At 40.1% G+C, this 71,162-nt stretch overlaps 6 protein-coding genes and 1 pseudogene across 7 annotated transcripts; all 7 read right to left on the bottom strand.

Moving 5' to 3' along the window:
- Positions 1-262: 262 nt before the first annotated feature.
- On the bottom strand, positions 263-14,134 carry LOC126865379 (uncharacterized). 2 transcript variants are annotated; one of them, XM_050617796.1, is made up of 5 exons: positions 12,261-12,408; positions 1,599-6,063; positions 830-1,023; positions 643-753; positions 263-569 (listed from the first exon to the last, which is right to left on the bottom strand). In XM_050617796.1, the coding sequence occupies exons 2-5, from the start codon at positions 1,764-1,766 to the stop codon at positions 431-433; spliced, it is 612 nt and encodes a 203-aa protein (XP_050473753.1). In that variant the 5' UTR covers positions 1,767-6,063; positions 12,261-12,408; the 3' UTR covers positions 263-430. The 2 variants fall into 2 exon arrangements, with proteins under 2 accessions (XP_050473753.1, XP_050473752.1); XM_050617795.1 differs by lacking the exons at positions 263-569; positions 643-753; positions 830-1,023 and adding exons at positions 7,278-7,394; positions 13,859-14,134 and having other exon boundaries at positions 5,147-6,063; positions 12,261-12,439.
- A 4,644-nt stretch (positions 14,135-18,778) lies between these two features.
- On the bottom strand, positions 18,779-23,358 carry LOC126865453 (uncharacterized). Its single transcript, XM_050617942.1, has 4 exons — positions 23,054-23,358; positions 21,384-21,556; positions 20,251-20,367; positions 18,779-19,175 (listed from the first exon to the last, which is right to left on the bottom strand). Exons 1-4 carry the CDS (start codon positions 23,195-23,197, stop codon positions 19,046-19,048), a joined length of 564 nt encoding a protein of 187 aa, XP_050473899.1. The 5' UTR covers positions 23,198-23,358; the 3' UTR covers positions 18,779-19,045.
- Positions 23,359-25,122: 1,764 nt separating this feature from the next.
- On the bottom strand, positions 25,123-30,714 carry LOC126866087 (uncharacterized). The gene is made up of 4 exons (XM_050619202.1): positions 30,518-30,714; positions 26,117-26,277; positions 25,350-25,457; positions 25,123-25,292 (listed from the first exon to the last, which is right to left on the bottom strand). The coding sequence occupies exons 1-4, from the start codon at positions 30,626-30,628 to the stop codon at positions 25,187-25,189; spliced, it is 486 nt and encodes a 161-aa protein (XP_050475159.1). The 5' UTR covers positions 30,629-30,714; the 3' UTR covers positions 25,123-25,186.
- Positions 30,715-31,626: 912 nt separating this feature from the next.
- LOC126866088 (uncharacterized) lies at positions 31,627-37,978 on the bottom strand. The gene is made up of 4 exons (XM_050619203.1): positions 37,823-37,978; positions 34,537-34,739; positions 33,659-33,766; positions 31,627-33,557 (listed from the first exon to the last, which is right to left on the bottom strand). The coding sequence occupies exons 1-4, from the start codon at positions 37,976-37,978 to the stop codon at positions 33,413-33,415; spliced, it is 612 nt and encodes a 203-aa protein (XP_050475160.1). The 3' UTR covers positions 31,627-33,412.
- Positions 37,979-41,209: 3,231 nt separating this feature from the next.
- On the bottom strand, positions 41,210-47,813 carry LOC126865794 (uncharacterized; annotated as a pseudogene).
- A 6,413-nt stretch (positions 47,814-54,226) lies between these two features.
- On the bottom strand, positions 54,227-60,314 carry LOC126865793 (uncharacterized). Its single transcript, XM_050618691.1, has 3 exons — positions 60,194-60,314; positions 55,586-55,907; positions 54,227-54,711 (listed from the first exon to the last, which is right to left on the bottom strand). Exons 1-3 carry the CDS (start codon positions 60,312-60,314, stop codon positions 54,555-54,557), a joined length of 600 nt encoding a protein of 199 aa, XP_050474648.1. The 3' UTR covers positions 54,227-54,554.
- Positions 60,315-64,644: 4,330 nt separating this feature from the next.
- LOC126865986 (uncharacterized) lies at positions 64,645-67,912 on the bottom strand. Its single transcript, XM_050618985.1, has 4 exons — positions 67,414-67,912; positions 66,402-66,588; positions 65,819-65,987; positions 64,645-64,866 (listed from the first exon to the last, which is right to left on the bottom strand). The coding sequence occupies exons 1-4, from the start codon at positions 67,534-67,536 to the stop codon at positions 64,713-64,715; spliced, it is 633 nt and encodes a 210-aa protein (XP_050474942.1). The 5' UTR covers positions 67,537-67,912; the 3' UTR covers positions 64,645-64,712.
- Positions 67,913-71,162: the final 3,250 nt, after the last annotated feature.

Raw genomic sequence — 71,162 nt, 5'->3', positions numbered from 1 at the left:
GGAAACATCGAGTTCTTTATGATTTAGCCAGATCTTTCTGCTTTCCCAGCGATTCCAAGGAAACCGTTCCGAAAACTCATTGTGGTCGATCTAACTCCAGTTTCTGCTACTTTCAAAAGGAACAGAATATATCGTGCTTTTAGTTGTTGAATTTGATTCAATCTCTTTAATTTCTTGGCAATTTTGTAAAAGATAGAATGGCAGGTGCGTCTTGTAATTACATCAGATTTAATCGCTTTGTCATTTTCGATATTTCCAGGCGAAGAACGATAATTCGAACTTCTTGCGATTGAGTTAAATTTAATATATTCGTATTGAGACGCGAGCAAAATGGTATCGTGCGTTGGTTTTCAGCTGAAACCTGATGAATCGTTGGATTTGGAAGGTGTCTTTAATTTAGGAAAATTTGTCGAGTAAAAAAAGTTTATTATTAACCTAGATCGTCGGAGTACAAGTTAAAGAGTAACAGCTTCAAGAGAGAAAATGGACAAGGATAAATAACATCACATGGCATCTTTGTTCTGTAAGCAACGTCGTAGGAATCCACTTCCTTCACACGTTCAGCGTTGCTGAAAAGGAGGAACGTATATTCTGGTAAATTTTAACAAAGCTTATTTCGTACAACATTTATCCAAACTGTACCTTAATATCAATCGAATAACGTCTTCCACAAATGACACTCCTCGTGGACTCAACAGCGTTTTTGCCTCGCAGATCGTCCTGAGAATGCACTGTTTTCCTGGTAGGTTCCGACTGAAACAAGTTGCTCTGGTACTTCAAAATGAAAACAAAGGACGCGCCATCGAATGCGAATGTATGCAAAACACACCTGTTCAACGCTGTCTCAAACGTAGCGTACAATTCGCGACGATGACGTCGTTTCACCATCCACGGCCTCTTCTTGTGATATTTTTTCCGGAAATTCTCTTGCTGCGGTATCGGCCAAATTACATCGAACTCGAAATCGAGATTCCAGTTGCTGGGTAGTTTAATTTGAATCGGTTGCAATATGGACAACGTCAGCTAAACGATAAGAAAATAAATACACTTAGTACAATATACTGAATAGTTGGTATAGTTGAATGTTTGTTGTATAATATAATTGATGATCCTTCTCCAGGATCGAATGATATTACGCTTTAAAACACAAAATCTAAATTACTAATTATTAGGTAATACATTGATGTATAAATTAGACAAGCGTGCATTTTTTACTTTCATACTTCTTACCAACACTTCCTAATCAAGCAAACGTAAATAAAGTCAATTTTCTCGCCATGAAGTCGATATTTAAATACCGAGTTGTTATAAGGAAATAATAAAATGCTTGCCAAGTTGAAAGAGTAAAGTTCGTAAGTGTGCGGTAATTTATAAACAGGGATTTATATCGTTTCTATGATCTTCGTTTCAAGAATAAATCACGAACGATCTGTAAAAGTGACCACTTCACCATTCTTTCATACTCCGTCGAGAAAGATATATTTTCCATCAGAGGTCCATGTAGTCGAAGGGACTCATTTCGTATTCCGTAGCAAACGCGCTCCTTGACCAGCCCCGCAATGACATTGAATGACCGAAACGAAATAGCCAATACTTACCACAAATGTGCTGCCCATTGGAAAAGTGAGTCGCCTTCGTCTGGACAGAATCTCCGATGATCTTTGATCGGGGATGCTGATGTCAGTGTGATTACGGTGACACACGTGGTCCCCGAGGACCAGCTCGAGGATCCTAGCGAGAATCAGCACCAGCCACGGGGCCCTCATTTCTTCGAATCACGGGCTGAAATCAGCGTTTCACGGTGGTGGACGAGCTCTCAGACCTCTCCCAGGAGGAACAGGAAGAGCAAGTTTCTCAGAAAACCCAGCAACATCCTTCACGGTTACGTCGACCTGCGTACGCGTCGCCCGACTATTGCTTCGCCACGCTGCGAATACGCCTCGCGCTGACTACATTTGTTTGAAGTTCCAGTTAGCAGATTTGGTTCGTTGTCTCTTGTTACGCGATTCCGGTTTGTCTTTGCCGTGAATTTTTTCCAGCTTCTCGATCGTCGTATAGATCGGTTCATTTCAATGTAGCGAATAACAAGATTTTGAAGTTGCGTAAAAATAATTCGTCGACTCCTTTTACTCCTTTCCTTTCGCTTCGGGATGAATATCAGCAAAATATAAAATCAACATCACCATCTTCGTATATATCGTAAAGCTAATTATAATTATAACTGTGTTAAAATTATAGATTCATAGATTTCAATCTTATTCTCATTTCAGCAAACAAAAGAAACTTCTTATATTTTAAGAAAACGTTTATAACATAGAATTAAAATGAGAGACTTTTTCCTATTTCATTCAAACTTGAGATATTTTTCAGCGCTATAAAATTACAATTAGATCGAAAATAATTGGAAACGGGGGTTAAATGTAAAATATTACGAAGTACTCTTTTAGGAGATTCGTATATTTCGTAGACGATATATACATTTCATAATAAGGAACTCTGTTACCTAAGATGTGTGCGATTAACGTAAAACATCCGAACAAGTCCTGTTCGTAGCCGCAAAACAGTCGATCTCCTCGGTCCACGACGCGACGCAGAGCCGAGGAGTACCTAATTTATGGCACCCTCAAGTATTTGTCGCTTTCTCTTCACACAGTGTGTAAGAGGAAACGAACGACCCTTCAGAATACTTGGAAAGCTTCACACTTTCTTACAGTATCTTCCTTCTTCTTTGTTCCTATAATTTATAATAATAGAACGTATATAACATTACCGAGTATTATTAATATTAATTATTACTTATTCAAACACCGAGAGGATGTACTGAATTGTATAACAACCGTGGTTACCATGTTATTGTTATAATAACAAGATTATCCAGGCATAATCAACAATGGAAACAATATAGCTGGCTCATGCATCCAATATAGTCAAGTAATTTACAGGAGCGGAACGTTCGTTCATAATTACAACCTCTCGCATAAAAGACGTTGACCCGTTTGGGCATCGGCCATTCATTTATTCGCGGAAATATTGGTTGGCTGTAATTTCGGAGATTCCCCTTGCTCGTTTAAAATGCAGCGACTCGTCTAATTAGGGGTCACTGGATAGACAGAAGGCGGGAAAATCAGATCGTCTCGGACGTCGGATAAATCACTCGTCGTGGAACTCTCCGGTGGGAGGAAAAAAGAGAAAGGGGGAATAGAGACGAGAGGGCCTGAAAGTGAAATTACCTCATAAACGGAAACCATGGGAAGTGATCAGGGTATCTTGGAGATTGGGTAACGCGAAAACGTCGTCGTTGAATATATTTTCGGAGATTTGCGAAATTTCGGAATAGCCTGATCTAGCACGACACGGGCTATGGGGGTGGAGATCCACCTACCCCTTAGGGAATTCTTCGCAACAGTCGAGAATGTCAATTTGAAATTCTTCCGCGGTGAACTGGAAAACGCGGCAGCTGGCTATGGATGGAAAACTGCCTTATGATACTGCGAACGTTTGATTCGCTTAAACTATACGTAAAGTATACTTTAGCTATTTCGGCGGACAAATTTCTACAGTAATGGAACGCACTTTAGGGAAAATACAGTAAAATCGATCAAGGGTTCGATGGAAAAATGACATGAGGAAGATAGGCATAGCAATCGAGTGGCTGGGTGAAACCGGATACTATTGTTTTTCTAAGATAATAGCTATGGATACGCGTCCAATTTATGGCCACAGATTCTAGCTGATCCTTTGATCTCACGAGAAGGCCTGTAAGCCGAAACACTCGCTAGTTTTTCTTCGATGGTAGTTCATAAATTTCCAATGAAAATGTTCCAGCATTGTTTTATACACCGTAGTCGTCTTTTACTGATTTAAGAGCTTCGTTAACGATCATTCTTAAATTTGTTCACTTCGAACGTTAAATGACAAAGACTTAAAAATCTTTCGTCCCAATTGTGAACTATCTGAATCGAAATTTCAGTGAAACCTGCTATTCAAATATGTATACACAGAAACATTTTATTTAATTTAATGTATTAGGTCGTCCGAAAAGTTTCTTTCGTTTTATAAGGAAATAATGGATACACAACATCTTCCGTTTTATATTATTTTATCGAATTACGTATGATCCATTTTGTTCTATCAAACTAAAGATCACAACGTTTGACAGATTAGGTTTCATGTTTGTATAAAGATGCGTTGTTGTAAAACACGTGTCTAAAAGAAAGACACTTTCCGGACAACCTAATACAAAAATTGGTATGCTTTGGGTGTGATACACACATACGTACGTACAGTGGGTTAAACATACATATTAATCAACTGGTTATTTAACACCATTAAAAGCACACGCGCAATTAATCAAATTTCTGTGGATCTTGTTGGTCGTTTTGCGAGATCGCTAAACAACGATGTACCGACAAGATCTGTGAAAATCGGTTTCTTTTAATAAATCAACTTTAAACTTTTGCATTTTGGCATTTTTCGCATGTATAATGTATCATATTGTGAGCCATAGCAGTAAAAGGGTTAATGATGCGTGATGGGAACGTAAGCCTCGGTTACCGTTCTCAAAGGATGAGAATTGCGTTACGGCGAATGTGTGCGCGTGCAAACACACAGCGCTTGAGGTCGAACGCGAGATACGCGTACATGTAAGCAAAATACCGAAACCATGCACCAGCCCTCAATCCCCGGAAGGATACGCGCTCGAGCACACGGCACGGTATTATTCCAGCTTACGCGCGGTGTTGTCGTAGGACTAATGAATCCGCCGATAACCGTTTACTCAATGAATACCCACGACTCGCATCGTCTTCGGCGACTTACCGTATTAATTATCGGCGTTTTGTGGTTCGATGTTCGAAAAGAACTTGAGTAGCTTTATTGTAGTTAGATGTAAGTATCCGTTTTCACCAAACGAAGACCATAGAGAGAGAAATTAAATTATAATTCCTATTTTTTTTTATAAAGCAATAATTTTAAGATTCAGTACAGTCATTCGATGATAAACATGTAAAAAATTTATACTTTTATTTGGTTTTTGAAAATATTTGGAAATATTTTATATACACATATCCGTATTTTTTCATTGACTTCAAAATTGTAAAAATACTCATCGTAATATTAATATATCGTATGTGTTAATAATCATGTGTTTAGCTTTCACGAAATTCTATTATTTTAATTATATAATATAATGTAATAATAAATACTATAATTAAATTATATAATAAATTATATAACATAATAAAGAGAACAAATTATCGGCTATTTCATCGTTTAAGTCTTAACGCTAGAACTACCACGCCAGTCAAAATGACTGATTTGACAACTTTATTTTAAAATTCCTACTTCATGTTATATTTTTTCTCCGCAATGATGTAATAACTTTTGCAGGGATAGCTAAAGATATTAAAATAAAAAAATTTTATTTTGTTTTATTCATTTAGAATGAAAGTGATTTTGTATCATGGCTACTTATATCAGTAACAGTCAAATTGACTGGTCATTCTGCAGAGCATAGTCGTTGGAGTAAAACCTGATTTCTCGTTTCATAAAGCAATATTTTACAAGCCTTGAAAGTGTAAACGATTGTAAACAAGAATATTATTTCAAAAAGGCTTGTGACACAAGAACGGTGCAACGTATACCCCATATCTTCGTGACAGAATTTGTATTTGATCAACGACGCAAAGTTTCATTAGATTTCTAACAAACACTATTGTCGATGCATAATTTCCATATATTCGCATTACTTATAAACAGATGAAAATATTATAATGACACTGTGATTAGTTTCACTTGCAAGCTCTCGACGTTAATCTAATAGCCAGTGCACAAGGTACGGCCATTGGGCGGTGTACGTAATTAAATGTAACTCGAGTGTCTTCGAGCAACCTCTTTGGACACCATAGCCTCGGCATGGTTATTTGGTAAATTAAGAAGAAGGATTTCGTTCTCTCTTAGAACACATCCGGACATCTCCGCTGCGCTTCGTTGCAATTCTCTTTTAGGAAGTAAGCTCTCTCGTACTCGGTCATTGAATCAGTGTTGTCGTAGCTCGCTGGTAACCTGAAACGAGGAAACTTCGCTGAATTATCGGTGCAGCGCGAGCGAGAGTAATTATTAAAGGGAGGAAAGAGTATATCTTGATGAGTAAATAATCTACAAAGTATTCGCGCGTAATCGTCCGAAGGAGAAGTTGCACGAGAACGAGAAGTCGAAGAAGACGCCGGATCGTAAAAGCCTAAAGGATTAGCCTTTTTATGGCTCGCCTTTTAGCTCCGTGAAATTCGAAACTAATCGAAACGACCCGGAAATATCTAGGAAAGTTCGAACATTTCGCACCACCTTGGTAATTATCAGAAGCAACACCACGAACTGGTCTTCTTCCGAATAGAACAACAAGCTGGCTGGCCTCAGGGCCGTGGAAGAGCTCGCTGATTTTTGCCGCGCCGGAAACTTCATAACGATTATTAAAACGGAACGACGGGAAAAGTTGTGGAAAGGAATTGCACGAGCCTCGGCGGGCTTTCGAACTTTTCCTAGATGCAGCCGGTCCGATGACGACGTTAAACGTCACACCGGATGTCATGAATAAATTCAACGTGTTATCGAAAAAGTGTAACGCGACCGTCATGCTGCCAGCTTCGAGCTGCTTCTTCAGGATAACTTCACGAAAGACGTGAACACGACGACACTTTGATAGCGAATGCATCCGTCATCTCCTTCCCCTCGTATCTTCGTTAACTTCTTTCCATCTTTTATCACTTCGTGTACGTCCTCTTTTTTCTTTATTTTCTTCAAGCCGAGTATGGTTAAGAAAAATTATATTCCGTTCAGTTTGTCCACTCGGTGTTTCCTTCATCGATCAATCCACGATTAATCAACGCATCTCATTTTCTTCATCTTCCGCTATTTACCGGCTTCTCGATATTCCTCCTTAATCAATCTTTTTGCTAATCATCGTTTAACCATTCACCAGTGCTCACTTTGGTCGTCACCTTCTCGACGTTTTCACTTTCCCTCGCGCCGATCAACGTTTGATTAATCAGCGTTTTCCATTTGGTCCGTCATCTCTTTGCTGTTCGATGTTACCTCGATCAATCTTCCTCCGTCGATCGCACTTCGCCCCGTGTGATCTTCCATTTTCGATCAACGGCTGACTGATCGATCCTCTCGGCGTTATAACAAATGTATTTAAGCGATTTAAGTTTTATCTGCTTCATTAAGGGGACCGACGAAATCCAAATTATTTATTAACTTAAACGTTACAATATACTCACGAAAACACAGCGTGCATGATCTCTGCGAGGAAATGGCCATTCCCGATCTCCCTCCGACTCCTTCTAGAGGCGTTGCAGATTGCCTTCAGGACGCAGGCCTTTCCATCTTTGCCTTGGCTTGCACGATAGAACAAGAGAGGATGGTTAGAGGGTGGTTAAAGGGACACACGGATCGTTTATCATTATCAGGCTCGTTATCGTCGCTTGGCTGTCCGTGAGTCGGCGCTCTATTCATTAAGTTCGCAATAATACCATCGTGCCTTGATACTGGCCGAGCACGAAGTGGCTCGGTGTAAACCAGCGAACGTTTACAACCGCTCTCTCTCCGCCCTTTCCAGCTAACCTCGCCCTTTCCACCGTTTTCCCCGCGAGTAAATACTGCCGATTATACATAAAGCACCACGACCTTCCTATTAAGATTCGGATAATCCGATGCTGTACACTCGCCACGCTGTGCGCTGCAACCTGCTGCGAATCTCGAGATAAAGTCGAGCTGTGTCAGGTGACTCAAATTTGGAGGATTTTAGAGGCAACTGTGGTATCAATCGATGTAAGATATTTATTTTTTAATGGAGCATCTGTAAATGTTTTGTGATACAAGTGGAAATATATGTACAAAATGTTTCCCGGAAACCGTAAAAAAATTATCGAATGAAACTTTCGAAGGATACCATTTCTGGTCCCCATCAAGTATCGAAGTTCAATGACCGTGTTAATTTTGTATCACCCTGTACCTCCGACCGTAAACGATAATCTTTGCCGAAGACATCGAGATCTCTTCTGTAATCGTCGCACCGTATATTCGAAACACCGAGGTTGCTATTAAAATTAATGCAGTCGATGTTGTCGTTCGCTCGCATTACCTTCGAGAGAAACTTGCTTGAAGCTACGTGTGCATCCGGTTAACAGCAGCCAGCTTCGAAAACAATGGAACAGCGATCAAGTGCAACTGAATATCTACGCTGTCCTTGCGATCAGAAAATTCGTTGCCACGTAGCATCTTGCACGATCAAGGGTAGGATAAACGTGTCGGGAAAATAATTTTCAACGACGCTGGAACAGCGTTTCCTGTGACAGTTTACCGATTCACCATGGCTATTTATTGTCTCTAGGGGCGAAACGTTCGAAGCCGGTAACGAGGCGAACGAACGAGAAATCGATTTGGAAACGCGGCAGGCAGTAAATGAAACGAGCATAAATATAAAAATTAATCTTGACTACCATTTGTCGGCGTCGCGCCGAACTCCGATACACCAACTTGACAAATGGTTACCAATATCGGGCAATCGAAGATATTTATGCAAGCAACACGCGATGCTCGACCACGCGACGACTCGCCGTTGCGTCGAACGGCTGTTTTAATCGATCGATAACGCCTTCTTTCCAGTTACGCTTCCGCGTAATGCACCCCTTTCGCTTATCCGGAGAAATCTGCGGCGTCTGTCAACACCGGAACGCTGTCGGATATGTTTTCAGCGCTCGATTCGCTTACCGATACAAGTCGCTTCAAAATGATATTTATTAAAATTTTTGTGAATCTGTTGAAATATACGAAGTTCTAATGACTAAGCATTTCTTAATTTTAATTTCTAATTTATTTATTTTAGCTTAGATTAAACGAGAAATAATTAAGCATCGCGTAAAGAATATGATATGATACTCTAGTTTCCTTCGGTTTTGAAATGTCAGGTAATGGGTTTCAGAACCGAAGAAAACTGAAAAGCGTTTCAACTTAGGACGGAGACAGTATCAAGTCACGTAACGTTCGAATATCGACAGCCAGATGATGGAAAAACTAAATCTGTGTCTCGAAAATAGTCTCTTGCCATAAATCTAGACTAACGTCGAACTCTAACAGGGATGAAAGGTTTAAGATACAAAAGCGATGCTCTTGGATAAATATCGGAATGGAATCGCGTGGCATTTATGACTCGAAGACTTTCACGCGGATTCTAAACATCGAAACAATTGGCGAATGGATCAACGGCAGCTTCAGGTTCGGTCGATCGACCCTCGAGTTCCAGCTCAATCGACTTCTTAAGGTTTCGTGCACAATCACACGTCTAAGGCAGCATTATTCGAGGGGAAACAAAGCGAGCCACGTTCTCTGATGCCTCGTTCGTTCGTTCGCTGGTCGAAATTCCAAGCTAAGGCTCGAAGCACGAAGAAAGGAGCCGCTTTATCGTTAACGCGATTCAGAACCGCACAATCGCGGACCGTCCGCCAAAAACCTACGGCTCTTTCACCACCCTCGCTCTCTTTCTCTCTTCCCTCCGTTCCATCGACAGAGAAACGAACGGCGAAAGCTCAGTTTGGCAGCGCCGTGCTTTGTTCCGTCCGTCAGCTTCTTCTGGACGCGTCCAAAGAGCTGAAACGGTAGTCGAGATGGAATAAGAGAAAGAGAAAGGGAGACGTAAAAAGGGAAATAGAGAGCTTTGAGCCAGCTGAAAAGCAGAGAAGGTTGCATCGGTTGACGTTTCGCGATCGCCTTCCGCCATTTTCGTGGGTCAACGTTTGTTGACGACGAGGAGAGAGGAAAAAGAGCACCTGGCTCGAGAGCCGGCCACTTAACCCTCCCTCGCTTTTCGTTGTCGTTTTTCGCGATTATCCGGCGAGAATCGGACAAGTGGCTGTGGAGAAGGCCGGCTCTATCGACAGTAAAAATTCGAGACCGCGGAATTGTTTTGCATCCAGAACGCCTCTTTAGCCAGGGCCGAACGAACTTTCCCCTCTGGGGAAAGGAACAATGACGCGAACCCTTCGAACGCCGCTGCAAGAAAGACTTGCCTTTCGTAGGGGCAAGACAATACCAAAGCAAGTAAAACCGGCTTCCATGGGCAGCTTACATGGAAATTACCTACAGATTAATGGAGATGAATATTAACAGAATGACAGGCGAATAGTGTAAATAAAAAATACCAGGTCTTTCATGGTCTAAGTGATCAGAATTAAATAATTAATTTTTAAGGGGGTATTCTAGTCTAGAGGCATGAATTCTTTTTAGCATTTGTTTATTGATATTTTAAGATTACGTAAAAAATTCACCGAAAAAACTCAAAATTCACAAAGTTATGAGCTGGCAAAATGGGTGGTGGTAAAAAAAAAGGGTGTCCTGGCGTGTATGATTTCAACCCTTCTGGTCATCTGAAGCAATAAAACTGAACGGATTCTTAATTAGTATAGATGCAGCTATAGCATGGACGTTGGAAAAGTCAAAACAATATTTTTTCACAAAATGGCGGCCGTTTGAAAAAAATTTTCCTTTTTGGCATGTTTTTTGGAAATTCCGTACTGTTTAAAAATAGTAAAATTAAAAATTTTGATCTGAGCGTGGTTGAGGCGATAGAGGAATGTATAAAGAATATTCACACCAAATTTCAAATAAATTGGTTCATTAGAGCTTGAGATATCGTGCACGCCAACTCGAAAAAAGTAGTTTCGGGAAAAACGCGTTTAAAGTTTTGAGACAAGTTTACTCGGACAACGTCTACCGTCTACTGTTCATTTGTTCCGGTCGGACCGGAGCAGATGCCACGTCATAAAAATGGCTGTAACTCATAAAATAATTGAAATTTTGAAAAATCCTTTTAAGGGCATATTCTTGAATGTCTAAACTTTGGAAATATGAAAAACAAAATTTTTCGATTTTTGCAAATTTCTAGACTAGAATACCCCCTTAAATATTTCATTTGAATAATGCTCAATTCTGATTTCTATTCGATATGGCTCACATGTAGAAGTTTCAAATCGTAACAGACAGCGTGAGCAAACGTTCGAATCCTTTTATGGGAAATTTTAATGAACAGGTAATATAATAATTATATTTTATATAAGCTTCGATGATACATTGCTTTTTTTATCATTCTACGTATAAGTTGGCTACATTAAAATTTCTTTTATAATATTTACAATATAAGACGCTACGATAAATATTGTATCGTTAAATAAAGTTATGTATCGCCTTGTTCACTGATAAAATAGAAAAGTGACTAGCATCGTTCTAGATGATCGGGTTAATTGTAAATGCATGGCGCCCTTTGCCAGTATCCCCTTTGAAGATCGCGATTTAATCGCGTTTTCGATATCCTTCACAATCTCGTATAGCCGAGGATTTAATTTCGTAGGGCGGCACCAAGTTCTGGAAGAGCGCCACGATATCCAAATTGCTATCTAAGTGACCGCGGCGAGCGTAAAAGCGCATCGAATCTACATCGACCAACTTCGTTAAGAGCTTTCCTTGTCGCTCTGTTATCAGTGAAAATAAGTTAAAGCTATTTCAGAACAGCGCGTTAACAATCGGTGATTTACATCGAAACAATCATCCCCCTTATGGGATTCTCGAATAGGAACTCGCGTATATATTCTTTGTTTAGCAGGAAGGCTAAAAATTTCCCAAATCTAAACCTTTCGATTGGGAAAAGTCATCAGGAACAAAATCTAGAAAAAGCTATTGTCAAAGGATCGATTAAAGAAACAAGGTCGCGAGTGTTTCTCGAATGCGATCTTTCCGATTTGCAGAAATCTATCAAAAGAGCTCTTAAAAAGTTCTCGTCAAATAATCGATTAAAAGAAACTCACGGCTACATTCTCCATTAATCAGAGAACCTCGAAATTTTCAGATCGATATTTTCGAGTGGAAAAATTTCCGCGAGCAAACTCATTAAAAAATTGTAAAGGAAAAACACGTTTCCAGGAGTCAGCAAGAAAATTGGTAAACCGGCGCAGATGCACGTTGCAAAAGCCAGCAAAGGGTTTCGTAAATATAATACTCTTTGATCCCTTCGTGGATTCAGGAATCGTTCGAGCGGACTGCACGGAACGACCGACAAACTTGTCTGGAATTCTTCATCGCACGAAAATCGGGCGGCGAAGCGTGCAAAGGGCTCGAGAAAGCCTCGTCAGGCCGGAAAGACAGACGGGTAGACAGAAAACGGAAGAAATTCTTTTTTCTTTCCTTCCTTCTCCTTTTCTCCCGCCACTTACCTTCCCAAAAGAAGCTCCATCTTACGGTACAGTTGCCTTCTGCTTCGACGATGGTAATCCCCGAACGTGTTCGACAGCGTGCTCTTCGAGGGCAGCTCCCATGCCTGGCCAGCCGTCAATCCGATGGTGAACAATCCCTCAGGCTTCGCGTAGGTAGAGATGGTCATGCAATACACCAGCTGCGTACGATCGAACGTTTGACATCGGCCATTGAATGATTTCTTTCGAGAGATACGTGCAAGTCTGATTTGATGATTTCTTTGGGGATTTACGAAATGTCTCTACAGAGGTTGGTGTGAAATTAATGCAGCATATTGAGTAGAATGAATAGACGAAAAAGATTTATATGAACTTGTACTTGAAAATGACTTACTACGGAGTTACAAAGCTTGAAAGGAGCCATATCCATCGTGTACAATTTATAGAATAGAATTTTCGGTTTCATAGCCTTAAACTTTTCTTGCTTTCTTTCCTAACGAAATTATTACTGACTCAGGTATCAGTTATTATTCACATGACTACGTGAAGTTTTAAATCGTAATAACTATACCTTAATTCTTTTACAGTGCGGAGAGACTCGGGCATGCTATTAGATATATTTGATATATTATAAATTATACATTTTAAATGTCATCATACGTACCCCGATTATTGCTATTTATTTTCTATAAAGTGTTGAAGGTATGTGTTTTTCGAATCTAATATCAAAAAAGTAAGTAATCTAAAAAGGAACAAAAATTTGAATTGGAAAGAAGATTCTTTTATCTCTTAAAATATCTCCTTTATTCTGTAATATATCACGGATTCGTATAAACTTTTTCCATCTATTTGATCCAAAGTACGTTTCAGCAATTTCGCTGACATATAAAGACACACTGTATGTTTAGATACGGGCAAACATTGTGGGCAGAAACGGGCATTCTTGGGATGTTAAACGCAACACCCAGCTCGAAATTTGCCAAGTTGTTTAAGATGAAATGGAGAAACACACCTGTGGTCAAGTAGAGGATGAGACGTGGATGTAATTTCTGGAGTAAGAAGATGCCGACAGCAATTGGTAAATGGAAAAAAGTGGTTCGTTCGTCGATAAAATGTGGCTCCGATGAATGGGAAGCAATGAAGTTTTATCGGCGAGGAAAAATGCACGCAATGAAACGGCAAAGTGTGGAGGAAGATGGTCCACCGTGTCAAAGTTCACCGTGTCACGCCGACGCTTTATTGATTGTTAAACGTTAGCCCGCATTCGAATTTCCGTTCCTATCAACAATTCATCTCACCCAATTACCGACGCTCCAAGGAGAAGCTGCTTTCAGCTCCTTTTAGCGCTTGAATTTTCCATGGGAACATCCGAACACACGAAGCTAAAGGACTCACGGCCGATACGCAGCCAGCTTCAGGCCAGCCCGCTTATTAGAAATTATCAAGCATCGTTTACAGCGCAACTTCCGGCAACTTATCCAGTTAAGATGCGGCCAAGAACGGACGTGTATGCGTGATTCACAGGATGTAACGTTGTAACCGAGTTTTCCACGATGTTATTAAAGGGAAGTAACGATGTTCTAGGATAATCGGGAAGTTTCATCAAGAAGTAGACTCACTTGAATGTTGCTGCCTTCCGGAAACACTAGGTACTCGCCCTCGAACTCTCTCTTCGACCTTCCAACGCTTTTATTCCTCATTTCCTCTCCCTTCGTCCACTCGCCGGAGACTAAAACGTTAGAATACAGAAGTTCGGTGCAGAGTATAAAAAACAAGAGACACATAGTGTCTGGTGGTTCATTAAACAGTGCGCAATTGCTTCGGTCAACGCAGGAGAAATCGGTGAACGTGTTCCTTGCCTCGAAGGAGACGTTAAGTGACTCGAAATGCCGGATGATATAATGACGGGTAATGGTGGTTAGACCGTTCCGCGGTCGTTTAGCGGGACAGTTTAAGGCGGCATCGTTAAATCGCCTTAAATTAGCCGTTAAAATGTAGCAGTACGATCGTGCTCGATTTTAACTAGCCCTGAATATACTTTTTACTGCCCGACATGGACTAGCGTATTTAAGGAACTGTGTTCCAACGATATTGTGTCTCGGAGGGGACTATGGGACAACTAACCGTAGAAGAGATTCTGTCCCTAAACTACGTTTTTCAATCTCTCGCAGATAAATTACTCTGTTGGGATACGGTGGCTCTCTGGGAAGATCTACTTAACGGAAGATTAATCTCGAAAAAGTGTCAACTTGTTGAAAGTTCCACCGAATCTTCGTACCCGAAACTTCACTCGCAAGATTTACAGCGAACTTGCTCGAATGTTTCGAAAAGAACAGTACGATACGAAGTGTATTATTAACTTTTCCATGGGAATGATGGGAAGGTTCTCTTTCTTGTCGAAAGTATCGTCTTTAATCATTGGTTACTGATCCAATAATTAATTTCCATAATCCAATGATAAATTTAATTTAAAATAATGAAAACAATAAACAATTGGTTCTCAAGATTTGCGAATTTCCCAGCTTCTTACGCGCTTGTCGAAATCTGCAATTCGTTGCAAAGGAATACACATCGAAGAACGCATTCTTGGAAATCGTATGTTACCTATCTTCTACGGATACACCTTTTTAACATTCCCATAACAGAATGTGTATAGTAAATATAAATTATAGTCTCTATGAACACATTTTGCAAGAAGACGTTTGCTACTTGAGTCGCTAGTTATTACAAGTGATTTGGTTAAGATTTGTTGAGAATTGTGGATCGTAATCGCCGAAATAGATATGTAGGAAACACTTTCATTACGTATAGAGATGATAATAAAATAGTTTTATATTTATTTAAGATATGATTTATACGATATACATGGATACCCATTACACGTGTTTCAGCACTCTTCCAGTCTCACTTTTACCGTACACACGGAACAGTGATATTCTTTTCTTCTACGAGACACTGCGCATGCGCATACTCACATACATACTCACACACGTAGTCGCGCACATGCATGTGCAACACTACTGCGCGGCTGATCCGCTGTAGCACACAAAATTAAATATATCTCAATAAGATTCATCAGTAATTTATAAATATATGATACAAATTATAGCCAATTATTTTCGATTACCTCGGACTTTCTCTATTCTGTTTTCTTTCAGCACAATAAATTTATGTTTAGAGAAAAACATTTATATTGCTATTACGTATCATTATTTATCAGTTGATTAACAAACCCTGAACGAACCACACCCTTTCTATCCATCCCCTCCATCGCTCTTACATCCCTTGTCTTTCGTGCTTTCCTTTAATTATGACAGCAGACCATAGAACCCAAATAGGCAAAGAGGAGGATTCTCGCGCTGAAAAAGCTTGCGTAATCTATATTTTCGACATAGATTACGAGAAGCGAAATATAATATATAGAAAGCGTGGCCGTTAAATATTAATCGACATCGGCGCACAAGAGCAGGCCGCGTTGAATGAATAACGTAAATGGATTTTCGCCGATATCGTTCGCATAAATAGCGGACCTAGTGCAACGAGCAAAGAGCTTGTCCGCTCTGCGTGGCGTGGCGTCGCGCGGCTACTGGCAGGCAAAAATAAATTACGCGATACGATCCACGGCCAGGAGGGATTAATAGAAATGAAGGAAAGATCACGCCGAATCATCGTTTTGCGAGCTCGCTAAGTAATTAGAACGATGGGCATTGGCGTCCCTCTTTTCGACGAGGAAATTGTGAAATTTCACACTGGAATCGCTGGCCAAAAATATAATTGGAACCGGCCACCGTTCAACCTATACGGAATTGCGAATTTGTTCATGACCGCGATATAATTCTTCCTCTCCCTCCTTTCGACAGAGCATCAAGGTTTGCCGTAGTATTACCGTGTATCGTTCTGAGTTGTCGCGAATTACTCGGACTTTGCCATTTTGATTAGCGTTTTTTTCATAATTGTAGTAATCTCCTTTTAACACCCTCGTAAAACCAATCTAAATTAGGTCGTACTATGAGCGATGCGGTTTCTTTTTGGATCGCCGTTAAAAAATAATGAAACTTGTCACGATAGGAATTTTATAAAGAGGGAAAAATGATAAACCAGCGTAGAAAATCAGATAAATTATTGACATTGTATAGATTATACTCACATATAGACGTAGGTAATTGTTTTTATTTTCATCTTATATACAATATCGTTCATGACTATTGGCATACTTTATTCGATTTGTAGCAAGACATAATTACAACTTACATTTATTATCTTCCTGCGAAGCCGAAAGACTATTTTAAATTGTCTATTAAAAGATGTTGAGAATACTTACATTTCATTTGTGTGTGTGTGTGTGTGTGTGTTTGTGTGTGCAGGCGATAGTGCTAATGCTTTTGTTCTCATTGTCGGTAACATTCCATGTGTAGCAAAAGAAAACCTTATTCATTGTTCGAATAAAATCCACTCACATCACACATGGCACCACATTGGAACCTGACTTTTGCAAAAGATATAGCAACAGTATTGTACATTTTACTATTTAGTATACACGTCACTACGTACGCCCACTGTGCTATACTTTGCCAATTTGAATTTTAAGGATAACTTGAAAAAAGATTTTTCTATTAACGAAGCGACGTATCTCATTTTCATTCCTTTGTTACAGATCATCAAAGTTTAATTTCCTGGCGAACAATCTTTAATTTTTAAAAATGAGTTTCAACAACAGGTTCATAGAATGACGTTCTTGGTCCAATTTTCTTCAGAGGTTTTTGTGAAAGAACATAGAGGATCCTCTGACAAAAAGCAAGGACAGAATGTATATTATAGCTTCAAACTTCATTGATGGAGCATTTTCATATTAGGCAGGATACATCTTTTACTTTCTAAAAGTGAATATAATTTTATCCGATCCTTCCTTTTTATTGAATTGGAAAAGGGACGGCGAAAACAAGATTCCATTCGAATCCTATCTCGATGGTTCCAACGAATGCATTGTACAACTGACTCAGCTGTACCTACATCGACCGGACGATACGAGAATCATGCTCTTTACGCGATATTACAACGTTTCAATTAATACTAAAAATAATTTGCTACCTCAGATTCGCCATTAAAGCTCGTGCGAATTACATAAACATTGGAAATTGCATAATTGGAAGGTTAATGCGTTTACAAATTGCTATGGATGCGTTTAATTATCTCTCTCCATCTCTCTGTTATCGTCGAAACCTTATCCCCCTCCTTAGTCTTTAAAACAAAATCCATATGAAAGTCTACATAAATCGGATTAAAGTAACAGTGAAAAAGTGGACTACAGCGATAAAGTTATTTTACTCGAGGGAATCGAGCGGAAATTTTGATTCTTTCGTTGGAACTAGTGTTCTACGTGCGATGTACTTGGGTTAACACCATAAAAAAAGAAAAAAAAGAAAAAAACGTCACGAATGCGTTTAGTCGTTATATTTGCTGGTTAAATATTGGACATTTAAATAACGCAGGTTTCATCTTTTTTTTCGTTCTGTTCCATTTTTCTTTTCCTTCCTTTTATTTTTCCGTCCGGCCCGTTTACAAAAGGGTTGAGAATGACGGGCTCTCGGCGGCACCACTCTACCAAAATGAACTATAAATCCGCGGTCACTCGGTTCACCATTTTGTTAATGCAAAACGAATTACGTGTCGTCGACAACGGTGACGTTCGCCGCGATATACAAATGAAATATACAACCGACGAAAGATCGACCGTGAAATCTTTGAAATTCAACCGCGAAATCGTCGAATGGACCGCATAGAATATTGAGGAAAAGAAAAATGGACCGTTTGAAGCATTTTAATTCGATTAAAAATAAGAGAAACGATAGAATTATCGGTATAAACATGCAGCTTTACTCGTTAATTCTAAGCTCCTCTTTTTAAATACCGCGATTAGTAAAGCACGGTCTTTGTTCCAAATATCACTTAGGACTGAGCCTGTACCTTAGTTGTACTAGAACTGCGTGTTACAAATTATTTCCGCAAAGCTTTAATAATCTTTGTCTCGCGTTAGAACAGAATATTTCTTTTCACTTTCTCTGAAATTATCCGTTAATTATTGCAAGATAAAAGAAGATATAAACACAAGATACTGTGACTTTACTTTAATACTTTCTCATAAAGAATTGAATAATGCACTGGTAGGTGTATTAAGAAATATCCACCCCATCTAAAAGATGTCGATGATCTTCAAAACTCGAAGAGGTGTCTTTAACAGAAGAAAATTCTAAATAACAATGTTCGTCATGTGAAAGTATGTCTCTCTCCAACTATCGAATCATTTATAACAAAGGGACAGCAACAACATTTAAATCGCATTTCTGAATGTGAAGGTTTCATATTCAAAAGTACAAAACTATTACTACAAATATTACTTGACTATGAATTTACAGGTTGTTTAAGGAGGCGCAACTGTCTCTTTATTCATTTCTTCTATTAACAAAACTAGCCAAGAGGAATCTAAGTTAAATACAAGACACGTACATTCTACATTCTACATTCAAAAATTCACCCAAGCACCAATCATATCCGAGAGCATCCTGTTTGTCCGAGAAGACTGTCCTTCGCACTGGACACAAAATTGCAGGCAAGACAAAAGATCTACGCAAGTTGGTTGCACAATCATGCGGACTAAGTTGCGTCGAGAACGGAAGATTATGTGGTGGTGTGGTTCAGGTTGAAAAATCAGTGTGGAACGGGCGAGCAGCCAGGAAAAGTCCACCCGTGAAACGCGGTCAACGTTTGCACACGCATACGAATGCGTTCAATTCCTGGTTACTTTGGCCTCAGAACTCGAGCTCGTAAATGGAGTGACGGCAAGTCGGATAAAGATGGCCGCAATCCTGTCCGCTCTGGTGCGCTTGCTCGTAAGCTTGATCTTCCGATCGTTCGAAACGCCCGCCGTCCCTAGGCAACCTGTAAGAAAGGAAAATAGGATTTTAAGGTAGCCGAATGGAACTGACGAGACGAGATTGCCTCGTCGAACGAACATCGGCTTCGATTTCAGACGTCCTCGATCTGCTTCTTTCTATGAAAGTTACCCGAGACAGATAATTCTCTTATCTTGTAAATACGTGTAGGTGTTGGATTTTTGTTTTATCTGTGGAAAAGTGGAAAGCTAGGTGTGTGAAGCTTTGACTAGTTGTCAATAATCTTTTTTGTAAGAAGTAAAAATATGTCGCGATTGTTGGCAAAATTATTATTCGTATTTATCATATATTTCATTTTAATATATGGCACAAACTTGGTGGTATCTAAATGTAAAAATACAAAAACTGGACAACTTATAGACCATTCTAATATCTCACGAGCAATCGGTAATTTGAGTGAATGAAATTTAAGAGTAATATTTTCGGCTGATATTTTATAAGGATACCAGTGGATAGTAACGATAGGAGATGATTTGGAAATGGAACACGGTGATGATGGTGATCTATTTGGAGTAGCTAAATCGGTTCGTCAAACGGTGGTTAACCGATTTCATGGATCCGGCATCATTCGTAACTCAATCGTTTCGCTTGATTAATCCCTTTAATTGATTATATGCCGACCAGCCAGACGTTTCAGTCTCATAGTCGCTACGATTTAGTAACTGTTCGAATTAGTCAGATCGATCTACCTTGTCATTAAATATACTAGTAGTTATTACGTGCAATAGAAGCACGTACACACAGGACATCCGCCTTTTTCGCGATTCAGTATTTCGCTTAATATTAACGTAAATACTTCAATGAATATTAACGATGTAATTACTATACGTTATCGCTGTTTCGTGTCACATTCATACGCTGCATTTCCTATTAATACAATTATGAATATGAACTGCAGTTTCGATAGCCATTATCGATCTACTTTTTATAGAAATGTCGTACAAAGCATTTTTAAAGTGAAGATTTCAAGTGCTTAATGAAACAATGTATATATTTATATAGACATTATCCAGAACCATAAAATATCAAGTTGACAGAGATGAATTAAATAAGATACTCACGTGAAGATGGCGTGCAATAGCTCTTGAACCAGGCTCCCTTTCCCAAGATCCGAAGGGTTCCTCTGGGCGGCCTCGCACAGAGCTTTCAGCACGCAAGCTCTTCCATCCAGGCCAGTGCTGTGGATAAGCTTTTATTTAAAAACCTCACATTTTTACAAAGAACGCGTGAAATCAATATTTCCGGTAATGGGGCGATAAAACTGATACAAAGTTCTTGAAAAGCTACGACGAGGAATATCAATCAAGTTGTCTGTTCGCCCCAATGACGTTAATTAAATTTCTACACGAAGGATAACGTTTCTATGAAGTGATACTTTGTTCGGGAACTGCTCAACAGTATCTGTTCATAAAACGAAACTTTATTAAAAGAGAATATAAGAGCGCGCGGAAACAGAAGAAACCGGAAAATTAAACGATTCTACGGTATCATGATCCTTCTCCTGAAAACTCCATACTCACTGGAAGTACATACTCTTTCGTTGCAAAGTTTTTAGTTTCTATTTTTTTTTTTTTTTTTTTTTTGATAACTCAACCTATCGCCAATGTCATTTATTTAATATCCGCGAGTCTATCGTGTTATCCGTATCACAATCACGAAAAAAAAGGAAAGCGTTATACAATAACGAGGACGAAATCAAACCAAGCGTCCCTCTGTTTCGTTATTCTCGCGCGTTCCGCATGATAATTCTTGCGCCTGCCACGCATTTGCATGTGGCGGCCGGCGAAAAAGGGTTCCATTTGCATGTTACGTCACGCTTCGGGGACGAATGAAAAGCGAGCTTTCGCCGAATAGAAACAAAAAGACCAGAGGGAAGGGGAAAAAAGATGGTAGTCCTTCAGAGTTCCTATACTCGCCGCTTTTCTCCTTTCACGATTTATATGATACCCTATTTTCTGACTAATTCGAGACAATTCCGCGATTGCAAGTTGCACAAATCGATAATAATGGAAGCTAGTGTAATAAACGAGGAAATCCCTGAAGCTAATGAAGAATTTTATGATATAAGATGGACGAAGAAGCGAGATCAAGTCTTCATTAAACTTGCCCCAAACAAAACAAACGAGAATGATGTTAGTTGAACCGAAAGAAAAGCCGGAAGTTGAAAACACTGACGGTAAATTGACTTACTTACGATTGCAGTAAAGCCTCTATCTTCGGGAACATGACGCTTCTGCTCTTTCTATGAAGCAACTGCGCAACCTTCTCGTCGACTTTGTCCGGCAACTCCCAGGCTAGAGCTGCAGTTAACCCCATCACCACATCGTTCTCTTTCGCGTAGGTTCCTACTGTTAAGCAAAACACCAACTAAAGAACAGAAAAAAGAAGGCAAAAACTAGTAACACGGCCTCACGAATCTGAAAATTTGTACAAATAATGAGTAACACTTTTACAAAAATTAACGCTCGCCCTTGTTATTTTTGTCTAAAAACATGTATGAATGAAAAATATGTAAATGTTGAAGTAATTACTTCTAGGAAAACTCTACATCTCTTTCTGTTGTATACCCGGGACTTGGACACCGCCGTTACGAGGAAAATGGAATTTAGTGAAGCAAAAAAATTAAAAAAAATGGGAGGTCCATATTATTGTGCCCTTGAATGTGAATGTTGTTTTGGGTTACAAGGTCTAGAAACAAAAAAGCTATAAGTAGATTTTTATTGCTGTTTCTTGTAACTTTCAGCTATACACCAAGGCTAATTTTTTGCTAATGTCCTTTGCTATAAATTCTCCCTATCAAATTCTATTGTAATGCAACACTGCTAAAGTGAGGATCTGGATCAACATACACTGTACCCGTATTTATACCTATACTTACTTCAATATACAGGCTGGTTGGTAACTGGTGGTACAAGCGGAAAGGGGATGATTCTGCGCGAAAAAAGAAGTCGAAAATATAGAATAAAATTTTTCTTTTTTGTTTCTAATTTTCCATCGAGACAACGATCTACAGTGAGATCCGTTATAACGTACCGCACGCGTACGGAGCGAAAATTTAAAGTCGATTTTCTCAAAAACAAAGCCTCAAACGAAAAACTTTTATTCTATATTTTCGACTTCTTTTTTCGCGTAGAATTACCCCTTTTCCGCTTGTACCACCAGTTACCAACCACCCTGTATATATTCTATTACAAATTCATCCACGTGTTCGTCTCAATTAACCTCAACAGTAAATATAGGCAAGTGTACACTACCATCGATAAGTAATAATAAGGTATATTTTAAAATGAAATGTTTTAAATTAATATCGCAATGTTCGATCTAACTGGTGCAAAAATGCACAATTTTGTTCTCAGCGTTTTCCTTAGTTGTATAACAATCTATCTTCTTGTAGCTCTGATGTTGTATCTTAAGCTTTTAAACGTTTACAAACGTAATTGTTTCTTAATATAAAAAGTCATAAGCATTAAGAAGCTAAGAGATCGATGCATCTCGATAAATATGGTAAATATGTGAGCCGTACGCTGCGCTTTTACAATCCCGTTGAATCATTTTATTTATATGACTCAAAATAATATATTATAATCCCAAGGATTCATATTTTCTAATGATATTAGGTTATGATTAAATATTAGGTCGTCCGAAAAGTTTCTTTCATTTTATAAGGAAATAATGGATGCACAACATTTTCCGTTTTATATTATTGTATCGAATTATGTATAATCCATTTTATTCTATCAAAATAAAGATCACAACGTACGACAGATTAGGTTTCATCTTTGTATAAAGATGCATCGTTGTAAAAGAAGTGTCTGTAAAAGAAAGACACTTTCCGGACAACCTAATATATAAATCGTAGCGTACCTGCACGTTGCTGCCTTCCGGAAAAATCAAGTACCTTTTGCGCCTCGACAGGGTCCTCGGGGTGTAGGTCGTGTTGTCCGTGGCACAGATCGCGAGGATATCGAGGCACCAGAAGACGAACAAAAGACCTCGGATGCCTGGCATCCTTTCGATGCAACGCAACTTTCCACTCTCATGCGATCTTCTCTTGGACGCTTAGCACCGCGTCGAAAGGGAAAGTGTCGAGCGGAACTCAAACGCGAGTTTCCCCTCCGCAATGCACTTCACTGGACCAAATGAGAAATGCGAATCATCGAACGATTTGAACGCGGCTGCAATGTGTTCTGCACTAACCGATCGTCGTCGTTTCTCGAACAAACGTGGAATGCTTTCCAGCGCCGGTTAACGGGAACAACTGGTATCTCCTGTGTCTATCCACGAGTCTAATGAACCGTCTGACGACCCGTCGACAATTCGTTCAGCAAACGAAATGCTTACACCACAGTTCGATCCACTCCATGGCTCGTTATCACGACCTCAATCGTGTTTCTACGGGAGCACGGTCTTTAATGAACAGAAGATATACCGAGGATGATGGTTCGCTGAAGATGGTGGATTCTGGGTGTATCAATGGCGATAATCACTCTGAGGAATTTCGGCTAACGAAAATTAGTTCGAAGTTTCGTCCAAACGATGAGTAGAGGATTTTAACTTTCTGGGAAATTATGCCGGTTATAGATATCATTAGTTCTTTACAGAAGTTCGTAGATTTGAACCTGGTTATCCCCATTTCGACTATTCTATGTTAAAATACTACATTTCTTCTTATTACTTTATCTTAACAACTTTTCAATATGTTCCAAAGTCGTATTATTCTTCTTATTGCTATAGGTAATCCAAGCAGAAGCCAGTATAGAGGCAGATTTCAGCTGAAATTGCGATGACAATCAAAACCACGTTCAGCCAAAACAGACGACGATAGCGCGAAATATAGGCCAGGAACAGAGTAAACGAAACGCGGAGAGGCATGGGCCGCTGGCTCATTGTACTTTTAAATGCGCGCTTATATTAATTCATACTGTCTTCGCTGGGCAGAATGTTGCCCTTCTGAAAAAACTGGATGGCCAACGAGAGTGGCAGAAAGAGAGAAAGAGAGAGAGAGAGACGGGACAGAGCTCTTTTTCACCGGGGCGACACTTATTTCCTCATTTCGCGGGCCATAGCGGCGGAACGAGCGTCTGTTAATTGCATATGGGAGTTGCGCTCGCGAGCACAACACGCCTAAACCCCATCCCTCGCTGCTGCCTGGCAAGAAAACCGCGCGGCTTTCTAAATTAATGCTTTTCGTTAACGCGTGGTCGCCGGCCTCTGACATGGATGCAATTATAACCTTTCTGTCGAGGAATGCGACCGTCCTTTCACCGTCCTCTAGCTGGAAATCCGTCGAGAAATCGCACGCGAAGGGATGACACTCCTGACTTCCATTTAAGGAATAGGAAAATTACAAGTATCGGTGCGCGATACAACTTGCGACGAGAAAGAAAATTATTTTCTATTGACGCGTTTAAACTTGGTCAAAGTCAGGCAAGTTAGGCGAATCAGCAGTAAGACGATAACGGTAAAGGAAATTAGCTAGTAACATCTAGAGTACAGAATGACAAGTCCAAAACAGGTGAGCGGAATAACTTGGTTGCTTTTAGAGATGGTAAAAGAGCATCAAATAACTACGAAATGAAAGAATAAAAAGCAACCGATTTATATATCAGTATTGACATACTTACGTCTGATAGTATGTTTATACATATATGTATATATTCGAGTTTAACATTGCAGATTTTAAAACGCGAGTTTCAAACGGAAGAATAAAAAATCTTGCAACAGTTTTCCATCTTGTTCCAAATTCATCTATTTAAATTTGTTTGAACCGAAGTATTTTTATTGATAATAACGATGAATGTGAAAGCCTGAGGGAATACGTCAAGTTGAGTGAATAACAGATTCTGACAAGAATAAGGTTGTTTAAATCCGGATTATTTGATTAATCGAAACGAGACTTAAGGAGAGAGGGATTCGATTGGAGAAATGTCACTTTTAATGTCTTTCCTACAGTTTCATAAGTTCAGCTTTATCTGCGATTTTCGAAAACAGGTAGATTTATTGCTCCATAAAACCGTCAATTCCGATCAACTCGAGGGGGCAACTTCTGACGTGGATGTCACAGTAAAGAGGCTCCATCGACGAGCTATTTGTCGTATATGATCTGAAATTGGTGACGATTAAGTGGCGTTTACGTATAGCAATATTAATATCTGCTTACCCGATCAGCAATTTTAATATCTTTGCGATCACACCATCCCTCTGGCTTACGTATTCCATCGCTTGACAGATATTCTTCAAGAGACACGATCTCCCATCAAATCCATGGCTGCAACGTTCGTGTGCATACTTTAGCATGAATGGTACGATAGAATTGAGCGGTAGACATCCGAGTGATTGAAAAATCGATCGAATAAAGTTCGCTAGGTATTGTAAACTCTGGATCTCCATAGTCAAATAAATAGAAACAGGAAGAACTACAGTCCTTCTGAATAATATTTCTATTTGTTCTATTTATTTGTTTAGGTTTATTTTATATTCGATCAGTAAAAATCTGTCCACAACGCAACATTGCTACAATATATTCTTGTTTGTTCATCTACTCAAATCGATCAATTCTACATTAGTATTCCATACCTGACGATCTGGTATCTCGCAATTTGCCCAGAAGAATCCAGAAAACTTGGATATGAAGAGAATCGAGAGACTGAAACGAAGGATGAAAGTAGCCGAGAAACAAGAAGAAAGAAAAAAGAAGCAAAGAGAGAGTGGCTGCAGAAGCCGAGCGTGCTACGGAATTGGCCGATCCGTGAACTAGGCCAGAAATCGTCGACCGGATAGAAACCCATCCCTTTCGGCTAAGCCTTCGTCGTTCCGGGTAGGTAGCGATGCACAGGTCAATTTGCTAGACTATACGACTTGCACGGCAGCAGCCACGGATCAGTACTATCCTCTGCATTATTCAAGGTCTATTAAACTATTTATTACCTCTCGTAGACGAGCTTCGCGGCCTGGTGAACGTCGGAGATGGACCTGCCGATTCTGGTGTCGGCGGACTCACTTGGAAGTTGCCATACTAGCTTAAAACCAGCCGCATGAGCGAATATGGTCGAGTAAGACAACGCCGTGATCTTGTAATTCACCCTGTACTGAAAGCAAAGACCGGTTAATAGTAGCTGCTATTCCCAGGAAGAAAGCTAATGGCTGGCAGACAAGAGCCGATGGAAACGGTCATGGTCACGAGAAACCTTCGCAACTTGATTGTTCGACCCTGATTGCGCTCCACGGTCGATGATACGTGATAGGAATCGAACGACTTGGTGATTCGAGGATTTCCTTGTGGTTTAGATGCGAGGACGTGTGTTACTATCGGCGCATGATCGAAAATCCCAGCCTTGGGATGGGTTAAAATTTCATATTGGAAAGAATAGGTGGTGGTAAAGGGGTGACTTCAAAAATAATCCAATATCATGGCGAAGAACCTACCCGTTTCCAATATCGAGTGGACAAAGTCAAAAAGAAAAAACGGAAAAAAAGGTATGGAAGGAAAAAAGAGCACGTGTGTGTGCACGTATGGTCTGGCTGCAGCTTAAAATTTCAATTTCGAATGGACAATGGCATGTAGAGAGGGTAAACTCGATCGACGTCCGGCATTTTCAGCTTGCTGCGCCTCATCTGAAAGGCAAGGAACAAGCTGGGACAAAGTGACAAGGCAGGTGTTACTGGCTTCGATGTTTCCCGTTAAACTGTATATCGTGCAGATAGTGGTGTAAGCGTCACGCCAGAGTGTTGGCTGAATCTGGCAAGTCGTTTATCAGAGGAACACGATTCTCTGACTCTCTCTCTTTCTTAACCGTGCTATTAGAAACGAAGGTAAGTTTTGTATTTCTATCTCTTTCCCTTTTTCTTTCTCCCTTTCCTCTCTTCTTTTATTTTTCTTTTTTGAAAAAGATTAATGTCTTCCAGTTACACCAAGCTGAATCCTCGAATCCTTGATCCTTATTTCCAATTCATAAGCTAAGAAATAATAGAATATAACACACGCATTGCATCTCTTTGCGTTGCATAATCCCTCTGGCGAACGTATGAATGTATTCAGGACTGTCGAAAAAAGAAACGATGATAAATTGCGACTATGTATCCTATGACGTACGCTTCCGTTCAATTTTTACGAATACCCTTGAAGTCATCTCAAGACTCTTCCCTCCCTTTTTGCTTCTGTGTTCTGACGTGTCATAATCTCCTTGTCTTGCTACTACTTTCGAGAAAATGCGTTTCTCGAGGCATAAAATTCTCCTCGCTTAATCCGTTAACATACAAGTTTTCCCTCCGTTTATTCTTGAAAATGATTAAATTCTTGTTATAATAATGATGTAATAATAATGATGAAATAATGTTCTTACGTATTAGAAGTACTAAGTACGTGTTTAAAACTATTAACCAAACGATAATAAACTGACTAATGATAAAGATGCCGTGTCATGAAAATAAAAATCTGGAGAAAATCGTAGATGTTACAAATACGCGTGTCGAATAAATGTTGAATATCGAATAATTGTAGACGGTAAAAAATTGCAAAAATTTCAAATATGTATGTGCGAAAAGATTAAAAGAGTCTAGACTATCTAAACATCATACAAATCCCGTTTTCTCATCGATTATTCTTTCACACGTATCTGCGATAATTTTATTCAAAAATAATCAATCCCTCGATGAACCAGTGGCAACTTAGAACGTTTGAAAGAATCCAGGTTGCCCGTTATCGGATAAAGGGCAACGTGATGCTGCACTTTTACACTTTATTATTGCGTTTTGAACGCTGCACTTCGAGTAAGAGAGGAAAGGGACGGAAGAGCCGATGTATCGATTTATGGTCGGTGATCTGGAATTCAGCAGCTGTCTCGTACGTTGCCCAAGTGTATATGGTAGTGCACGTGCAGCGGCAGTATCGACGATACTACGCTTGCACTTGTTCGTAAGTGCACTGGATCATCGCCGGTTGCATAATTCTTCTAACGCGTGTACGCGGAATGGCTTGAAATGCAGCCTAATGGCTACTGCACCTGGTGCATTCCTCTGCATCCCGAAAATCGTAAACAATCACCGACAATCGACTTTGTTCTGCGCACACACACACACATACACACACACACACACACACACACACACACATACATACGTCGTTGATATGCCCAATATCCTCCGCTCGTATATTTGTAGGACTTAACGAACCGAGATTTATCAATATTCTTCATCTCTTTGTTCTTTAAAAACCTTTTTTGTTATAACAGAACTGTTAATCGAAATATTTTTTTATATATGCGTACTGTATTTACACGAATCAAAATTTTATTCTGTCGAAATAGAAGAGAATCAAATATGACGTTGATTAAAAAACGTTCCTTCAGCGTATTTTATTGTACATTATTTAAGGACGTTAATAAAATAGTCGAAATATATATCGTACCTGGCGAAATATAAACTACGAAAAGATAATAACATATTGCTAGAAAAAAAGTATTTCTTACCGAGCACTCGAAATTGATATTTTCGGGATAAAAAAGGGAACAAAAATAGAATTTTCCGATCAATCTAACGAAAATCCTTTTTGTTCGCCTCTAAATAGAACAACCTCTATTTTTTTCAAATAAATAGCAACCATCAAATACGCAAACTCGAATCATAAAAGAACTTGATTTATACCTTCACGTTCGAAACCTTCACGTTGGAAACAAGGCAGCGTGCTCGTTGGGGTAGAATTCAGTAAACAAGGAAGAAAAATGCTTGAAAGAGCAGCTATTATTCATGGGAATGCAAAGATCAAGCTATTTATCGGACCACGTGAAAATTGCATTGGTAGAACAAATTTCTCGGGCGTTTCTATCGTGGCGATCAAGACGATTCGTTCCGCGGTGGACCCGGTGTAAAGATCCAAGCGCCAGGATCTTGGCGAAGCCGCGTCGCCCACTTACAACCAGTAAATTTTCCAGGAAGCAACCGTGACAAGGATAATGTATTCGACTGGCGGGTCTCGCGATACGTTTCAGCTTGATCCACGAATTACACCGGGAGTAACTTCATCGTGCATTAATGCGGTGCATTACAGAGTTGCTCGGGATGGGCTCGTCTCGGAGCGAGGAACGCCTTTTAAGGCGAAAATACGGCGCAACGATCGACTTACATTAGTCGCAGTCCCCTATCCCTGGAACATATGGCGCATAAATTTCTGCCACAGCCGCAAACTACGTGACGTGGCCTGTAAACACGACTGACAGTGTAAAGAGTACCTTTCGACGAACAATTGACAGTCTAATTTCCATACGCATATGGATCGAACGAGAATTTCCATCATTGAGAATGGTGGAAAACTTTGAAAAGAACTTGGTGAGAAATCGCGAGGGATCACTGGTACATCAATCATCGAGTAGAAGAATAATCGTCGAACCGCAATTTACAATCCAGATTCGAATTAGTACGATGTAACTTGGGTAGTTGGTTATGTCAGGATGACCAAAGTTGGCATGTGAATTTATGTATTAGGTTGTCCGAAAAGTGTGTTTCTTTTACAGACGTGTCATTTACAACATCGCATCTTTATATAACATGAAATCTAATCTGTCAAACGTTGTGATTTTAATATAAAATAGTATAATATAGTAATATAGTAATATAAAATAATATAAAACGAAAAATTTTGTGCATCCATTATTTCCTTATAAAACGAAAGAAACTTTTCGGACGAGCTAATACTATTTCTCTACTTGGTATAATAAGTACAGACGATGTAGAGTGGTTGTAAATTATACTCTAAGAGAAGTTAATCATTTTGTAGAGCCAGTTTAAATCTTGAACTGCAAGAATTATTTGCAAATTAAAACATTTCGCTTATGATCTTTTATTAAGCTTATATGGTATCGAGTTTTTGTCATTTCTTGCGTAATAACTGTAAGCAGTGCAAATTGGTTTACGTCATTTTTCTGTATGAAAACCTTTTAATTTAATAATAACTAAGTTCATTCACACGATTACAGAGGTTTGCATATTCGTGGCAATTATCTCTACCATTTCTACAATATTGAAGATATTTAATCCACCGAAACCACATCTTCATCATTGGACCGCGTATGTTTCTACAAATTCACGGCTCTATGAACACAACGAACGAAATCTATCTTTGTTCACCTACTAATTCTAGTTATTGTAGCGAGCATAATACTTTGGATGTTATAATATTAAATTTCTTATAAATACATAAACATCCGCAGTCTGCTCGTGACATATCAATTCTTTCCGTTTCAACTATAATCGACGAAAAGACTCAAAAACCACAAAATTTTCATTCGTGACACGATAAAAAAATTAGTATACTTGGCAGACGTCGATACTCACGAAAAAGGAGCTACCTTTCCGAAATGACAGAGATCTGGTGAGTCTGGTCGCGACCACAAGCTCGCCCGCGGTAATGAGGATGAAACAGAGAATGCAGAACAGCAGTCGCATAATCAGTGGATGTCGGGCCCTGGGCCAAGATGTCCTCGCGTACTTCCCGTTGCAGTCTGCTCGGAATATTCCCGCCTGTCTTGGAATCTTCGTCTGATGGAATTGAGTCGCTTCGGTAGACACCGTTCCCCAGGGTTATTGATAACGGTGCTTTGGTCCCCACCAACCATCTTTTCCACTTTTTCGTTCTATTCGCGGAGATATCTTGGCTCCACCTCTCTTGCCAGCGAATCTTATGAAGCTGTTCATTTCGGAGGTCATTGTTTCAGTAGAAGTATTCATGAATATTTAGTTAGTTTTGGGCAAAGAGTTAAGTTATTCATCTTGATATTAAAATGTAGCACGACACAGATCCATCGTGTAGAACAAGTAAGACATTGAATTGCGTAGTGTAACGTTCGGAACATGAATCATACTAGTGTTTCTCCGCTAAATTATTAGACAGTTCGCAACACTAATGGAACTTACATCCTCTTCGCTTTATACAAAACACTCTGCTTGAACGGCGAGATAAATTGATATAGTTGGACAGTCTATGATTTTGTTATTGATCCTTGGAACCTCTTACCTACGGTTGAATTTTGTACGAGGCTGTTTCTCTTTTGTTACGCCAGAGTTTGACGCGAATTACGCGTAAACGATGCAGCACTGCAATGTGTGACGGATAATGCTGTTCTCTACGCAAGCACATTGGAACGAAGTTTTTGATAATTAAATGATCATTTTTCTTAAAAATATGGCGCATATACTTTAACTTGAATAATTTACTTCAATAATTAATAATACAATTGAGCGTGATGTATTTTAAAGCACGGTACGACACATAGAACCACGTCACAATTTTCACACTCATAGCGCGATAGTGTTTTTCAAATCGCCCTTCGTTTTCTATTTTGTAGCGACATTTTGAGGTTGAAGATTCTTAAAAATTGGAAGGATTCGGATCGGCATGTTAAAAAGAGCATCTAATAATGGTTTATTTATTTATTATAGCGAAAAGCAACAATTGATATCTGACATATATTCTGTTTGTATATTGTTAACATTGTTATAAAACGTTGCGAGGACAAGAAAAGTGTGAAGCAAGACAAATGAAATAAATCGTTCAGTTCAAACGGTGAGCGAATGAGTCAACAGAATGAGTCACTATAGTGGCGCGTTGTAAAATAAGATGACATCCGCAAAAGCCACTATAGTGGCGCATCATACCTGCAAGGTTAAAGATTGAAGGGTCTGTAGAGCAATAGCTATGTATTCAAACTCAAATGGAAATGATTGTCGCAAACAGAAAACACGAAAAGAAAATTTTTATATAAAATAGTAAAAAAATCGATATTTTCCCGATACTAGACTTAAGTATTTAGTTTGACAAACGCAGTCTCGTTGAATTTCTGCCAAATGATAATCTTTTATGTAAAATATTGAAAAATCGGTATTTTCGTTCAACTAGACATATACAGGTATTTATCAAAGGATACGTTAAAACATATACACGCAGCAAACTGCATATGATCTACAAAAGAAGAAAAAAAGAAGAGTAGTAAAAATATAATTAGTTACAATATCAGAGACCAGATAGTCTAACGAAACTATTAAATTAGCCATCGTAGATTAAAGTAACTGCGTTTGACTCCTAAAAGAACTAACATTGAAATCGCGTTAATCTCTGCTCGACAGGACATCATTGTATATCCGAAACAACAGTAAAACTGGAGATTAATGATAAATTATTTTGCACCTATCTCGCTTGCTCGTCTTACAAATGTGTTTATGAACCTAATCTCGCAGCTGTATAAAATACAGATTCGTGTTTCCCTCTGTTCCTTTTTCTCCATTTTTCCCTCGCTCGCACTGATTAATCTTTCCTTTAATACGAGGGAAATCCAGGGAATGAAGAACACAGGAAAATGAAAGATTAAAAGGAGAACGGAATGGGAAAGTGTATATCGAGGGAGATCAAAGAGTGTCGTGTTTGATAAACGGGCCTCTGCTCCCAGTTGAAATTATTTCACACGCAGCGTCTTTTAATTAACAGGAAATTAGCGATAAAAGTTATACACATGACAACTCGTTTATTTCGTCCGTAATGCGAACCACCACGTCGATGTAACGTATTACGTGTATGTGTTCTATTGCAAATAAGAGACAAATGACGTAACGTGTGCACAAGGGGTGTAATTGGACCCAGAAAAAAAGCGGAGGCAGTAAAATGTGTAACGAATGGCTATGTCCAAAAACAAAACGCAATGTACCTTATTGATAAGTATGAAAACCAGTGTTTCTCAGTATCTGATTGAATCTTCATCTTCTCTATTGCGTAGTTTGAATTGGCAGTAAATATCTTCTCGGTATACGGACATGTTGCACTATCTATAACAGTTGGCAACGAATAACTAAGAGATTGAAATGATTCCTTAAGCGTGACGTATGGCGATTGTGCAACTTTGAAATTTCTTTTGTAAATGCTGGACAGAGACCGGAGGTAGATATCTTCAAATTTTGAATTATTTCGTCGATTATATACTACGAAGCATTAGGGATGACTTTTAATGATTTCGACAGGAATCGTTGTAGGATCTCGATATTAGAATTGCTGGCTATCCTTTGTGTTTTTATATGCATGTTTAAGTGTGAGTATGCCCTAGTATATGCATTGTAACTTTATAGCATGTTATTTCTCACGTAACTACGATATGCTAAGCAAATTTGTTTATAATTTTTCGTAAGAATTGATAGTAATTAATTCAATAGATAAATAACAGATAATATAAATCTTATTGTTAGTTAATAAATTGAAGATATTCTGTCTAGAATTCCTTGGCCAGCAGGACATGTGGAGTAAATCATCGAGCAATTCTCCTGTCTTCTTCCAGCCATGGCTGCTTCTAAATAGTCATCGTCCATCATCGAAGCGTTTCCATGATCTGGTCTGAAACGAAATGTTTCTATTTAATACGCCAAATTAAAAAAATTCAGTTCCGCAGTTCCGTGTGTTTCAAAATTAGTAGAAAAATTACTAGACAATCTTACGTTAACAATAAATGCAATAATTCGCCAATCAATCCCTCGTCTTTCAACGGCGTTGAAGCAGCTTCGCAAATATTCTTCTTTAAGCAAGCTTTCCCATCGATGTGTCGCCTGAAAATGATCGTCGATAATTATTAAGTGGAAGGAAGCATTAAACAACAAACGTATCGCCAAACGTTACTGTCGTCAACATTTAACGCGATAGCGCGCTTGTGCAAATAAATTTTCGCATTACACGTTAATAGAATACACACTGTCTAAATTGTTCGAGCATCGGAATTGTTTATTTATTAAATCTATTCACGACAATAACATGCATTGCACATTCATGCGTTTCACCAAATATTTCCAATCAGAAGTGTTGCTGTTGAATTAACTATTAACTATTAGACATCAATTGCTATACGATACAAAGGCGGTGAAATGATTTGTAAGCGTATCGATTCGTTAATTATTCACAACGCTGCATTTCAAATCCGATGAATTATTAATTATTTGTAATCAGAAAGTCGCGTCGTTGTGAATCATCGATTAATCAACTTATTAATTTCACTAAACATTACAAATTACTTATTTATCCGCCGTAAAACTTGGGTAACTCGAAGATTCTACGTACATGATTTGATCATTGATCTACAGCAGCTAATAACATATTATTTCTAGAGTCAAATTTAATGGTTTACGAATTGAAAAATAAGAATCGAACGACATTTTTGCCCATAAAATTTCTTCCTTCTCTAGAATTATTCTATATATGTCGTCCACTTTTTTTAACACCCTGTGGCAACTTCGCATCTTTCTCAGAACAGAAGTTTGAGGGACCAGGTGGCTTACTTATGAATTGACGTAAATTACATACGTAAATTCACAGAAATACTCACATGTTTAATTCGTGTTGTAAAATGTCGTATACGAAAGCCCTTTCGTTCCAGCTTGCTGTTCGACGTCGTCTTTGTGACGAGGTATGGAAGAAGTTAGTGAAGAAGGTAGCATTGTCTGGTAACATATATTGGAACTGAAAGTTTTGGCCGTAAACCAAAATCTGGCCTGAGAGCTGCACCGGCACCGCCATGCCCACGACTAGCTTGACAGAAATGCGATAAATATAATACAAGTGTAGGCGTTGGATGCGCGACCAACTTACAGCAGCGACTTTATGATGAATATATTATAACGAAAGTATAATTTTTGAAGAGTAGGTGAGTCGGTCGTAAAACGCCAAGTGTCTATCTTATGGACAGGATCAAACTGGAAAAGTTTGCGAATACCGAAAGCGAAGAGATTACGACAAAGTCCGGTAAGTGAACTCACGGGGCTGTCGCCACATGATATAACTGGAAGTTTGACAATGCATGATAATAATGCGGATGATTGATAGAATAAAAGACACTCGCGTCGCACAGATAATCGCTGGAAGGAGAGCCAAGAGAACAAGAGAAGTCCTTTCGCAGTAGTGAAAGATTTTGGATCGTAAATCGTGAGCAGAAACTTTTGCAAATGTAAAGAATTTACACTGTGCAATCGGTGGGAGAGGGAGGGAAAAGTCAAAGAGAAAGTAGATAAGGTCATTTTCCTTTTTCTTGTGTTTAAGAAAAAAAGTAGATCTAGCAACGTAATGAAATGAAAAAGGAAAATGGCCATTTTAACGTTCACGACGAAAAGGAGATGTACTTGCGTCGGTGTATATGTGATTTTTACAAACTTGCACTGGCACAGAAATAAAAACGAGAGGCTGATAGAAAATACAAACTGTGGGTATAAAATAAAGTCGAAGAAAAGAAAAGAGCGGGGACGGGGAAAAATTGCAGCATGTTCGCGGTTTCTTTTTTCGTGGAAAATTTCGCACACCCTAGCGAACCTAGCTGCTCGTATTTCAACTTTCGGAATACTGCTTAACCCTCATTCGTTTCCAAGAAAGATATTACGACGTTGGTGGACTTCCTTTCTCCTTTCTACACTCTTTTCTTTCCCTATTCCTCGTCTCGTTTCTCCATTCCTCATTTTCCATTTTCTCTTCTCCACCACCTTGTATATACGTTCATGTATTACCTCGTGCATATATTTCTCACTGGAATTTCAGTTCGCGTGGACGAACGGAATCGTTTGCTGAAGATCAGCTCGCGCACCTTGTTCATAAACATCATGCCTTGCCAACGGCTCTCCCATTCAGTTCTATCGTCCCATTGAAACGTTGCGTGACACGATCTAAAGCTCGCGACTCATGGAAATGAATGTTAAATAAATTCAGCTGGGTTTTTCAAGCTTGCCCAACGGGCCGTGTACAAAAGCGACTCGACGCGTGCTGAAACTTCGTAATCGTCCTTCTGATAAGATAGCAGGGCTTCGGTCGTCCCAGGCTCGCCAGCCGGGCGAAGACATGCAAGTAATTCAACGTCGCCGCTCTTCTTTCCAGGTCTCTCCACTGTTTCCCTTTTTCTTTCTCATTTTGAAGCTGCGCTTTTGACGCAGTGCAGCTCCGCGTGTTTAGATACATACTGACCCAGAAACGGTGAATTTTATTTCACACCAGTTTCCCGCCTCCTCAAGGCGAACGTCCAAATATTTGCAATAGTCGTTTCTGTTGCTTGAAAAATCTGCTAATCAAACACTTTTGCTCCTGCAACTGTGACGTCTATCAGACGTCGTCGAATCGCCTCCCTTCGAGAAATTCTAACAAATCAGTGTGCAGTGACCTGGACCAGTCAAATATTCTGTTTCAATCTAAAATATAATGTACATGCAAACTGCACACGGTAAGATTCAACTAAAACTGAAATCTAAAGGCACCAGAAAGATCTGTCCTGTATCGATTTTGTCAGAGCTCTGACTCGCCGTTCAACTTCCACTAAGTCTCAGTCCCATTGCCGGAAAGGGTGCGAGTAATCGAGGAAGCCAGGGCAAACAGTCCATCAGAACATTTGCTCGGCCAAGAAGAAGTGAAAACTACAGAAAGAGCTTTCCGATTTAATTAGAAAATTTGAGAGGAGAGACGGTAGATAAGGCCGCAGTTAATTATCAGTGGAATTGAGAATGAGACAGGGAGAGACGTTTCTCTCGGTTTAAAGTTCTCCATCCTCCCGCAGGACTAGCACGTCCATACTTAAGTCACGGACGCTAAGACTCGCGTTAAACTTGGCCCGAAATTCGCTTTAGTTTGTATTCCGTTTCCACTGACGATTCCCATTCTATCCACGGGCAACCCCCTCAAGAAACCTATCTAACGACCGACCAATTAATTTGTACCTGACGATCCGACAACCGAGATGTTAATCATGGCATGAAAAATAGCTATCGACCCAGCAAGCTCCAAGCGATCGTTTCTTTCTTCGCGATGTTCTTTTCGCCACAGTCGCGGCATCTTCGCAGAGAGACTCGAAAAAGTGACGAACTTGCCCCGTGATCTTGTTCACTTTTCACGATTCGTGAAATAAAGAGGATGGTTTATCGTAATATTTTACTATGCCGTGTCTTTTCGTTCCTTCGATCGAAGCTCGAACGTAAGATTGATTGCTATACTCTTGGCGGAGACCAGATCTTGAGAAAACCGCCAGAGTTATACTCAATTTTAATAGAAAAATACGTATCGTTATTGAAACTCACGTGCACAGTTTCGCATATCCTATATCCTAGATTTGTTTAAATTTAGGAAAAAATATATATGTACGCCTTCGATTAAAAGCATAATACGCGAGCAACATCGTTAAACTCGAGTGAAAAGCAGTTTCCAATGCGCAAGATATACGATCATCCAGCGATATATCTGCAAGCAGAAGGAAGGAAAGTAAAAAGAAACACGAGGCAGGATACGGCCGTCGTGCAACGCGTTGCGTTTTTCACTTGCATCGCTTGTTAAATCTGTCTGTTTCTATTTTGCACAGTTTCCAGATACGGCTGCAACGCATGAATTATTGCTCGGCTATTATTATTACGCGAATCTTACTTAAAATTTAATTGTCAATACATCTCGATTAATTATTCTCGATAAGTGTGTTATGGTTTTGCGTGTAATTCTCGTCGGACGACGTTGGACGCGATAGATTTTATTCAAATTAGCACGAGTTAAACCGTCGAACGAGCAAGCGTGCTTTTACGGAGTAATCCCATCAGCCTCGAAGAAGACGAGATTATTAAGTTTTATCGCTGCCACGTCCAAGTATGGATAAATACCTTGAAAGTGCCACCAAAAGGATAAACAAGAGGTGGAGGATACAACGCTTGTCTCTTCTCTCGAGATTGCTCGTCGTCGCTGCACTGAATTTGCCTCATTGTCGCAAGCAGCAACAAAGACAGCTTCCAGTCCACGTTCATCCAAATAAATATCATCGTTATTTCTTTTGCGTCTCGTCTAGAAGCTTTGACAAAGCAGAAGATTAGTTGTGGATTTGATCAATCTCGCGCATATTCTCATCCGTTCAAATCGCGCTTACCTTTCGCCACGTCGAATCCTTCGAAGTATACATTTTACTCACCTGGAAAGATGAAAGAACCAGCTATTCGAATCTCGAAAGCAATTTCGTTGCTCCAGGCGAAACACAAAGCCATGCAACTAGTACGAAACTCGCAACCTCGAAGCTTGTCGAGTCGTCAGGTTGCTCCAAGTTCCAACTCCTCCACGAAATTAACGTGTCATCTGTCAACTCGGGGCATAGTTGCGCTGGAAGGTTCCGCGGCCGACTGTAGTCAGTCGAAAGAGCTAATTTTCCATCCTCGATAGACGACCGTCTCGGCCCTTCCTTTCCTCTTCGTCTTCTTAACTCATCCAGCTTCCCGTTTTGTTATTGGTCCTCGATTCGTTAACACGTTCAATGCGGTAGACGTAAACGTACGCGTCATCGGAATTTTCTATTTTCTTTGCGATGAGGCGAAAAATGTAGAAAAATCGATTGCCGCCATTAAGAACCCCGTTCGATTTTGTATGCCGCGTCGAATGTGTTAATGAAAAAGGGAAACAACATGATTTTTTCAGCAGTCCTCGGGTCGTTCAAGTTTCAACCGGTTCGATACGACGATCTTGAAATTACAGCTAAAAAAGAAGATGTAGACGGGTGAATGTCCTGAGTCAAACGAGTAGAATTGCAACTTGTAAATAAGTAAATGGCAGAAGAGAAGTTTGCGCGAGAAGATCGCGAGGCCGAAACTTCCGCTTCCGGGATAACAAAGGAACTGAAATGTATAAACAAAAGGTGCAGACGACGAGTATTTTCCAGACGGCAACATGCTGCCGGATATACTACTCGTGAACTGTAGAACTGTCGGGAAAGTTGCCACATCCAGGACCGCTATCGTTGAAATTTCTAGCTTCTCAAGATCTTAAGAAGTTTCGGAAGAAGGAGTATCTTTCAACGACGACGTGTTCCAACGGTGAACGGATTGTTGCAATAAAAAAACACTTGTTTGCTGATCTTTATTAATATCGGCGATTGCTCAGAATCGCAGGGTAAGAAGTTGACACGTTAATCTTGGTTATCGAGGAATTTCTCGGTTCCAAAGTCGGCTAAAATATCCGTGGAACATTTCTCGAAAGGCTAGCATAAACTATCGTAGTTTCGAGAGCTTTGCAAGATACACGATTTCACGAGACTCGAAGAAACATCGTGGAAACACAAACGTGGAACACAAGCAACGAATGGTTCGGTAAAGGGACGTTGGTAGAGTAATAAAATAGGACGCGACAGAAAATGGTGACAAACAGCCGCGTGAATAAGGAGAAATAGAGGTGGACAGAGAAACGGAGGTTCACGTGGAAAGGAGAATCGTTTCGTCGGTCTTATATCTCGTTTCCGGTCATTTTACAGCGAGCCTCAACAGCGAAATTTACTTAGGACTTTTGCCCATTTGTCGTTCTACGACACTTTGCTGCGTTTCGGCTTTGATCGCCGACTGAAATATCGTAAAAGTCGACCAGCATTACCGATCACTCTAATTCGAAGCTCAAACAACGTCATTCTATTTTGCAAGACGAATCGATTCCGTCGATCTTCATTACCATTCCCAATATCATAGCATTTACGTTTTTGTTATGTTTAATTATTACATTGTAGCAGAAGAACGTTTCCATGCTGTCAATTATTTACTTCGTGCAATAACAAGATGTTCTACTAAATTTTCACTGAGACAGGAAGTAATAGCTGCATCGCTCTAGTTCCAAGTTTATTTGTAATTAATAGCTGCCACTGCATAAGATTTACATAAACTTTTGAAATGTGCTTAAAGAACACTCGATCGCTCTAAAATCCCAAAAATTAACAGCCCCGCTGGCTCATTTGACTCGGGTATCTCCGGACGACCAATTTTTGTAAATATTAATATTAACCCTTTACACTCGAGAACTTTTTCGATCGACCATAGCAGCTACTCCGAATGATTTAGCGTATACGTGACGCGTGTCTTACAACTAGCGGAAAATGATTTTATATACAAATTAACTTACAAAAACATTATATTCTGATAATTTATCTATATTTACATCTTTGAAAATATGATTTTGTAATATTAATTTCTGTATTTTTTTTTTATGATAATTTATAAAGCATTCGCCAAGATGTATTCTTGAATATAATTGATCTCATTTTTCAACAGCTCAAAATCGAGTTTACCTTCATTTGAGCTAATTTCACTTCCGAAAATCATTTTGTTTAGGGTTTCTAAACTATAATACTTTTGCCATGATCGTCGAATCCGAACTAACGTTGCAGACGTTGTTAGAACCATAGTTTCGCAGGGATATGAGATTAAATATTTATATTAACAAAGAACACAAAAAGCTAAGGAACCAATTTACGAACCAATATTGTACTCTCATCAATTGGAGATGTCGAAATCTGGCATAAACACGGATTGTCGTTTCTCGCTCGCTATTGGAGTTGCAGCACGGAACGCCGTGATGACTGAGAGTCACCTCTCGAATGCAAAGGTTTAAGCATTATTTTTATCAATATCTACTATTTGTACATGTATGGAAACAAAATCGGGCCAAAATTAGATTAAAGAGATTATTTTGACAAGTATATTTTACACATCTGTGATAGTTTAGAAGTGGCCAAGTAGCTTGTACGTAGACGGTGGAGTATAGCAGGTTGATCGATGCTGTGAAAAAAATCCTGGCAATTTCTGGAAATTACACGAAGCAACGGTGAGAAAGGCAGCGCAGATCTGGAACGCTACAATTATAAGAAGTGCCTTTATTATGAATTGTACGGCGGAAAGAGGATGGCGATGAAACATAAAGCTTTTTAGAGCAACGTTGCTGCTCCGACAACGAAATTTACTTAGCACTGTTTCTCCGTCGCCATCCTTCTCGCCGTCAAAACTTCACTATAATAAATTCTTTTACGACGAAGTCACTGCATCGAATACCTTCTCGAACGGCCGGAAAGATATAGAAATATTACTCTTCGAACGATCGATTTTCTCGTCACACAAAGACGTTTTTTCGTGTAAAAAAATTCAACAAATAGCCGGCAAACGTCGAAAACGTTCGAGACGATAAACGATACACGAGCAATCGAGCCACGAAATCAACGCGGCTCAAGGTGCTGTCCAAAAAAACCCACCCTAAGGAAATGCGATCTCCGTGAACGTTTCGAGAGGTGACTCGATGCAATCGGGATAGGCCAAGATGCAGTCACCTCCGGATCTTCCTTGTCGTTCCGCTTCCCTGTACAGTTGGTCGACGCTCTGGTGATTGGAATTAGCAGTCCCTGCCACGTCTTCGCTCGGCCTGATTCAGAAATTCTCTTCAACGCGTTTCTCACGAGGCACGCGTTAAGGTAGAACCAATCGCGGATCGATCTCTCTTTTAACCCCGAATACACATGTTACGTAATATTCCCCTAACTCAAACGTTGGAAAACTTTTTATCGCATTTTCTCCCGTGTTCTTCGATTGACAATCGAAGATATAATTCGCAACAAATGAGAGCCTCGTTAGTTGTAGAAATTATTAGGTTGTCCGAAGTTTCTTTCATTTCATAAGGTGATAATAAATGAACAACAATTTCTGTTTTATATTATTTTATTGGATTAAGTATGATCCATTTCATTCTATTTCTATTATTATATTCGTGCATAATTCAATAAACTAATATAAAACAAGAAAACATCGTGCGTCTATTATTTGCTTATAAAATGAAAGAAACTTTTCGGACAACCTAATATTACGATCGTCTGTGTTTCAGGATTAAATGCTTGTTTTTAACACGATGCAATGGACATCTTCCTAATCTTTCGACCGGACCTGTAGATATATCTAAACAGGATACTTGGAATGTTTGAGTATTCCCAACTACCGTGAATATTTTGACTGTCTACACGAGGATTAGAAAAAGCGACGTTCAAGAAAGAGAAAAGTAAAAGTGTGGACGATCGATCGAAGGAAACTGCAACTGTTTGAATGGTAAATAGCAGCAGCCAGTCGTATTATTGACATTCGACGCGCGTTACCCGGCGATTGTTCCACGGCTGCAGGATTACGTCGGAAGGAATTTCCCAGTGACGTGTGTACACATTCGAGGCACCGCACAAAGGGAAAACCTACGCGAAACACCTTCCATTAGAAGCTTAATGCACGCGCCTAATTTCGACGCAATTAGAGCCCGCTCACTGGTTCGGTTGCAATTTCCTTCGAGTACGCCCGGCCGCGTACGAAATGGCAAATTCCTGACCAGTCCTCCATCCACCCGAACCGATCGCTCGACCAGTGGTTCGACTCGCCCAACTATCTATCGTTAATTCGATCTCTCTTATGCTGCCTTTATGCGTACCGTTGAAATTTTCAACTTGTCGATGGCGTAAAGGTACTGTTTCGATATTCGTCGATCTTTTTCCATGAAATTGCGATCAGCTGTGGAATTAGCAAGTGACCCGTAGCTTTCGAACGGAAGTGTCTAATCTACAGATTGGAAGAGTACAAATCTCTCGCCCGTGTATAATCCCGTATAAACCACCTTTGCTTATCGTAAGGTTATTAACGCATTTTCTTTTTTGTTGTTGTTATTGTCAGTTATTGTTTACCTGGAATCGTCCCGAGATAATTGAGCCACTTTTTCTACTTTTATAAAGTACAGTATATAATAAAATACATCAATTTAGTAGTATTAAAATGAATTAAAAAGTGACACTATCAATTATGACTAAATAAAGTTATAATCGAACGATACCACATTGTAAAAAAATATTAAAATGCATTATGAATTTTTAATTTCACGTTCAAGTCGTGTTATATATCTTTAGTCATCTTTAATGTTTTCAATTTTACCTATATTTTTGTATACTTTTAATTTGATGTTTTAAATATATAAACAATATACATATAAACATATAAACAATATGTGAAATCGTTAAACGAAACCATTACCGCGAAATATAATTGACCACTTAAATAATTTTTAGACTTCTTTGTTTTTTAAGTACTGAATATTAGTCGTCGATATTTGGAAAAATGCGTGGTGGACAGCGTACAGGTTGGCCCGTCCGAGGGCGGTTAAAAGATAACAAACATTCGGCGATTTTAATTGTATGTCCAGAGACTATAAGTGAGAAGTTACGAAACGTTCGATTTTCTGTTAGCTTGTGAATAAAGGAGAATATAGCCGCGGTATTTAAATACGTCGATTAGAAAGAACGTACTGTAAAGTTATTAAACGATGCCCGTACCCGATGCAACATGGATTTACTGCATTATCTTAGTCTATTCGTGCTTCGTTACGTGACACCGTTGTTCCCGTTTCGTGGAAAGCGGCCAGGACAGCCATTAGGGACTTCCAACGGAATTCATTAACCGGCAGCTCCTCAAGAAATGAATTTTGTTTCGAAAAGTAGCAGGAGCCGACGGTGTTCTCCCGTGCCACGAGTCAAAGCGCGATTCATCGCAACGAACTTACGTTAAAATTAAGTGGATCACCTCCTCGAGAACGTCTTGACGTGTCCTGCCAAATGGTGTCTCCGCGAGCTCGCAAATGGTCCTCAAAAGACACTCCCTACCGTCCTGCCAGCCGTGCCTTCAACACAGAATACATTCCATTTTAATTTCTACCCCTTTTTGGTGCGCCGTGCTTCTGTCTCGTATTTATTTCCCCTTCTCCCTCCATTTCTCGCGTATTCCCCTACGTTTTTTTTTCTCTCTGTAGCTTCTTGCCTTTTTTCTTCCTTTTCTGTAATTTGACCGCCGCGTAGAAGTAATTTTATTAGGAAGTCGCACGGTGGCGAGCCCCTCGGCAAACCGTGCTGCCGCCAGATGATATTGGTTTTATAAAACGGTAAAAGGGAATTCTTAAACGTGTGCCGTACTTCTTCGCCCCGTTTCTAGCCGAGAAATTCATTATCCTGCTCCTTTTCCTAGCCGTCGTTCGACGGCTTGCCTCGAATGAAATTATGTTACCGTGCCGGAGAAGGATGTAAATTTCGGATTAGTTTAAGCGTTCGCCGCGCGTTACGCGTTAAACATTCATTCTCCAAGAGTTTCACGTTTGCGAATTTCACGATTTTCCAGAGGCTGTAAAAAACGAAAGACAGGATCGAAATGGTAATTAATGGCGTTGTTTCTACCTCCAGTTTCCAAACAATCGACGATGAACTGTTTGGTCAGACTGACCAGGATGCTGGATGAATGTTCGTGAAAGAAGGACGACGAGCAATTCACTCTATTGAGCCAGCTAACGATCCATTTCACGCGGCATCGCGTCTCCTTGTCAGCTTCGACAAGTTTCGATCAGTCCCGACACTTTCTTAACTTTCACACCGTCTTTCCAAAGCAAGATAGTTCGCTTGTTACCTGCGCTTCAGGTCTCTCTGCCAAGACAAAGTAATTGCCTTACGTCCCAATTAATTTATGTTCCAGTTCCCATCTTTACCTTACCCTCTCTCCGGTCTTTTGATCTTAGTTTCCTGATACTTGCTCACACCCTTCATGAAAATCTTTTTCATCTACCACAAGTAATCCTTATTACGTAAATTACTAATTTTCCATCAACCATCGTTAATAACTTTCCCCCAAACCATCTCGTACGAACTTCACCTACAAAACTGATCGATTTGTCGTGGAATAATTCGTGCGATTATTAATGTACACTTAAACAAACTGAAGGAAGGATACAGGTTCGTGTACCTGTAACTGTTTTTCGTCGCTATAAAGCAGCAACTGATCTTTATCGTTATATCCATCGAGTTACTGAAGAACGTATAACAAAATGATAACTGGCGTAATAAAACTGACTGGCGAATATCAAGCACATACGATGAAGCCTCGTTTTCCGTTTCTGTCGCATAATCACCTACCCATTGTACGCGTTATCGGTGACAAACACGAATGTGGCGACGTCACGGTTCAATGATCGTCGACTAGAAAATAGAATTTCATTAATCGTCCACGGCAACTATCTGCACCAATTCCGATGTTGAGTTAATTATAAATTTATTCGTTCGATTCTAGCGTGTTTACCGATTCATCGGGCAATTTTGAACGGTAATACGGCCCACTTATTCTTCTTCCAATTCGTTGTTGGTCATTGTTCCATGACTCTAAACGACTCCAATCGGCTCGCGCTGAATTTCACCCGTTTCATGGCTCCCCTTCGTGGCGGCTTCGATTTTCCCCCACAGCGCAGAATATGGAAATTCGCGGAATACTCACCGATTCAATAAATTTTCGATAGCCGCGTAAGTGTCCTGCAGATTCAGATCCCTCGACTGCCTGGCCGGTATTATTGTAGGCTCGAGTTCTGACAAGTTCGACGGAAGTTTATAATTGAATTGGAATGCGGACGAGAATACCACGCTACCTCTCTTGTTCATGGAAATCGGAACCGAGACACCGGTCGTGAACTGGAAAATAGAACGGGGGAAAAACGTTAGATGTAGAAGGTACGATCGGTTCTCGCGAGATTTTCATAGAGGTTAAAGAAGTAAGTCGAAGAAATTCCAAAATATTTATTTCATCCAGTCTATGATATTTAAAAGACCATAAAGAGTTGAAGAAAAAAAGAGGAATGGATTCATAACTATTGAGGTTGAGGTTGACTGATTGAAGAACAAGTGGATGAATTTGTAATAGAAAAGTATATTGAAATAATTAAAGGTATAAGTATAAGCATAATGTATAAGTATTTGCTGATTCAGACCCTTACTCTCTTAATGTTACTAGACAATGGAATGATAGGGAACATGTTCATATATTTGTAACAAAAGGACATTACCAAAAAGGTTAAGCTTATAGCTTTGACTAGAAGCTACAGGGAACATAAATAGAGATCTGTTTATTAGTTGCTTTGTTCCTAGACCTTGCAACCCAAAACATAATGTTTACTCAGAGGTACAATAATATGCACCGCTCCTTATTTAGAATATTTCTGCGTAATAACAGTCTGCAGGTCACGGATATACATAAATAAAGATGTAGAATTTTTTTTGAAGTAGTTACTTCAACAATAACTACATGTATGGCAAAGTAACAAAACTACACGCGTCAGATTCCAATTTCGAAGTAGGTAAATCTTGCTCGATTCTTCGTCAATTCGCCGATGCAACCGTCAAGTACGCTTTCCATAAGAAGTGCGTCCTCTGAAAAGAAAGCATCCAGAAGGGCTACTTTCCTAAGAGCGAGGAAATGTTTTATTTATTCCCTCGATTATAACGTTTTATATGCGTGCAGTAGATATATCAATACTTAGGAGCGAGACTGTATACGTACACTATTTTTTGTCAGAAAAATTAAAAGAAGAATTTCCTTTATCTGGACTAATAAATTCGTCCTTCGAAATATTTTCAAGAAACTAATCATCTGTCAAATAATCAATGAAATAATATACTATAATCAGTCAATCGTAAACCTGTCAAGATGATCATCAAAGAGGCATACGAGCAAATAAAAAGGGAATTATATAAATTATATAAAGGAAAGAAAACTATATCGAACATTTAACAATAGCATTTTATCAAATACGAAATGGCTGTGTTGTACAATTAAAAAACGATATTTGACTTCGAGACTTGTCTCGGTGTCTGCCGCCTGACTTTCAATTCGTTCGTTTTTAAAAGCAGCCCGGTACAGTTTCAACTGTAAAACTACAAATACGCCTTTGAGCTATTTTTTCGAGAGATTGCTTATTCAAACTTCCCGTAAAAACCTCGTATTAAGGACGAGTGACCACGAGTTTCCACGTTAGTCCTCTCATCGACAAGCGAAGAATCCATCTTACTCGGAAAACATTAAGATTTCAATGCAAACAAAGGCGTAAACTAATTAGGGGAAAACTCGCGAAAGAGTACTCATTATCCTGGGATTTAAGTAAATTATTCTGGGGTTTAATAAATTTCGCGGGCTGTCTAAATAGGATTGGCAAACAAAAGCAAATTGTCTACCCGGAGAAACTTACCGCTATAAAACCTTGTTCAGACTCGTCGAGCTACTGGAACCCAAGCGACTTAAACGTAAGTACGTACCGTTCACTTAATTAACTTTTCTTTAAACTTCGTATTCAGTCATATTTTCTATATATATATGTAGAAATCTATTGGTAGTTCATCGAGTATATCAACGACAGATGACAGCAAGTACAACATAAGCAACTCCCGACCCATCGACATTCGCTCAGAACCTGTTACTTCACTTACGTTGATATGTATATCCTTTCAAGTTTCTACACTTGTCTTCATTAGTCAAATCACTTGCAATTTGAAGGACTTTGCTAATGTAATTCTGTGATATCACTTCACTTGAACTATATCTCCAATTTTCAAGTGAAATTCATTTCAAGGAAATAACAGTTGCTAGGTAACGCAATCTGTTATTTTCAGTTCAGTATTCGCTGATATCGTTGATATCGGCTTTCTAAAGCTAGACGACTTTTACTGAGTTTTATATTCAATTATATATATGGAAAGCTATTATACATGATAGATAAATCATTTGTTGAATATGCTAATCGTAAACGATGGATAACTATAGAGTGATCATGCAACTCAAACGATTTTCAATCACTCAGTGATTCACTGAGAACTCTCTGGATTTTCAATTACACACACAACACATATCCTTGCCACACGCAGCCAAAAATACATAAAGTTACCTGGAACAATGACCTCGCAGGAAAGAGAAGGATACTCTCGCTTCTGCAGATAAAGAAACATATTATCGCAGTTTGGAACAGAAATAAACGGAACATGTTAATTCGAAAACACTTGCAGAAGCACTGAAATCAGTAGTTTTGAATCACTGGTGAAAGAACTAACGTCGAATGGGACTACCGCTCGGCCATGCGACGACGAGTTTATGGCAACGTGATAATGAACACTGGAATTTGCTATGGAGGACAGGTGGGCCACTATTTGCGTTCAACGAACATTCACGATACGTGATTATGGCTCGGAAAAAAATTGCCTCGAATGCCGCCACGGGCGAATTATTGGTCAGTTTTTGGAAAATTGAACGACGTCGATGCTTGTTTCAAAAACACGAAATCACGCTTGCTGAAATTGGCGACCACGTCGATAAGGATTCACGACGAAATGAAAATTCGACTAGAATATCAGTCGCCAATAAAATCGCGTTTGAATATTTCGAAATTTTCTTTGCGTGAGAAAATTGTATTTTCGTTTAAACACGTCCCTTGGACTAACAACGTTCGTTCGCCGATGCAACTAGCCGTATGGGAGGAAACGAACAAAATTTCTCTGAATCGTTTCAAGCGTCGACGATCGCGTCGAATCGTAAAGGGCTAACCAACACAAACGCGTTTCATCAGAGTATTCAACCGGCTGCTTGGAAAACCGACGCGCGATTCATCGGCATATCAGCTTAACCCCTGCCAGCGATAGCGTTGTAAATCCAATAATTGCCCGGCCCTGGCCGTTAAGCAGCTTTAATTAATTCCGTTTCCAACGTGGCACGATTAACGACCAAAGTTGAATTAAAATCTCATCGCAGGATACGCGATTCGAACCTCTGCCACCCCTTTGCCTCAAACCAGATTCTTTCCTGTCAAATTATGCATCCAATCTTTTTCATCGTTTGCTATTTCTACGCTTGTTCTAAAAATATAACGTTTAAAAGACGTGAAATATCGTAAGCCGAGGGAATATCGACAGGCTTTTGTAACACTTTTGCCGCATATCATATCAAATTAGAATATATACATCTGTTTTTAATATTATAACGTTATAACTCTGGTTGTTCCTCTATGAGTATAAAAATGAATAAAATTATTGCCGGTAGCTCATTGTTTACCGTTGTCTTTCCCCTTTCCACTTCTTTACTGCTCGTTTTCCAACACTACGGAAAAACGGGAAATGCGAGGAGAAACGTAAGGTCCCGTTTCTTGGACATTCGCAGCCAGTCTTTTGCACAAAATGTATTTCGTGGAAGCAAGTCAAAAGTATAACATAACACACGTTCCCGGCGAAAGAGAAACGACAAGAGACCAATGTTCGTTCCTCAAGCTAGTATTCTATTTTATCTTCGCTCCTTCGATTTCCTATTCGACTATCGCCACGCAATGTTTGTTCATTTACCTTCTAAGCGAATTCCGTGTTAACAATTAAGGAATTATTTTTTTTAGGAATCTACTTTAGTAGGGATATCCTTCTAAATGCAATTCACGATTAAAAATTAAATAAATAAATAATGACTACATTCTGTCTTGTTATTTCTCTATCGTGACGTCTCTTTATCAAGTGAACTAATCGAACAGCTTGCAATTTGTCAAATTTATCCATAAAACTTGTTTGTCTCTTACCGAACTCGTTACTGTCACGCAACGATATTTACAGCTAGCAATTCGTAACCTGTAACATTTAAAATTTGGCTAATTATACTAATAATAACAAATATTTAAAAACTAATAATATCAGTTCTATTGTGCAAGACGTCCCAGGTATTGAAATGCCTGTAGATAATAGTACACTTTATTTACCACCTCGACTTCTTCGTTATTATCGCGGATAGAAAATTTCCTCGCAGGCAAAACAGCGAGAGCAAGTGCAAGGAACGCGATGTAACGTCGGAGAAAGGGTGAAACGAATCGCTTTCATCGTTCGTTTAACAGAGAATAACGATATTTCGATCAACTAGGAGCAGCCCCGATGAAATTAAACGCGGCAGGGTTGCTGGGCGAATTTCAATTTGCCTTTCGTATTTCCGTGGAATCGAGCGTGACCGTTTCAAACGACGCGTGCAATTGGTGTCAGGCCGCGAGTGGGAACAAAAATGAAGAGGGAAAAAAGAAAGGCACAGAGACGGAAATAAACAATGACGGGAGGCGCGACGAGAGACGGAGATAGAAAAGCAAAGGAAAAGAAAGAGAAGTACCAGGATTTTTTTAGGGAAGGTTCATTTCCAGCAAAATCGATAGCGTAAAACCTCTGGCAATCGCCGCGTTTTTTTGAAAAGCACGCATCTTGCGAGCCTCTTTTCCCAGCACTGCAAATTCGTTCTGGCTTCGACGCCTTATTTTACGGTCACGTGGCTCGTAAAGAACCGTAACGACCGGGGGCAATAAAAGCGATAGCTTATGACGGAAATAATACGTCGATGTCAGGGAAAATGGTAAAAACGACGACATTTGTCTTCATTTCATGGTGGCGCGCTTGTTTGCTCGTCCCTTTCAATTACATCTGTTCCACAGGGATGCGAAGGAATTGCTGGTTTCCTAGCTATGTACTACACACCGCGATCGTTCTTTGTTAATTTTAATTTTGTGAAAGAAAATAAAGGACAAGATCTAGAAAAAGAGATAAGAAAAGAGACGTTCGTTCCGTGGTTTTCTCTGCTTGCAAAAAATGCAAATACCGGCATGGAAAACCGGAATTCTCCCAGGACGGTAATTTGAGGCAAGCGAGTAGACATTTTCGAAGGTTCTTGGATTCTAGAACGCATTGCGACATGATCCGATTATGCTGCGCTCTACGGACGAGATTCGTTCACGGTCCTGCAAATTACGATAGCTTGCTACCTGAAAATCCATTTCGTTCAATCGAAAAATACCTATAGCGTGATGTTTGTTAAACATTCTTTATCACGAAGAAATAAGCATAGTGGAAAAGAAAGTGAGGATCTATAGCATATTGCCTTGATCCTAAATAACGATGTCTCGAGACAGTCTGAAAGTTCCCAAGATAAATTACTACGGCCCCACACATAAAATTCAGCCTACGAAAGGCAGGAACGAACGTCTGGCAAAACAGATTTCAACGGGACGAAAATTTATAATGGCTGGACCGATAAAATAGCGCGGGTTATCCGGGCAAAGGTGCCATCACCTACCGAGAAGCACGTTCCTTCTCATTCCGTGTGATCTACGAATTAGATTTGACTGGAATAATAAAAGGAATCGAGAAAAGAAGAAGGGGAGCGTATCTTTGCACGAAGCAGAGAGATATCTCGCTGCCTGACGGAGAATCGAAAACGTCCTCCGCGAAGGCTTAACCGTTTTTTCCTTCTTTGCCCTTTCGCTCTTCCGTCGTTACATTCCACCGTTGTACCGAAGAGCTGGAATGAAAATACTACAGAAGAAGCACGTTTCGCGGAATCGTTCGCACTATCGTGGCTTCGAACCAGATCGGAATGGTAATGGAGAAAGTCGCCTGTCGAAATTTCGACTGATTTTCAATTGTTTCTCATCGTCTATCAATTTAACGACCTAATTCGTGGAAAGAATTGTAGGATCCGTAACAAACACCAACCGTGTCCACATTTGTCGTTTTCCAGCCACAGAGGAACAATGTGGCATTTTTAATTTCTATTCGATATATCTCGATCTTTTTAACAAAATATTTATACAATTACACATTTATCGTAAGCTATAGCCACATATATTGGGAGAACTGGTAGAGGAACTCTAGTTAATTAAATTATCAAGTTATAAAATCAGAATAAGGTTATGTTTCTAGACTGTTCGACGATAAATTAGAACATGGATCAATTTTCATAATACTAATTCCATCGTGTGTTCTAGATGTCCGTTCCGATTACTAAAATACGTTGTTATCTAGAAATGAAAAATTGACCAGGATTGTCCTTGTTATTAGCCCCTCGATTAATCATGCGCTGGATCCTTACAAACGTGTGATAAAATGGCGCTGCAAACGATGAATAGGTGACTTCCTTTGAATAACAGGTCGCTCTATCGCAATTGGATTTATCTATTAACGAGAAAGCAAATTGATTGACTCGGTGTCGAGGGACCGTAACAAAGACGCAGGACCTGATCTTCACACCTACTGGAACTGAATAAATATTGAATGGTTCTTCTGTTGTTGTAACTTGGTATCGAGTGGGAACTTGTTCGCGCAAAGCAGGGCAAAGATGGTGGTTTCAAGGGCGATTCGAGCGCGAGCTAATCGAAAGTTTTCGAGTTTCGTACGAAGAAGCGCAAAAAATATCATGGAAAAAGCATTCTCTGCCTTTACAGGAAGCGATATCAAGCGTTAGATTACAAGACCATCCTTGTTCTATTTTTCGTAATATATTTCATCGCCGACGTGGCCATCAGTTATCCAAGCGTTTGAACACGCGAATTCCAATGCAGAAACGTTACTTGGAATTCTATTAAAGTTACGTGCAAGTCTAGAAGCCTTCTCGACCAATTTCTTTCTTCTTTCTCTGTGAAATCCTCAGGCCCCCGAAATAAATATCAACGAATTAATACCGAAGCAACACCCATTCGACGAAAAGGGATCGATAAAATAAATCCACGGGAAAATGTCGAAGGCGTTCGACTCTGGTATCCCGAGGGCAAACGCTCCTCTCTTCCAAGGCTACAGTCTTCTTCCTGTTTTTATTTCCTCCCTGCCATATTATACATACATACATACATATATACTACGTAGACGACCAACTCTGTTCGATCTACGCTCTTCGTTTCTCTCCGACACACTTTTCTTCCAGCTTTTAAGCGTTACGCGTACTTGGCTCGAACCTGCACGATAATGGACTATGCTTTTTAAAGTACTTTAACACCGTCTATTATCGTTTTGCAACCGGTTCACCGACGTCCACTGCCGACAGAATTCTTCTCTTCTTTCCATCGACTTTTCCATCCACCAACGAGTCGATAGGAGCCGATAAGGATCTCTTGAGGCGGAACATCACGCACGCCTAGATTGTCCATTTGCCCCTTAATTCACGGCCGTAAACGACCGCATAAATCGCTCGGAATTTTCAATTCCAACTCGGACACGACATATCCTTTCGAAAGCCGAAAGTAATCCAACTTTTTACATTACAAAGAGGTCTAATGGGATTGGCAAAAAAGTCATCCGGGGAAATCCATTTTCAAAGCGTGAAATTTTAAGTACGAACTGTAGGAAGATGCAGTGGTGTTACGTGAATGACTAAGGGAAGGGCTCGCGGAACACGCTTAATTTTGTTATACTTTCGGAAAATATCCTTTAAATTTTAAGGGCATATTCATATGATGGAAATATCGAAACGAAGTAGTTCATCTTTAAATATTTCGAAAACAGCGCGCTCTTGCTACTTCGCTACGTTCCTTCTCCAACAGGGTTACATACGTTGAGAAAATTTCGAGAGATTTGAAAAATTACAAAAATAGCGGGGAACACGTATGTAGCCACAAAGGCATATAGAAACGTCTTAGAACTGAGTTTTGTAAGATAAGAAAAACAGAAGATGCGACTTATCGTGTCCTTCCCACCTATTCTCCATACATTTTCTATACTTTTTAATTGGTGGAATGAAAGATGTTCCCTTTTAGCTGCTTCCGAGTTAAAATTATCGCGACATTTATAACGAGTCGATCCAGTGCACGCGTTGAAAGAGTATCGACAAAACGAGGTTCGTTTTTTATTTTTCCGGGGACGGGGATTCGAACTTTCGACGTTATCCAGGAATTCTAATCGGAAGTCAGAGGTGGCCGATTTATTTGAAGCGGAGCGCGATGCCGGGAACGACGAAGATTCTTTAATTTCGAATTCCGACCAACTGCCATGCCAAGGCGAAACTCGACGATTGCTGCGGGTACTTTTAGGGAAATGAAACTCGGGGGCGGCTGAGAAGCGGCCCGCGCGCTGGAATGCTCGCGGAACAGCCGACACACAGTTAAGAAATGCTTTCACGGTGGCCTCGACACCTTGAGAAACGGCGCTCGCCTCGAAGAGATGAGTTTTAGGCATCGTTTGGGGATAATCGAGCGTTGAACTGGCCCACGAGGCATCCAACTCGCCTCGATGAATTGCTTCTCTTCGATGTACTCGCTCCTCCTGAGTTGTCTAGAATACATTTTCTTGATAAATTACAAGCGTCGGTGTACAGTTCTTTTTTCTCACACATTTAGAGTCACACAATCGCCGACTTATCTATTCTGTGGCAGTTGGTTGTTTGATTTCTGAAAAATTAATGGTAATCATGCATATTCAGGATACTCTTGTACAAGTGGATTGATATTATTTCAGAGAAATTTTACAAGTTACGTATATTTGAATCTGATTGTATCATGTAACTTACAATTATAAAATCAACGTCTATAATTTACATTTTTTAGTTCGTCGACTTACTTGACATTATTAGCTGGCACATTCTTGCGCAAAATGACTGAAAGTTTCATAAAATGCAGCTGATTAATGCGGCTTCTGGGAGGGTAATTTGCAATACTCTGATAAAAACTATGTACAAGAGTAAATATTTTATTAGCCTCGTTTCGTAGTGAATTAACCCTTTCTGCTGAAAAGAAAATGCAACAGCTTAAGCCGAGTTCGCAATTCCAATTTACTATAATAAATAGCCATTAATTCCTTCCGCGGAGGGTTACAAATTTCCTCGGAACTGATCTCGAGAAAGGAAACAAAATCGTACGAACGAGGATTCATTGAAACTCGGTTAACGAGCGCAATTTCCATCGCACCCCTGTCCACGTGCGGCTTCTTCACAGGGATCCAGCGGTGTAGAGAGTTCACGTGATCACCGTGGAAAATACGTCGAGCACACTTCTGCGGCATTCGGGATAAAGGGCGTGGCAGTTTTCCGTCGACATCTGCTCGCCCAAACGTTCGGCCGCTCGGTACTCCCGATCCCCGTACTCGTCGTACCGCTCGTCGGTGCTAGAAGGCCTGGAATTCCAACGTGTTCGCGTTCGAGTTCCCCGTGAAAAATTACAATCGTCGCCGCGAGACATCCAGGCCCGGGAGAAACGGCCTGGAAAAGAATTCGGGGGGCCAGAAAGAGAAGAAAAAAAGGGAGAAAAAGAGGGAGGAAAGAGAAAGAGGGTGAGTGGCAGAGGGTGGTACCCGGGATCGATAACGCGACCGGATACGCAGGAGAAGCCCCGAAGTTATTTCGCAGCTTCCCTCGCGTTAATTGGCGCCACGTTATGCGGACCGACCGCTTAATCCCTAGCTACTCGCGCCACGCTACTGTGCTAATTCACCGGTTAACTACTACGTCATCGTAACTTCGATTTTAGTGCCACCGGGTCGGGGATTTTATCGCGTTGCCCCAACGTTTGTTGCTTTACGACGCGATCGAGACTTTTAGTCTGTCGTATTGTGTTCCGTTAAGAGACCCAGATTGATCTCGTAAGCTTCGATGTGACTTAGGCAATTGGATTTTACCTGCGATCCTCTAGCTTATGATTCTCTTCGTTTAGTTGTGTTTCCAATATCATATCTAACAAAGAACGATGATATGTCACTGCATTCTAGTGGCTTAGAACGTGAGACACGTTGATTGAGTTAAAGTTTTATTTGTAATCTTCCGATAGAATATTCCTTTGGTGGCTATCTGTATCGTTTTGTTGTTCAAATGTATCGTTTAAATGTGATGGATTCGTAGACGCGGATGTGGGTTAGAATAGGAGAGACGAAGAGTGCGTGTTCTTCGGATAGTAATATATCAAAGTCGAAGTCAGACTTGGACTCTGATTGTCGTATTTTGACACTTCGTCGTAACTCGATAGCATAAAATAAGAGACTGAAGATTACTCACTTGAAGAACACGTGCAACAGCTGTCCCAGTAAACCATGAGTCCCGTCGAAAGGAGCAGACGCAGCTTCACAAATGGCCCTCAATAGACACGCTTTGCCGCCGAATCCGTATAGATCAGCCACCTTTTCCAGCACCTTGTAAATGCTCCACCTGCTCTTCTGCGTTCGAGAGTAATAGACTCCTGGAATGGTGAAGTCTGACGCGTTGGAAGGCATCTCGTACACAATCTTCGAAAAGAGACCGACGATCACGCTCTCGCGGTCCAGTTGCAGGGGTGAGCCCAAACCAAAGATCAGCTGTCGTCCAAGAATTTTAAAAGAGACTTTAAAATAAGTAGCGCAACATTTCTCGACGAGTTAAACGATGCGAACGAACGAAGAGTAAGGTTCTCTGACCGTATTTTCATGTCATGAGATGCGCGTTTCGTGAGATTCTCTGAAGCTTTCCTCGAGAACGTTCCCATGAAACCTATCGATACGAGGTGACCACGTAGATGCCGACAATCTGATCAGAAAACCCGTTCTTATAGCGGTTATTCATGAGGCAGGCAGCCTGAAGAGGAAATTGGATGAACTCAGACGAGATCGGGTTAAAACCCAGTAGTGTCCGGCGCTAGAAACGGAACGTCCAACTGTTATTCCACGTATCTGTCGTCTGCTTTCGTAGAAATAGCTATAAACGTACCGTTCGCTAATAGCAATTTCGACTTCTCGAATTTAGCGACTCGCACCCCTCGCATACACGCGTGTACCACAGTTTGCAAACAACCATTTCTGTCAATTAGATGAGCGAAGCTTTGTACGTCCTGTGGATGTCACGAAACAACGAACAGAATTTGATAATCTATATATATATATTACTTTGACAAATGACGTAAATGCCATATAATCTATTTGCGATATGTCGTCTGACTCTATCTGACGATGGCGACTAGTGTTTCGCTGTTTATACTTCGCGTTGAGGAAGTACGGTTGCAGGTATGTTTGGTTTGCTTAGCATAATTGTGTATTTCTGGGAAAGTAGGAAGTAACGGTAAAAGTCTACGGTAGCGAATAATCTCTAGACTTGGCAACTCCTAGGACTTCTAATTTGCTGGCCATTAGACATTGACTGACTCTGCTACTGTGTACCTTTCTTTCTTACCGATCTGTCCTGTATTATGTCCAAGTTTTCAGGACAGAAGAAGATAGAAAAGATAATATCGTATAAGAGCACCGCTTTTGAGCGGCTTAAATTCAATTATAAACTGTAATGTTAAAAATGTAAATCCGACAGAAAATATTGTATGGATACGTCGTACCGTCGCGTAACGATACTTTTGCCAAAGCCACTTTCCAATAGACATTCCTTGTTTATTGAGAACATATGTAATATATATTTTCTTGGGCAATAAACGTTATATATATATATATAGTACACAGTAGCAGAGTATATATATATATACTTCATTGTGGAATTTTGACGGTTTGCGAAAGGGTAGCTGAGGGTGGAGTATAACAAAGAGTACTAAACTCATGGATGAACGAAGCAACTCCGGTTTCTTCGCGGATGTAACGCAATTAATACGAGTAGCCAGAAGCAAAGCGGGGCGTATCGGTGGTCTTTGAAGTGTATCGATCTCGATTGGCAGCGGGCCGGCCGGTTCGATGCAAAAACGCCGCTAGCCCTTCCCCGCGCGAACCCCTGCGAATCTCGTTAAACTGTCTTCCCCAGACGCGCGGCCTGAAACGATTCTCCGTGGAAATTCGCGGTTTTATCGAAAATTCATACACCGGCCGCGGCCCATGATGCCGCCCTCCCTTTATCCGCCTCCGCATGAATATGTATGCACATGTACGAGATGGCTGTGCCACGCAACCATGATAGCAGACGTGTGTGCCCGATATGGGATAGAGGTATCCACCTGGCGCAGAAATTGGATGAGCCCTGAAAGGTCAGGTGGAATGTGTACCGTGATATCGGATGGGAAGATGAGAATCGAAATACGTTATACACTTTACCGGACGCTCTTCTGCAACCGATTATTACTTACCGATCACCCTAATAATTTGTTATTTTAATAGAGAGAATGGATTTTTGAATCTCGTTCGACCACTGTTTCAACAACAACCCGTTTTGAGACCAATTCCATGATAAGACATGTATTGATATTAATCGAAAAATTATTTTCACATACAACAAAATTCATGATCTTCTATTTATTCCTTTCAATTGTTTATTCTTTATTCGCTCTTCTTTTCCATTCCTTATTCCTCATTTTCCGACTCTTTCTAATTTCCTACATTATCCTGTTAACTGGGTCGTTGTCTCGCCAAAACTTTCCATAATTACGAAATTGAAAATTAATAGGAAAGGCAAATAAATTTCATTTAGGTCAGTTTTATTCCTTGCAAATATAAATATGATGTAGTTTATCCCTAATAAAGATGAAACCGTACGTAAAAATTATTATCCCAGTAACGTGTTAAGTCAACTTACCCTGTTAACAGGTTAATAAGCGATATTCGGAAACAGACTGTTCCTTACTCCTTATTCCTCTCAATCTTCTATTCTCTGCCTCAAGTTTCTCTTTTGTATTCCTTGTTATTCTCTATTTTCTGTTTTCTATTTTCTCTATTCTTTATTCGCTACTCTTTTCGACTTTCTATTCCCTCTACCTAATAGGGTAGATGAATATATTTCACCCTCTATTTTCAAACGTTTTCTATTCTCTGCTTCCTATACCCAATTCCTCGCCGTTTCCTATTTCTCGTCTCCTATTCTTATCGATCGTATAAGCCCTATGTTTCTGGATTCCCTACTTTTTCAGTATTCCCACGATTCCTTATAATTCTTCCCTAGACAAGCAAATTTCAGTTTCGAAAACTTTCGAGAAAACTCAGTTGAAGTTGGCTTAATTCGAAGCACCGCAGAAGTGACCAGAGCCTGTTCGTTGGAAATCCAGCGGTCATAGCGTAGCAACTGTGGCACCGTGCAATGCCCAGCCACGATCCTGTTCATCCTATCAAGCCGCGCGGTTGTAATCCGAAGGACGACCGTTTCCAAACACGCTGGATGGAAAATTGGATGAGCCCCGGACATGTGGCATGGCCCAGGAATTATTCAAGAAGCGGCGTAAACGGCGAGCGGTTTCACATGAGAGCCATGCCCGTTCTCGCGTTTCTCTTTTGGAATAATTGAGCGTACGGATGATAATCAAAGTGCATCCGCGGACAGTAGGTGTCGACAAAAGCTTCTTCGTTCGTGTACCAAGCTTTTCAGCTGAACTCTATTAATGACTGGTCGTTTTCAGGCTTTCCACCTGCTGGAACCTTTGCCCGGTGCTCTATTGTGACAACTGGATCCTGTCTCCCATTTGATACGGGGCGAGTTATTTGCCTAATGCACGGCCTTGTGACAACATCTACCAAATTAATCTATATGGGAAGGAACATGTGGGAACAGACACATTTCGCTGTTGGGTTGGGCAGTAACGGACACTGGTTTGGTCGGTTTAAAATGAACAACTCCGACCGTCCCACGATCCTTTAAAGTCATGTAACAAAGTAATTTGCCATTGAAGCGTATTAAGGTGAAAATCTAATTATAATGACTTCAAAAACTGAAATTTGAAAAGATGAACAGGAAGATAGGACGTTCTCGTCAGAAACATGAAATGTGAAATTTTTTATTTTGTCTTCATAAAAATATGAATTCGAATAAATATCCGCAATCTACTCGTAAGCAAACTTCTTCTATATGCGTCAACGTTCTTGTCTTAAAAAACGAATATTTTTATAAAACTCTGCTGTCTCGAGGGAAGTCCTTTCAAGTGAACTGTATGACGCACACGGGAGGAAAATATGTGGAATACATTTTTATTAATTTTTTTCATTTTAATGTCACCTTCTGATTAAACAAAGGAACTTAAATACGTCACAATTGAAAATGAAACAATCTGCTAGGTGCAAAGATCTTTTAAAAATAATTGACAAGTCGGCAAAGGCAGAAACCAACGGTACAATTATCGAGAAAACCAAGAAATATTCCAATATCTTTGATATTTTCTCAGACGATATTTCTGACGTGCAGTTTTTTTACAAATGAAATCGTACCGAGAAAATACATGTTCACCTGCAAAACCAACTAAGAATCAATTTTAGTAACATAGGATTATCACGTATGTAAAAAATGGGAAACGTGGTTTATCGTATCCTTCACCTGTAATCTTCATACTAATTTCTTGTATATTCGTACGTACTCCGAATCACAATGATATTTCGACCGTCATCCCTACCATAAATTCTGTCTAACAGCCATCTCCAACGGATTTGATTTTATCAAATTTTAAACGTTAACTCTTGACAAGTGGAAGTCGCTCGCGCTTCCACATTATTACGATGTTCCTGCGCGATTTTTCCCCACGATTACACCCGATCGAAAGCGAAGCACGCGTATAACGAGGGAAACCAGAGGGTTCATTGGAATCGCTCGAATTCCCCTGGATCGCCGGAAGAAAAAGCGGAAACCGATCGCGAACACTTGAGCGACGCGCGAGTGAATGCCCGATTGGCCGCGGAGACGGCTCATTAGCCTCGTCGTGCGGAATCTGCGGTATTCTCTACGTACCAGGAGCTGAGAGACACGAGGAAAAATAAGAGTCCTCGGTCGCCTCGAGCAACTTGCGAACAGCTTGGTCCCGTTCCTGCCCGTGAAATCGTCCTTGTCGTCGAGACTCTGCACCAGACATGGCGACAGGAAAGCGACAGCGAGCACCAGCAAGACAGCGTCAGTCATCGATGCGACTTTTCAGGCCTGAAGCGATCGTTCAACGCCGACGAACAGACCGTAAAGAAGCGAAATGCGATCGCTGTCCGTTGAAGAGCGCAAAACCGCTCAGAATGAGCGTTCGCCACGTGCTACCACCACCTCGACAAACCAAAGGCCAGCCGTAGCGGCTGGTCCCGTTGTATCTCAGCGAATAGCAAGCACAAATATTGATACGGTGGAGCTCTTGCTTTGCTCTGGCAGCTGGTTCGTTCGTTCACCCGATTTGCCGATTCGCACGTATCAGACGTTAATCCAACGAGAAAACTTTGGTAACGGGATGCTTCATTAACAAGATGTCGAGTAGTGCTCGTTGGTTTTCCAACGTTGGTTGGTAGATCTTTGTTTCATCTTACAACTTTATTCATCCGTAACTACGCTTCCGTAGATTTTTTTTTTTATTTTATGTAAGACTCTCCTTCTAGAAACGAAGAGGTTGATGTGACAGATACGTGTAAGTCTTTTTATAAATATTTTCGATAAGAATTGTTGAGGTTAAGGTTGACTGATTGAAGAACGAGTGGATGAATTTGTAATAGAAAAGTATATTGAAATAATTAAAGGTATAAGTATAATGTATAAGTATGTGCTGATTCAGACCCTTACTCTCTTAATGTTACTAGACAATGGAATGATAGGGAACATGTTCATATATTTGTAACAAAAGGACATTACCAAAAAGGTTAAGCTTATAGCTTTGGCTAGAAGCTACAGGGAACATAAGTAGAAATCTGTTTCTTAGTTCCTTTGTTCCTAGTCCTTGCAACCCAAAACATAACGTATACTCAGTGGTACAACAATATGCACCTTTCCTTATTTAGAATATTTCTACGTAATAGCAGTCTCCAGGTCACGGATATACATAAATAGAGTTTTTCTTGAAGTAGTTACTTCAACAAGAATAATTGTTATTAGAAGGTTGGTCCAAACCAGATAGAGAATCAACGCAATTGCGTGGAAATGTTTAGAAAAGTTTTAAGGAAATTGTATCTTTCGTGTATTCGTATCGTTTGTATTGGAAAATTGACACAGCAGATCTTCGATCTAATGCATCTCTCGGACACAGCACAATCTCGAACGCAATTTGTAAGATTGCGATCTCTGCGGGGCTAACGAAGGGTTCCACTTAATAGTTTCCGAGGAATCTTAGAAGATTTCACAGGTGAAACGCTCGTCCCCTTGAAATGGTTTCAACGAAGAAGAAACTCGGGCTACGCTGGAATCAGTGATCACCGGATCGCTACTAAGCAATAAAATCCTTGCTAAAGTCTCATGCTAGTTAGGTTTTCTCGGTCGGTGGGAAGAGAAGGGGCGGAGAGTAAGAAAGAGACCTGGCTTTCGGAAAAGGGTCTCGCGATATCCGTGATTTGAAGACGCCCAGACGAAATCTCAGCGAGCCAAGGCCACCAGTCTTCGATCCCGGCATTAAATTGAATTACAACCCCTCCGGACTAGATCGTAAAACTCACCCTCGTTATGTACACGAATCTTTCGTTCGTGAAACGTAACTGCGAACGAACGCGAACACGCATACCTTGCCTTTTATCTATCTGGGTTAAACGATGTCCATTTGTCGTTTCTTATCCGACCGGCCGAGACGTCCGATCCGGAAATCGAAAGCTCGTGCTCATGATTTCTCTCAAGGTAAAATCGATAGATCCAACCGAATCCTCACCGTTGGACAGTCTACAAGCATTTCATGAACATTGAATACCATTTTTAGCGATGTTTTACGGATATTAAACGCGTTCGATACACTACCGGGAATTTCGAATTTCACGTAATTTGATGGAATTCTGAGATCTCTTTATTTCTTAAATTAATAGTTGAACTGATGTGCCTTTCTATGATCTTATTAGATTAGGTCTAGATCATTAGGTTCTGTGATAAATTGATTAGTCTCTTGCTGATGCATTTTGAGGAACATTATAAAGATATTGCTAACATTAATTGTATACAAGTTATATGGATATTGTTTATAATTGTAAACATTTATTGGCTCCAAAAAGCGTCAGATGTATTTAGTAAAACAATGGTTCGTTAGTATACTGTTACTTTATAAACTATTTTCATAAAACGACACTTCTCTGATGTCAGTTTGCTGGACCAAACTGTTCACAAAAAGCTGCAGCCCATTGCGATGCTAATTAATTTGCACTATCGACTTGTAAATGATGCAACTCGGCGAACTTCATCTTTCATACGCGAAGGAAACTTGTGAAAATGAGAAAACACGATGGCCAATTTCGTCTGGCCGGTTAATATATGGAAAAAAGGCTCGTCAACTTGGAATTTTGTTAGGGTTGATATATGGCCGGAGTTGCCGAAATTTTCCAGCCCTCCTCCTGTCAAATATACGAACTTTTTTTTCGCTTCGAGCTCGGGCCGGCCAACTTTCTCCGTTGAATTTATTGTTTCGCAACGTTGCTTGCTTGATTGCTTGACACGGTTTATTGCGTTCCGCTGTAACCGTTCTAGCCAGCTTGTATTATCTTCGGCGTTTCCCTGCCGCTTGTATTCCAACCAGTTTCGAAAAGCGGAGAAATTAATTTCATTGGAAAGCCCAGAGACAATAAGCATCAGAACAAGACTCCTGATTAATCTTCGTAATTGTTGCCTTTGAGCGGGAACAAAACGCGGAATCGAATCTCTGAAGGTGCGCAAAGCACAATCAGACCAATGATCGGCAGGAAAATTCTCAACGAAATCCGAGGGACACGCGTCACGAGCAACAATGTGTTCGTTAATCTGTCCAATGCGTCGAGCTGGTCGATTCCACGCATCGCGAATTATCGACAATTAACCGGCTAGTTTGTTAGGCGAATGGAACGCAGCTGTCTAAAAAGAGGAAAACAAACAAATAAAACGCTAGGCAGAAAAAGAAAGAGGGAAGAGAGAAGGGAACATAGAGTGGCGCTGCAAAAGCTCAAAGGTTTCGACCTCGTGGCGTTGTAACGACGCGCAAGTAAAATCGTATATTATCGGTCCGTGTTAATTACCACGAATGGCTTTGCCCTGGAAAAAGCATCCTCTCCCTTTCCCACGCGGCTACCCTGTTCCCCTCTCCCCGTTTCTCTCGGTCACCGGCGTCACGGGCCATTTTTCCCCTGCTCCACTCGCTCTACACCCTCTATAAATTTCAACCGGAGTATTTTCTCTTTACGTGTACCTGTTATTGAACGAGAGAACTGCCAATAACGTTGGATAACTGCGTCACGTTTCGCCGCGAACCCCCGTGCGCGCAACCCCTTTCGCGGGCCTCAGCCTCACCACTTCTCCATCCTCCTTTTCCCTGATCCTTTTTCCTTCGCTGCACAGCCCTGCCATTCGCGCGTCCTTTTCTTCCCTTGATATTTCTAATATCGCACGACATCGGCCCACATAAATTATCGCCGCCTTTCGATATAGTGTTTCGTTTCAGTTGCAACCCTCCCGCGCCACTTTCGTCCGATGCTTTTTCCAGCAAACTGTTTGCTTCTTCAACGATAGATTCAGGTGCGTAGTTGTAGATTGACCGAGTACAAGGCGAGTTTCTGAGCAATTTATAAGATATTTTCAACTCCGATGGGTCGATAGTAACGTGAGATCTGTACGTCATAGACAATTGCGTCGATCAGGTGAAATATCGGAGACCATCTTATCGTTACATAAAAAGATGGAAAGGATCAACTAGGACCATAATATAGCGGAGACTTTAACGTTGTCTAGTTTTTTTCAAATCCTTTCAGTTGAACTAACCTGGTTTCGAGTAGATATTTAGTGGGAAACGAAGGGATTGGTAGTGGTGCGTGTACCTTTTATTAAAATTATGACGTGGATTTTAATTATGAATCATGATAAGAATAATACATTTCATAAATTAGAAATAACGTCACATAACTCGGCAACTGCTGCAATCTTTTAAATTAAACGATAGTTAAAATCACCTCGATTTTGTCAGACACCTGAAGGTTCAAATTCGGATTAAGTAAAATATATAATATGGATTAATAAATTGTTCCAAATTGCGCAAAGTCAAGTAAAACTCAATTAACGGAGGAGAGACTAGAAATTTGGCAGAATATTTCAATAAATAAAGAGGTTTCAAGTCATTTGAAATAATCTGACGAGGTTTCGGGGACGTCGTTTTTGCTCAGCCAACGTATATTCTGCCTCTTATCGGCGCTTAGTTCGCGTACTTTGCTGTGTGCAGAAAAAATTGCAGCACGAGACGCGATCTCGTTGATGATCAATCTTAGAGAATAAAGGCTAGGTGAAGCGGTGTCAAGTTTATTCTTCTATCAATTAAGTCAACATATTGCAGGCGATGTTAGGCAAACGATCATTCGTAAACCTCTGTAAAGTAATCCAGAGGGCTCTCCGTACATTCCGCGAATAAATTATCGCAAGGACTGACTCCTTGTCGGCCCATAATTTCAGCAGCGTGATACACTCGATCAAAGTCAGTCCTGAAAGGCTCCGAGGTGGTCGACGGCCTGAAACGCGAACAAAATTAAACGATCGCCGTGAGGCATTTAGATTCAGGTTGATAATGGCCAAGTAATGGGAAGTTCGAGGAGCCCTAACGCACCCTCCGTGACGTTGCTCTCACAAACAGTGGAAGCAATTCATGGCCACGATTTTCATCGAAAGCGAAGTTGGCCATTAGCCGTCATCGTTTGATTTTAAAGTTACACCACTCTTAACTTTTACGAATAACGAATATTCCATTGCGTGATGATTATTAACGCGTGTTTTCCAAACTTGATTAAATGCTTTTCACAGAAATTTTGTTAGATCGTTCGCAACGTTTCCATATGAAACTGTCGCGTTTATTTTATACATTTATTTCATTTATTCGTTTGTATAAAAATAATATTCGTCAAAAGTTGGCGTAATGAAAACCGAACAAAATAAATAAGCTTTAAGTAAATATATATTTAAGTACGATTATAAAAGGCAATATATCTTGCGAAAGTTTTAGCTATTTCCCTGGGGTCTCGATTATCAATTGAATCTCGATTTATCAAGGCTGTCTGGCTTCCAATTAAGCCAGTTAATCGACGACCTACCGTATTTCGTTTGATACAGAAGTAGCGATAAAAAGTGATGAAAATGATCAATATCTTTGAACAGGGATTGATAGTTAAGAATATGGAAAATTAAGTTTTGCGGTTTCTCAGGCTTTATCGACTCACGTCCAACCGTCACGCTAACTTGATAATAAATTACAATCGTATCTTACACAAATAAGTTAGACCTCGATTTTCACATCGATCTACGTCTTAACACTATGCAAGTGGCACAACGTAGATCATTTCTGGTGTAAATTAATGTCCAACGAAGTACAGGAGATATGAGATAATCCACGAAGGCAGTTCCACTGCGAGAACACAATCAACCACGATACGTTCCCCGTTCCATCGTCCTTTTGGAATCGATACTCACGTGAGCAGAAGATGAACGAGCTGAGAGCTGAGACCGTGAACTCGGTTGAAAGGCGCCGCTGAGGCCTCGCAGATCGCCCTTAAAAGGCAAGCTTTGCCCGATCGCGAATCGCCAAGAACCGATTCCAGGATTTCGTAAATTTCCCATCTGTTGATGACACGTGCCACTCCTAACGGCAGAAATTATTCATTGAACACGGGAACAACAGAAGAAATAATGGAGTATTAATGGAGTCGATGAGAAAGGGTATCGCATTGGAGTATAAACGCACGAATCTAAAGGACGAAGGACAAATTAAAGATTCAGACGCGAGCGCCAAAGCTTCTGATGAAAATGAGAGAAAAGCGTGTTCACCTTATCGTTAGCAGTGGTATTACTCTACGGGTGAGTTTAATTATTAACATAAGCGTGGTTCTTTGACATTTTTCCTTTAACAAGATCTCCGACCATCTTATCTGCGTTTAACACTCGAAAGAGAGAAATCGAGATTGCAAAGAGGATTAGACGATGAAAGAAGCTGGTGCTTGGCCGATGAAAAAATGCCGGAAGCGCATGGAAGCGGAAAGATGTGAGGTGCGTGTACCTTGGTGATCCGACGTTGGAGCGTCATTGCCGTCGACCTCGACACCGGGGCTGATCGATCTGTCATAGCGAACGTATGAATCCGTCAAGTAGGAGGCGTTATAGGGCAGCACGTAATTAAATTTCATCACATATCCGATAATCATGCTGACGTCGACTTCCATGGGTAAACCGAGGCCGAGGATTAACTGGAACGATTTTCAAATACACGAAGGTGTCATCGATCGTTTATAATAACCGCCAATCGAATCTCAATTGGCAGGCCCGTTCTCGTTCTCCTAGCTAGCTAGCTCGTGACATTCCAGGCAACGAAATTAGATGGGAGAAATATTACACGAATTTCGAGCCCGCGCCAGTTTGTCCGTACAGTTGCGGTATTTTTGACGATGCGTTCGCCGAAATTACTCGCTCACGATCGTTCTCTCTCGACGTTAATTTCTGCGAAATCCTGTCCATAGCTAGAACGTCGATGTTTTCTGCCATTTCTGAGGCCACGTGTTCCGCGTGTTCCAGCCATTGCGATTCCCATGCAGTTACGATCGTCGATCGAATATCCAATTCCGCGATTGAATCGCCACCGATCGTGACGTGCACCGTGCAATTACAGATAATTGTATCGCGATTGCCTGTATGAAGCGTCTATCGAGCTGTCACAAGAGGGACACCGTTGTGTCTTTAGAAACGTACGAGACTCTGTCTCCATATTCTCTCCCTCCACCGGCCACACTTTCACTGTTCCACGCGCCCTATGTGTATCGCTTAAACAATTAGCAATCGATATCCAATTAGAATCGCGAGTGCAATTAAACGTATAGGTTTGACTGCAGTGACGATTCCAATATCGATACAACTATATATATATATACTATAACTATATATATATATATATATATATATATATATATATATATACTATATATACTGTATATATATAGTATATACTATATATATAGTATATATACTAGTATATATATATATATATATATATATATATATATCTAATGATATATTACCTGCACTTTGGTTGGCGCTACGTTGCTCGGCGGCGGGAACACCAAATATCTTTTGTCTCGTACGAAACTCGATCCAGAATGGTAACACGTAGACAGAAGCGAGATGAGCAAGAAACACCGCATGGTGACCGTTCGAGAAGATCGTAGTGAATGTCCGTGGAACTTTTGAGAGGTGTATAATCGAAGAGGCAGGTGGCGAGAGCTCGTTAATAGGTACAATTAGTTCGTTATCGCGAGTTAGGCAAATAATGAACCGGCCTCGATCGTGGTAAGCGACCGCAGTCAACTGAATGGACAGCTTGAAACTGAAACTGCGCCGGTTGCACATTGCTCCTAGTGAAATTAATGCGACCATCAATTTCCATCGATGGATTCACGACTCTCATGTTCGCTGGATTCTGAATCTTCGGAGTGTAACTGCGATTGACGCGAATGCAACGTCGTTAATGGACTGAAGAAGAATTACAGTGTGCGATGGCGTTCGTTTTATCTGTGGAGATCGGAAGTTTGGAAGGACCTGCACGTGTGTCTAATTATTTGCATCGAGAAGATGATTGAAAAAGGACTAGTGGATTTACGGTAAATGTATTGGGTTGGCATTATGTGTTAATGACTAAATCCGAAATCACTTAGTTGCCAACCCAATATGTAGCACATGTACAAAACGTTTTGAAATTTCATTAATATCATAATGAAACGCGAGTATCGTAAATATATCGTGTAAATATATAAACCAATTTGAAAATACATATACATGTATAGAAGTTAGAAAATATATATTGCGATTATACACTTCGAAGAGAATACCAAAGATTTCGAACAGTCAATTCTTTATTATATTGACGTATTAAACAATAAAATAACGAAATAATGAGAGTTGTGTAAATAGGATCATATTGGAAAACGTAATTTATGTATTGTCTTATCAAGTTCAAAGTATTTTTGTAAATGTATTTTTTAGGACAGTATATCAGAATATGTAAGAAGAAATGACTGAAAAAGTATTAAACAAATCCTTCAAATTCCTTCTTATACCCGTAATGTCAAGAAAATAAAAGTCAGTTGTGTAGATCGACCGAAAAAAATTGCAAATAAAACGTTAGGTTGACACATTGTTGGACTTGGGTTAAATATGTCATAATATTCGGTGAGATGATCTTTCCCACTAATTATATGTTTCAGATCACTGATCATACTGTATATTAATTTCTCGCTACATACAAGTACAGCAAGTTTTATTATTCTATGTAAATTTCAAGTTCGAATTTTATATTGTTAAATCTCGACTATTTCCATCAAACCGAATTAAATGATATATAACGCGTTAACAATGTAATCTACTTTTCCTTTTCCATCTTCAAAAGTGGTTGTTCGAACGAAACGTTAGTCAGCACGCACGTGCAAACCCTTCCAGATACGACAGATTAAATGATATTCATCGCGTGCCATAAGAAAACCGTACGAGCTACTGGTCGATCGGAAAACTGCAATGGAGCGTTATTAATGATCGAGCGAAACGAATTCAAACGTTATTTCTTGCCGAAGATCGTTAAGATAAGATACGAAAGCCTGGTTTAAGTGGATTTAAATGCGCGGAAATCCAGGGTTATCTTCGATTCGCATTAACTCGCGAATATCCCCTTTCGGCCATCTTGCCACAATTGTATCGTCACGTTCACACGACATTTGCATTATTTTCGTATTATGGGCGGTCTCGTGCACGCCGGACTCTCCAGCGCGACGATAAATCTTCTTAACAACGGGCCGTAGAGACGCCAGCGAGAAGAATATATCCTCCTCGAAGCAAAGCACCCTGGGGATTGATTCGGACCAGCCGCTGAGAATTGCCGCGAATATAAACGGTGGCCTCGGTGCATGAAAACTAGCTGGCTAATGAGTGGAGAAAAACGCGGCTATGAAAAGTGATTATACAGAGAATAGAAGAAAAGAGATCGACTCCTCTTTCTCTTTTACAGACACTCTCTCTCTCTCTCTCTCTCTCTCTCTCCTCGACGCTTATTTCCTCTTTGAATAGGAGGCCGCCTGATTCCGAGCGGCTTGCAAATATCGGCTGATAGCAGTGAGAGCTGCGAGGGCAAAGAGGAAATACGTGCTAGGAAGAAAGAATCGGATTTTGCGGATCAGATGGCCCGATGGCTCGTTCTACTTGTTACGAAGGCCGTGTGCGAATATCTGACAGCAATCATTTGCTATAAGAAAGATGAAAACTGCTTGTTTGGGAATCGGACCACGTTGCTGGATGGAATTATCGAATTTCGTTTCCATCGATGGATGAAAACATCGAGAAATCGTTTTCAAGGGGTTGAACATATTTCATCGACCGGTAACTGCGGTTCATTCGTCTTCCCACAGGCCAATGAATGCTTTCACGTCTGCGAGGCTGGTTTATTTCGGCGACAATTTATTCGCATCTGGGTAGGAAGCCGGAAAAATAGCGACACACTTCATCCACTGATTCCTCGTTTCTTCTCTGTCTCAGGAAATAGTTATTCTCCGTTGAATTCGGTAACGATGTAGGTGCGAAATTCCTTGTTCCACCGATCCATGAACGAACTTAAACCGCTAGAATTGAAACGATAAATTTGCGCAACTCGCTATTATGTCGAGATACCGTAATCGTTACTTGAAAACGCTCGAATAGTTATCGCATGCTGTATACTGACTTATCTCAATTATAGCCCAGATTCTTCTCTTAAGTATATGTAACAGGTCTAAGTGCTTGATGTTAATCATCGTAATTGTACGAAAGGAACTGCCTGTACAATGTTCCAAAGCTATCCGGTTATTTCTGCCCCTGTAATATTGTGTTGGCAACTAAGCGATTGCGGATTTTGTCATTAGGTGGTAGTCAATAGTTCCAAGATTATACAGATCATACAGAAGTTACATGTAGAAACAATGCAAGGTAGAGGCGACTTGCATCATAGAGCCTTAAAAAAATATTATTTATTTCGTAATTGATATTTCTTAATAAATATCGAGCACTGCTTGTAGAATTGATACTCGACATCGAGGCGATGAAGAAAGTTTAGATGCACAAGTGACGGATGAGGCATATCTTTCAAATTCCTATATTATAATTAAAAATTAGTAGGAACTATGTTAATTAGACGATAGAACGTTCTTACATTGACCTCTGTTACTCGTTCCATCGACCTATGTTTCTAGAACATCCTTGTAATCTTCGATCAAACTGGATCATTGATTCCAAGTTTTCATATACCGAAATCCTTTTTCGAAATACGCATATGCTAATGCGATTATCATGGCTTCATTCGCCGAGAAAATGTAGCTTTAATAATTACCAAACAGGGCAATGAATTCACTTGTGCGTTCAAATGACAACCATCAGAAGCGAAGTAGTTTTAATTCAACCATTCAGAATTTCGCGTATCGAAGCTGCTCAACAACGGCGAATTTCCAGCTATTCGTTTATTATCCGAGATGAGGAGGGATCGGTCAGGACAGGGCCACGCAGTTGGTTTATTGTGAATATCTGTTTAAAACGTGTGTGCGAATCGTAATTTCGACGCGCTTTTGAACAGATTTCCCGCGGTCTCTGAGAACCGGCCGAGGGCACGTTACATCTCTATCATTAAAATTAGAATAGTCGACGCTCAGAGGAAATTACAAACCGTCGGAACTTCGTAGCGGGCGAATACCCGACGAAAATCTAACGAGCTGCCCGGACGCGAAACACAGTCCCGTTGGATTCGCCGAAAATTTTT

Source organism: Bombus huntii, chromosome 5 (genome assembly GCF_024542735.1).
Source record: "Bombus huntii isolate Logan2020A chromosome 5, iyBomHunt1.1, whole genome shotgun sequence".
Taxonomy (NCBI): domain Eukaryota; kingdom Metazoa; phylum Arthropoda; class Insecta; order Hymenoptera; family Apidae; genus Bombus; species Bombus huntii.
The sequence above is the reverse complement of the archived record's forward strand: the minus strand, read 5'-3'. Positions and strand labels throughout refer to the sequence as shown.

Coding starts and splice junctions, on each gene's coding strand:
- LOC126865379 (XM_050617796.1), bottom strand. CDS start 1,766: ATGAGGGCCCCGTGGCTGGTGCTGATTCTCGCTAGGATCCTCGAGCTG. Junction 754..829: donor TTTGAGACAGCGTTGAACAG/GTGTGTTTTGCA, acceptor AACTTGTTTCAG/TCGGAACCTACCAGGAAAAC. Junction 570..642: donor GTTATTCGATTGATATTAAG/GTACAGTTTGGA, acceptor CCTCCTTTTCAG/CAACGCTGAACGTGTGAAGG.
- LOC126865453 (XM_050617942.1), bottom strand. CDS start 23,197: ATGCCAGGCATCCGAGGTCTTTTGTTCGTCTTCTGGTGCCTCGATATC. Junction 21,557..23,053: donor CGGAAGGCAGCAACGTGCAG/GTACGCTACGAT, acceptor TCTGTTCTTTAG/TTGGTGTTTTGCTTAACAGT. Junction 20,368..21,383: donor ATAGAGGCTTTACTGCAATC/GTAAGTAAGTCA, acceptor GCTTATCCACAG/CACTGGCCTGGATGGAAGAG.
- LOC126866087 (XM_050619202.1), bottom strand. CDS start 30,628: ATGCGACTGCTGTTCTGCATTCTCTGTTTCATCCTCATTACCGCGGGC. Junction 26,278..30,517: donor GGAAAGGTAGCTCCTTTTTC/GTGAGTATCGAC, acceptor CTTTGCTTTCAG/TACAGGGTGAATTACAAGAT. Junction 25,293..25,349: donor ATATTAAAATTGCTGATCGG/GTAAGCAGATAT, acceptor CACCAATTTCAG/ATCATATACGACAAATAGCT.
- LOC126866088 (XM_050619203.1), bottom strand. CDS start 37,978: ATGATATTTATTTGGATGAACGTGGACTGGAAGCTGTCTTTGTTGCTG. Junction 33,767..34,536: donor TTACAACACGAATTAAACAT/GTGAGTATTTCT, acceptor GATCATTTTCAG/GCGACACATCGATGGGAAAG. Junction 33,558..33,658: donor TTATTGCATTTATTGTTAAC/GTAAGATTGTCT, acceptor ATTTCGTTTCAG/ACCAGATCATGGAAACGCTT.
- LOC126865793 (XM_050618691.1), bottom strand. CDS start 60,314: ATGTCTGGTGCAGAGTCTCGACGACAAGGACGATTTCACGGGCAGGAA. Junction 55,908..60,193: donor CTCGTGTCTCTCAGCTCCTG/GTACGTAGAGAA, acceptor CTTATTTTAAAG/TCTCTTTTAAAATTCTTGGA. Junction 54,712..55,585: donor CTGTTGCACGTGTTCTTCAA/GTGAGTAATCTT, acceptor TTGGAATTCCAG/GCCTTCTAGCACCGACGAGC.
- LOC126865986 (XM_050618985.1), bottom strand. CDS start 67,536: ATGCGGTGTTTCTTGCTCATCTCGCTTCTGTCTACGTGTTACCATTCT. Junction 66,589..67,413: donor TAGCGCCAACCAAAGTGCAG/GTAATATATCAT, acceptor AAATCGTTCCAG/TTAATCCTCGGCCTCGGTTT. Junction 65,988..66,401: donor TCCAACGTCGGATCACCAAG/GTACACGCACCT, acceptor TTCTGCCGTTAG/GAGTGGCACGTGTCATCAAC.